Source organism: Hypanus sabinus, chromosome 5 (assembly GCF_030144855.1).
Source record: "Hypanus sabinus isolate sHypSab1 chromosome 5, sHypSab1.hap1, whole genome shotgun sequence".
NCBI classification, from domain to species: domain Eukaryota; kingdom Metazoa; phylum Chordata; class Chondrichthyes; order Myliobatiformes; family Dasyatidae; genus Hypanus; species Hypanus sabinus.
Window position 1 is genome coordinate 155,336,098 of NC_082710.1, and position 68,483 is coordinate 155,404,580.

Sequence of the window (68,483 nt, forward strand, 5' to 3'; positions counted from 1 at the left end):
TATTAATCGTAAGACTCTTGGCAGTATGGAGGATCAGAGGGATCCTGAGGTCTGAGTCCATAGGACGCTCAAAGCTGCTGCACAGGTTGACTCTGTGGTTAAGAAAGCATACGGTGCATTGAACTTCATCAACTGTGGGATTGAGTTCAAGAGCCAAGAGGTAATGTTACAGCTATATAGGACCCTGGTCAGACCCCACTTGGAGTATTGTGCTCAATTCTTGTCACCTCACTACAGGAAGTATGTGGAAACTATAGAGAGGGTGCAGAGGAGATTTAGAAGGATCTTGCCTGGATTGGGAAGCATGCCTTATGAGAATAAGTTGAGTGAGCTCAGCCTTTTCTAGACAGATGATGAGAGGTGTCCTGATAGAGGTGTAGAAGATGACGAGAGGCATTGATTATGTGGATAATCAGAGCTTTTTCCCAGGGCTGAAGTGGTTAAAATCAGAGGGCACAGTTTTAAGGTCCTTGGAAGTCGGTACAAAGGGGATGTCAGGGGTAAGTTTTTTATGCAGAAAGTGGCGAGTGTGTGGAATGAGCTGCTGGCAATGGTGGTGGGGGTGGATAGGATAGGGTCTTGAGATTCCTGAATAGGTACATGAGGCTTAGAAAAATAGAGGGCTATAGGTAACCCTAGGTAATTTCTGAAGTAAGTGCATGTTCGGCACAGCTTTGTGGGCCAAAGGGTCTGTATTGTGCTGTAGGTTTTCTATGTTTCAATGTTTCTATATAGTTGAGATGCACTCAACATTGACTTGGAGTTTATAGATAAGCAGGGAGTGTTGTGTATTTGATATTTCAATAATATTTGAGTAATCTTGTATTTAGATTGATTAAACATTCTTGTACATTTAAAGAATTTCTTACGACTATATGTAAAAAATTGTGAATTCCATAAGCTATAACACAGCACGTAGTACGCACGCACTTAATTTAAAATAAACTCGAACTAGATCTGAAATAACTCTATCAAAGTTAACAGTTCTGAATGTACTGGTCACCAATGTGAAATTTTAATGTTTTCATTATTCTTCCTGTCAAAATCGTGCCAAAAGGGGTCACGTGGGTTATATTAACTTTCTGCAGCCATGTGCTACAAACAGAGCTAGAAGTAACGACACGCAGTCTGTAAGTTGCATTCGAGACTAGTTTTTTCAAACTTTGCGATGCTGGCTTTCATGCAGTACCATTCCCACCCTCTCTGGGTGGAAATGACGTCAGAGGTGCAGTACAAAATTCTCTCCCCACGTGTAGGCTATATGTGAGTGGTTCGCCTGTGTAGAAAGTGGGTCGCCACATAAACTCCCCCGCCAGAACTGGTGATACACCCCCCAATGTCCGCAGTCTGGATCCGTCTTGGGTGGTCTGCCTCTGCACCGCGGGGCCGGAACCTCGACCAGCTGCGCCAAGTCAACATGGGCCGGTTTGAGTCGGTCCACTGTGAAAACCTACTCTTTCCTCCAATGTCCAGAACGTACGTGGACCCATTGTTCTCGATCACCTTGAATGGCCCCTTGTATGGCCGCTGTAGTGGTGCCCGGTGTGCGCCCCTTCGTACAAATACAAACTTACAGTTCTGCAGGTCTTTGGGTACGCAGGTCGGGCTCTGTCCGTGCTGTGAAGTGGGTACGGGGGCCAGGTTACCGAGCCTTTCACGTGGTCTGTCCAGGACTACTGCGGGTTCTTCTTCTTGCCCCCTTGGGGCTGGTATGAACTCTCCTGGGATGACCAGGGGTGCGCCATACACCAACTCGGCCGACGAGGTGTGCAGATCCTCTTTGGGCACTGTGCCGATTCCAAGCAGGACCCAGGGAAGCTCGTCCACCCAGTTAGGCCCTCTCAGGTGGGCCACGAGAGCCGACTTCAAGTGATGGTGGAAGCGTTCCACTAATCCGTTCCACTGTGGGTGGTAGGCAGTTGTGTGGTGTAGCTGTATTCCCAACAGGCTGGAGCTGAACTGGGCGCCTCTGTTGGAGGTAATGTGGGCTGGTACCCCAAAGCGTGCTACCCAGGTTGCAATCAGCTCTTGGGCGCAGGAATCGGCGGTGGTGTCAGTGAGCAGGGCCGCCTTTGGCCATCTCGTGAACCGGTCTACCATAGTTAGGAGGTACCAAACTCCTCACGACACTGGCAGGGGGCCCCACAATATCCACATGAATGTGGTCGAACCTCTGGCGGCTGGGTTCAAACTGCTGCGGCAGGGCTTTGGTGTGCCGCTGCACCTTGGTTGTTTGGCACCGCGTGCACGTTCTGGCCCATTCACTGACCTGTTTGCAAACTCCGTGCCACAGGAACTTGCTGGAGACCAGTCAGATGGTTGGCCTGAAAGATGGGTGTGCCAAGCTGTGCATGGAGTAGAAAACTCGCTGCCGCCAGGCTGCTGGGATGATGGTGCAAGGTTGGCCGGTAGCCACATCACACAGGAGGGTCTTCTTGCCAGGGCCTATGAGGAAGTCTTGCAGCTGCAAACCCGAGACTGCGGTCCTTTAGCTGGGCATCCTGTCGTCTGCCTGCTGCGCCTCCGCCACTGCTGCATAGTCCACTCCCAGGGACAGGACCTGGACAGCTGGTCTGGGGAGTGCGTCCGCCACGATGTTGTCTTTTTTCGAGACATGCTGGATGTCTGTTGTGTACTCGGAGATGTAGGGCAGATGTCACTGCAAGCGGGCCGACCAGGGATCGGACACCTTCATGAACGCGAAGGTCAATGGTGTGTGGTTCATGAATACAGTGAACGGCCTGCCTTCCAAGAAGTACCTGAAATGCTGGATTGCCAGATATAGTCCTAACAGCTTCAGGTCGAAGGCACTGTACTTGAGTTTGGGTGGTCGTAGGTGCTTGCTGAAGAATGCAAGGGGTTGCCAGCACCCCTCGATGAGTTGCTCCAGCACCCCACTGACTGCTGTGTTGGATGCGTCCACTGTGAGGTTGGAACATCCGTTCTGGGGTGCACCAGCAACGCAGCGTCTGCCAAGTCTTCCTTGGCATTAACAAGCAGCCGCGGACTCTTCATCCCAAGTAACGTCCTTGCCTTTACCCGACATCAGGGTGTACAAAGGGTACATGATACGGGCTGCTGAGGGGAGGAAGCGGTGGTAGAAGTTCACCATACCAACAAACTCCTGCAGGCCTTTGACTGTGTTGGGCCAGGCGAAGTGGCTGATCGCGTCTACCTTGGTGGGCAGAGGTGTTGCCCCGTCTTTGGCAATACTGTGGCCCAGGAAGTCGATGGTGTCGAGTCCGAACTGGCATTAGGCCGGGTTGATCATGAGGCCAAAATCACTGAGGCGGGAGTAGAGCTGGCGGAGGTGGGACAGATGCTCCTGACGACTGCTGCTGGCTATAAGGATGTCATCCAAATAGATGAACGCAAAGTCCAGGTCACGTCCCACCACGTCCATTAGCCTCTGGAATGTCTGTGCGGCATTCTTCAGGCCGAATGGCATCTGGAGGAATTCGAGCAGGCCGAACGGGATGATGAGTGCTGTTTGGGGATGTCTTCAGGGTGTACCGGGATTTGATTGTATTCCCAGAAGAGGTCTACTTTGGAAAAGATGCTTGCCCCATGCAGGTTTGCTGCAAAGTCCTGTATGTGCGGCACGGGGTAGCGATCTGGAGTTGTAGCCTCGTTCAGTCTGCGATAGTCGCCGCATGGTCTCCAGCCCCCAGCTGCTTTGGGCACCATGTGCAGGGGGGGAGGCCCATGGGCTGTCAGACCACTGTACGATCCCCAATTCCTCCATCGTCTCGAACTCCTCCTTTGCCAGTCGGAGCTTGTCCATAGGACCATTCATGCGTGGGCATGGAGGAGAGGTCCTTGGGTCGGGATGTGGTACCATACTCCATGTCTGGGCATGGCTGCCCTGAACTGCGGTGCCAGAACCGATGGAAAGTCCGCCAGGATTCTGGTGAATTCATTGTCAGATAGCGCGATTGAGTCCATGTATGGGGCCGGCAACCTGGCTTCACCCAGGGAGAACGTCTGGAAAGTCTTGCCATGGACCAGTCTTTTCCCTTGCAAGTTAGCCAGCAGGCTGTGAGCTAGCAAGAAGTCTGCCCCGAGGAATAGTTAGGCCACAGCAGTCAGTGTGAAGTCCCACGTGAACCGGCTGGCGCTGAACTGCAGCTGCACTGTGCTAGGTCCATATCGTGCTGCCGTTTGCGGCCTTCAGGGTGGGTCCTGGCTTCTTGTTGCGGGTGTCGTACCCCTTCGGGGGTAAGATGCTGATTTCCGCTCCAGTGTCGACCAAGAAGCGGCGTCCCGACTGTTTGTTGCAGATGTATAAGAGGCTGTCCTGGCGGCCAGCCGCCATAGCCATTAGAGGTGGCTGGCCCTGGCCCTTGCAGGGCGGGTGACAACGGCGGGCTTTTGTGCCCCACCGCTGGTGGTAAAAACACCACTGTTCATTGGCCTCCTCACTCCTGTCTGTGGGTTGTGTGCGCTCCGTTGCTGGGCCTGGTCTGGACTGCTGTTGGGAGCGTGTTTTGGTAGTCTGTCTGACGCTCTCCCTCTTGGCTTTTCATGGCACATCTGTCCAGGCTGCCACCTTCCGTGGTAAACTGAAATCTGCGTCGGCCAGCAGCAGATGTATGTCCTCGGGCAGTTGCTCTAGGAACGCCTGCTCAAACATGAGGCAGGGTCTGTGTCCTTCAGCCAGGGCCAGCATCTTGTTCATTAATACTGACAGCGGCCTGTCTCCCAAACCATCCAGGTGCAGCAAGCGGACACCTCGCTGACGCCGTGAGAGGCCAAAGGTCCTTATGAACAGCGCTTTGAATGCTACATATTTGCCTTCTTCCGGGGGTAACTGTATGAAATCCTCAACCCAGGTGGCTGTCTCCCGGTCAAGGGAGCTCACCACGTAATAGTAACGCATGGAATCAGAAGATATCTGCCGAATCTGGAACTGGGCTTCTGCTTGGCTAAATCACACGCCTGGTCGCAGCGTCCAGAAAATCGGCAGTTATAGCGAAACTGCGTGAACAGATGAAGAGTCGATCATCTTTGGTCCAAATCCCGCTTTGACTGTCGGGGTCACCAATGTTGCGATGTACTTACACACAGAGCTGGAAATAATGACACGCAATCTGTGGGTTGCACTCGAGACTAGTTTTCTCAAATCTGGGTGCGCTAGCTTTTACGCCATTTCCTTTCTCTCTGACTTTGGGGGTATTTACCCGCGCGCGGGTATAAGTCTCTTCCCGCGCCCGGGCAATTTGTGAGCCGAAACTACTGCGCAGAAAAGTGTGTCGCCACATTTCCGTGTTTAGCGACCTCCTTGTTAGGATTTCGCAACACTGGGCATGTTTCTCACTGTTCTTCTGTTACTTATACAATCGTTCGGAGTCACAGGTAAGAACGCGGCTCTCTTGTAAATCGCACTGCGGGCTCCGATCTCACCCCGACAGCTGCACCATGTATTAGCTTTACAGTGGCGGGGGGAAGTGAGACAAAGGAAAGCTGGAATATTGTTCGATTCAAGCACAACTCAGGAGTCTAAAAGATTTGCGTTCAGAGACAAGACCATGCGTTAAGTGTAAGATTGTACAAAAATTATTTCGACTTAAACTGAGGAGACTCTGTATGTTTAGGTGAATTCCAGCTCATGCTGTCATCGGAGAGAATGAGTAAACGGATAAATTAGCAAAGGAGGCAATTAGTCAAGCAGAAGTGGATATTAGAATACATTACATTAAAATAGAAATGAGGGCCATTATTAAAAGTGAAATAAAAAATGTGGAGGAAACAATGGGATGAAGAAAGAACAGGAAGACGTTTTTATAATACAGTATGCAGAAAGAATTGTGATGGTTGAGGATTGCAGGAAAGAGCAGGAGGGAGGTGGTGATTTTAGCGAGACTGAAGTTTGGGCTCACTGGGTTAAATATTACATTGGTTTTAAAGAAGAAACACAATAATGGGAAGTGCAAGTGTTGCAATCGGCTCGGAACGGTTCGGCACGTACTGGTGAGGTGTTCAAGATATAATCAAGAGTCAGGATGATTAATTTTAAGTTATCACGAAAAACACAATTTAACAACATTTTGCAGACAGGACCACAGGATTATCGCTTTAAGTGTATAGTGCAGTTCCATAAGTATACAGGTGTTTTATCGTATTTGATAGTACACGTGTAGAACTGAATGTAGAACACGTGTAGAACTGAATGTGCAAATTGTCTTTATGAACAAAATATTTGTGTTGAACGGAGCCAGGGATTGTGACACAGGGAAAGAAACTGCAATATTGTTAAAGTTGGATAGGATAGTCCGGCACACTCGTGGCTTTGTTGGTGATGGCCCTTGGCATATGATTTCTCAGCCATCTTTAAAATTTGTTTCAGATGTCGCACAACGGTATTGTGACATTCAGGGTTGTGAAGTCAGGATTGCTACCCGTGCCAAGTGCAAGTGAGGCTAGAAAAAGGAAGATCATACAGTTTAACACGTGTAAGGAGCTGGTGTAAGAGAGGGGACATAAAATATTTGAATCATTAGCTCTCTTCCAGGAATGGTAGGAATTGTACAGAAGAGACGTTTTTCACCTTAGCTGTGGGAGAGGGGGGTGTTGAAGGTTTGCTAGTGTTGCACAGGGTGAGGGTGGGGTTTAAACTAGAGTTACAGGGAGATGGAAAACAGAGCGCCAGGACAGATAGTGGAGTGGTGTGGAGAAAGATATCCTTAACCTACATACAAAAGTCAGGAATCCAAGTATTGATCATGGTAGGATTAATGCTCTGAGTTGTGTACATTTCAAGGCAAAGAGTATTGTAGGAAAGGCGGATGAGCTTAGAGCGTGGATCAGCGCGTGGAATTATGACATTGTAACCATTAGTGAGACTTGGTTCCAGAAGGGGCAGGTCTGGTAGCTCAATATTCTGGGGATCCGCTGTTCTAGACAGGACACAGCGGGAGGGATTAAATGGGAGAGAGGTGGTGCTATTAATTGGGGAAAGCATCATGACTGTGTTCCGTCAGGACACACTGGAGAACTCGACTATATTTGGCTTTATGGTTCATACTGAAAACAAGGAAGATATGACTACATTAATGGGGCTGTATTATTTCTCATCCAACAGTCTGTAGGATCTAGAGGACCAAGTCTGTAGAGAGACATCAGACTTGCAAGAATCATAATGTTGTTATAGTAGGTGATTTTTCCACATATTGACTGGGACTCCCATTCTGTAAAAGAACGAGATGCGATAACAGTTTGTCAAATGTGTTCAGGAAAGTTTCCTTCATCAGTACATGGAAGTCCCAATGAGAGAGTGTGCAATACTTGATCTGCTATTGGGGAATGAGACAGAGAGGTGACAGAAGTTTGTGTCGATGAACACTTTGCATCTAGTGGTCACAATGCCATTAGTTACAAAGAAAATATTGAAAAAGACAAGTCTGATCCTTGGGTTGAGATTCTAAACTGGAGAAAGTCCAATTTTGATGGTATCAGAAAGGATCTGGCAGATGCGGACTGGGACAAGCTGTTTTCTGGCAAAGGTGTACTTAGTAAGTGGGAGGCCTTCAAAAGTGAAATCATGACAGCACAAAGCTTTTATGCGCCTGTCAGAATAAAAGATAAATGTAAAAGGTGTATGGACCCTTAGTTTTCAAGAGATATTGAAGCCTTGGTTAAGAAAATGAAGAAGGTGCATAGCCAGTATAGGCAGGGAAGAACAAATGAGGGACTTCTGGAGTATAAGAAATGCAAGAGAATATTTAAGAAATAAATCAGGAGGGCTAAAAGAGGGCATGAGTTTGCCCTTGCAAGACAATGGGTTCTTGCATCTGTATTTACTCGGGAGACGGACAGCAATTCTATAGAAGTGAGACAAAGCAGCCGCAAGGTCATGGACCCTGTACAGATTACAGAGGACAATGTGTTTGCTGTCTTGAGGGAAATTGGGGTGGATAAATCCCCAGGGCCTGACAAGGTGCTACTTTGGACCCTGTGGGAGGCAAGTGCAGAAATTGCTGTGTCCCTAGCAGAGAGATTCAAATCATCCTCAGTGACAGTTGAGGTACCAAAGGGTTGGATTATCATTAATGTCGTCCCACTGTTTAAGAAAGGCTCTAAAAATGAACCAGGGATTTATAGACATGTAAGCCTAACATCAGTAGTGGGAATGTTACTGGAAAATATTCTAAAGGACTGGATGTACGAGAATTTAGATAGACAGGGACTGATTAGGGACAGTCAGCATGGCTTTGTGCCTAATCAAACTTGTGGAGTTTTGCTACATGCTAAAGACCATGTAGAAAACATCTTGACTGTGGGGAAGTTTTAATGTCAACATTCTGAAAGTTTGATCTGATTCTCATGATAATTTTCATATTAATCATTCTTAACAGTTGTTGTGGGGGGAGAAACACTTTGTGCTTTTTGAGCCATCTGTAAATCTTGCTGACAGCTGCACCACAGAGGTCCTAAGGAGAAAACAGGTAGTAAATTTATTCAGTAACCATCACACATTGAAATTTCATCCAAAGACCCTTTCTTGCAGGTTCTGTCACTTGTCACTACCATTGATCACACCACATCCCTCACCCACACCTGATCTCATATCCCACACTCATATCCCCTCTTTCCTCCAAGCCCTCTTCTTCACACCACCCCTACCCACTGAAGTCTTCCATCCCACTGGACTCTCTGATTTTATGTCTGACACCAGGTCCAACCCCTGCTGTGTCTTTACCATCCTGATTACCCTTCTCTCTAATGCAGTTGTCTGTCCTCAGCTGAGACTTCACCTCACCAGGTCCAGGCAGGCCTGCCATAAGTCTGAACTGTCTTTCATCATCTCTGCCTCCATGATCAGTCCCCTTCACAACATCCAACCTGATAGTGTCTGACTCTGCACTGCAACTTTCTCCCTCCCACCCAAGTCTAGCCTAGTAGCCCTATTGTTTCTGCCTGCTCCTGACGCACTGAACGAATCTCCTCATCCCTAGAATCCATCTTGTTTTCCCCGTGTTCAGTCCCTTCCAGTTAACCTCTGGGATGTCTGGTACACACTCGCCATCATTTAAAAAACTTTTCAATTTCCTGACCACTACAGCCTCATCTTCACCATGGGAGGATGTATAATATATTCAGACATGAGTTCAGATTTATTATCCGTCTTGTAGGCTGAAGCAGGACAGTGTAAAAGATATAAAATTACTCTCAATTTCAAATATAAACAGTGCAAAAAGAACAAGGTAGTGTTCGTGGAGTGTTCAGAAGTCTCATAGAGGAGGAGTTGTTCCTGATTCATTGAGTGTGAGGCTTCAGGATCCTGTTCCTCTTGGTAGTAATGAGAAGAAGGCATGTTGGCTCCAGGGTAGATCTTTGGAGATGTTGTTGCCCAGGAACTTGATGCTGCTAAGCCTTTCCACCGCTGGCCCCACAATGAGGAATGGTGTGTGTTTTCCAGACTTCCCTTCCTGAAGTGTACAACCAATTCTTTAGTATATTCAGATTTACTGTAGAGAAAAAGCTGGTTATGAGGAGGGTTGAGAGTATTCTGAGCAAAATAGAATGGGACGAATTTTTCAAATGGAATTCAATGGGGGAGAAGTAGAAATGTCAAGTACACTCAGTGGTCACTTTGAGGTACACCTGCTCATTAATGCAAATATCTAATCAGCCAATCATGTGGCAGCAACTCAATGCATGAAAGCACGCAAACGTGATCAAGATGGTTAGTTGTTATTCAGACCAAACATCAGAATGAGGAAAGAAATTTGATTCAACTGACTTTGACCATGGACTGATTGTTGGTGCCAAACAGGGTGGCTTGAGTATCTTAGAAACTGATCTCTTGGGATTTTCCGTGCAGAGATTACAGAGAATGGTATGAAAAACAAAGAATACATCCAGTGAGTGGCAGTTCTGTGGGCAAAATTACCTTGTTAATGAGAGAGGTTAGAGGAGAATGGACAGACAGATTCAAGCTGACGGAGGCAACAGTAACTCAAATACCCACAACTGTAGTGTGTAGACCATTTCTGAATACACAATACATCAAAATTTGAGGTGGATGGGCTACTGCAGCAGGAGACCATGAACACACGTGCATTATTTAAATTGTGAGACTGAATGCTTCTGCTGTTCAACGGTGCCATGTGTTTTGTGTATAAAGCTTATTAACATGTGGTTAGAGCAAACATTAGGAAAATAAGAGGAATATTGGCCTGTGTTGCAAGAGGATTTGAATATAACTGCAGATGTTATACTAGAGCTGTTGGGAGTGGTTTAAGTTAATGTGACAGGGGGATGGGTACAAGCATGATAGAGCTGGGGATGAGCCAGCAAGTTTACCAGTAGATGATGGATGTAACATAAATGTAAGGAAGGACAAGCCAGTGACTGGGTACAAATGCAGACAGAGCAAAGAGTTAAATTGTACCACAGAGGCAAAATTCAAAAGCACAAAGAATGCCGGACTGAACTTGTTGCGCATTAAAGATTGACGTATGTCATTGTGGGCATCACTTAGTCGTGGCTGAATGAAGGCTTAGTTGGGAGCTTAACATCAAAGGATATACTTTGAAAGGATGCCTTATGAGAACAGGTTGAGTGAACTTGGAGTAACAGAGGATGAAATATGACCTGATAGAGAAGTATAAGAAAATGAGCTGTGTTGATTGTGGAGATAGGTAGAGGCTTCTTCCCCGGGCTGAAATGGCTAACACGATGGGGCATAGTTTTAAAGTGCTTGGAAGTAGGTACAATGGGGATGTCAGAGGTAAGTTTTTCTCACAGAGAGTGGTGGGTGTGTGGAATTCACTGCCAGCAAAGGTGATAGAGGTGGATACAACAGGGTCTTTTAAGAGACTCTTAGGTAGGTACATGGAGCTTAGAAAGATAGAGGGCTATGTGATAGGGAAATTTGAAGCAGTTTCCAGAGTAAGTTACATGGTTGGCACAAAATTGTGGGCTGAAGGGCCTGTAATGTGCTGTAGATTTCTTTGTTTCTATTAACCATGGGTAATACCAAGGAAAAGGCATATAAGCTAGCAAAAGTGAGTGGAAAGTTGAATGATTGGAAAGATTTTAAATCCAACAAAATAAAACTAAAAAATCTATACGAAGGGAAAAGTTGAGGTATGAGGGCAAACTATCCAGTAATATAAAGTAGGACACTGGAAGTTTTTTCAGTTATATAAAGAGTAAAAGGGAATTGAGAGTTAATATTGGATCACTGGAAAATGATGCTGGTGAGGTAGTAATAAAATCATAAGATATAGGAGCAGAGTAGGCCTTTCAGCCCATCGAATCTGCTCCGCCATTCAGTCACGGGCTGATCCAATTCTTCCGGTCATCCCCACTCCCCTGACTTCTCCCCATATCCTTTTATGCCCCGGCTAATAAAGAACCTATCTATCTCTGCCTTAAATGTACCCAATGACTTGGCCTCCACAGCTGCTCGTGGCAACAAATTCCACAGATTTACCACCCTCTGAATAAAGTGATTTCTCCGCATCTCAGTTCTAAAAGGATGACCTTCAATCCTGAAGTTGTACACTCTAATCTGTTCAGGTCTTTTAACATTCAGAATGTTTCTGTGAGATCCCCCCTCATTCTCCTGAACTCCAGGGAATACAGCCCAAAAGCTGCCAGATGTTCCTCATACTGTGACCCTTTTATTCCTGGAATCATTCTTGTCAATCTTCTCTCAAACCCTCTCCAATGTCAGTATACCCTTTCTAAAATAATGAGCCCAGATCTGCATACAATAATCCAAGTGTGGTTTCACGAGTGCCTTATAGAGCCTCAACATTACATCCCTGCTCTTATATTCTATACCTCTGGAAATGAATGCCAACATTGCATTCAACTTCTTCACCACTGACTCAACCAAGAGGATAATCTTTAGGGTATCCTGCACAAGGACTCTCAAGTCCATTTGCATCTCTGTATTTTGAATTCTCTTTCTATCTAAATAACAGATGCCTGTTTAATTCATCCACCAACATGCATGACCATACACTTTCCAACGTTGTATAACATTTGCCACTTCTTTGCCCATTCCCCTAAACTATCTAAGTCTATCTGTCGGCTCTCTGTTTCCTCTACACTAACTGCTCCTCCACCTAACTTTGTATCATCTGCAAATTTAGCCACAAATCCATTAATACTGTAGACCAACTCATTGACATACTTCATACAAAGCAGTGGTCCCAACAACAATCCCTGTGGAATTCCACTGGTAACCAGTAGCCAGGAACCCCTTTATTCCTGCTCTCTGTTTTCTGCCAATCAGTTGATGCTCCACCTGTGTTGGTAACTTCCCTGTAATTCCATGGGCTCTTTTCTTACTAAGCATCCTCATGTGCGGCACCTTGTCAAGGCCTTCTGAAAATCCAAGTACACCATAACTACTGCATCTCCTTTGTATATGCTACTTGTAATTTCCTCAAAAAACTGCAGTAGGTTAGTCAGGCAGGGTTATCCTTTCAGGAATCCGTGCTGTCTTTGGCCTATCTTGTCTTGTGCCTCCAGGTACTCCATAATCTCATCCCTAGCAATCGATTCCAACAATTTCCCAACCACTGATGTCAGGCTAACAGGTCTATAGTTTTCTTTCTGCTGCCTCCCATGTTTCATAAATAGCAGAGTAACATTTGCAATTTTCCAGTCATCCCATACAATGCCAGAATCTATTGATACTTGAAAGATCATTGTTAATGCCTCCGCAATCTCTCCAGCTACTTCCTTCAGGACCCGAGGGTGCATTCCATCAGGTCCCAGAGATTTATCCACCCTCAGACCATTAAGCTTCCTGATCACCTTCTCAGTTGTAATTTTCACTGCTTATACTTCACTTCCCTGACACTCTTCAATGTCTGGTATACTGCAGATGTCTTACACTGTGAAGACTGAGGGAAAATATGCATTCAGTTCCTCTACTATCTCTGTGTCTCTCATTGCAATATCTCCAGCATCATTTTCTATTGGTCCTATATCTACCCTGAACTCATTTACCCTTTATATATTTAAAAAAGTTTTTAGTATCTTCTTTGATATTAGTCGCAAGCTTCCTTTCATAATTCATCTCTTTCTTCCTAATGATCTTCTTAGTTTCCTTCTGCAAGTTTTTGAAAGCTTCCCAATCCTCTATCTTCCCACTAGCTTTGGCTTCTTTGTATGCCCTCTCTTTTGCCTTTACTTTGGCTCTGACTTCACTTGTCAGCCATGGTAGTGTCCTTCCATTTGAAAATTTCTTCATACCTGGAATATATCTGTCTTGCATTTCCCTCATTTTTCACAGAAACTCCAGCCATTACTGCTCTGGTGTCCTTCCTGCTGGTGTCTCTTTCCAGTCAACTTTGGCCAGTTCGCCTTTCATGCCATTGTAATTCTCTTTATTCCATTGAAATACCAACACATTGGAATTCAGTTTCTCCTCAGATTTCAAAGTCAACACGATCATATTGTGGTCACTGTTCCCTAAGGGTTCCTTAACTTTAAGCTCTCTTTCCACCTCCAGATCATTACACAACACCCAATCTAGCACAGACGATCCCCCTAGAGGGTTCAACAGCAAGCTGTTCTAAACAGCCATCCCTTAGACATTGTACAAATTCTCTCTCTTGAGGTCCAGTACTGGTCTGGTTTTCCCAATCCACTTTTGAGTTAAAATCCCGAAAGATCATCATGACATTGCCCTTCTGACACGCCTTTTCTATCTCCTGCTGTAATTTGTAATCCATATCCCAGAGGCTGTTTGGAGGCCTATATACAACTGCCATTAGGATCCTTTTACCCTTGACATTCTTAACTCAACCCATAGAGGCTCGTCGTCTCTTTCTATTCATTTAATATTACTTCTTATACAGGTAGTCCCTGACTTACGAATGTCCGACTTACGGACAACTCGTACTTATGAACCGAGGAAGGAGAACGCCATACGCCATTTTAAGTCATTGCCGTTGACACTGTGTTGAGTGTTTAACTTTGTATTTGGCTTGAATTTTTCTTTATTAAGATTCATCCTGACCCCCCCCCCCCCCCCACCGTTCCAGTCAGCTGTCAGCTAGTGGCGCAGTGAGATCAGTGCCGGGCTCGAGAACAGAGGTTCGATCCAGTGACAGACATCTCCTGTGCCGGGTTGATGTCGATCCAGTGACTCCTGTACCATCCGTGCCGGGTTGATGTCGAGCTCGCTTCTGGACCTCGTAAAAAAAATACTGCCACCTCCAGTTTAAATTTCCATGCTGACTATTGTGGAGGATCAAATACACAAACCCAGCACAGCCCCCACTTGTCCCATTTAGCCAGTCTCAGTGTGGTGGTCCTTAGGACCCAGCGGACTTCAGGAGCCGGCGGAGGTCGGGACCCACCGCCCGCAGTGTTTCTGCTTCATTGACGGGAAACGATCGTGATTGAAAATAAAGTGAAAATAAGAAAGCATTTGGAAAGAGGTGAAATACCATCAATCATTGGAAAAGAGTTAGGCTACAGTCAGTCAACAATCAGAACAATTTTAAAGGATAATGGATAAAGTGAGAATAATGGAACATGTGAAAGGCCCTGCCCCGATGAAAGCTACAATTATTACTAAGCAACACAGTGGTTTAATTATTGGATACATACGTTTCTTAAGTGATTTATATGCATAGAAAGGTAAAATATATACTAAGACAAACGTTTGGCAAACTGACGCTAACTAATACTGGATGTACTTGTTCCGACTTACGTACAAATCCGACAAAGACGGACTCAGGAATGGAACTTGTATGTAACCCGGGGACTGCCTGTACATAGGGCCACAGCATCCCCTCTGCCTGCTAACCTAGCTTTCCAATACACTGTATATCCTTGGACATTGAGCTCCCAATGGCAGCCATTCTGTAGCCAAGTTTCTAAACTGGCCACAACGTCATTCATACTTGCCAATCTGTAGCTGAATTTTAAGATCGTCCATTTTATTTCTTATGCTGCATGCATTTATAATAACACTTTCAGTCCAGTACTTGTTGCTTTCTGTTAACTGCACCATGCTTCTATTGCCCTGTAAATCATCCCACTGGCTGTGGTTATGCCTCATCTCCTCCCTGTCCTTTCTGTCATCTTTGTTGCATGCTATCTTTGATTTATTTCTGTTTTCCCCTTCCTCAGCCCTATCACTCCAGTTCCCATCCCCCTGCCAAATTAGTTTAAACCCTCCATAACAGCTTTATTAACCCTGCTTGCTAGGATATTGGACCCCTTAGGGTTCGGGTACAGGTCTTACCTCTCCCAGAAGTGGCCCCAATGATACAGGAACCCAAAGCCCTGCCCACTACACCAGTCTCTCAGCCATGCATTAATATTCCTGATCATACTATTCTTGCACTGGTTAGCACATGGCATAGGCAGCAGTCCTGAGATTACTACCCTGGAGGTCCTGCTTTTCAGCTTGCTACCCAACTCCTTGAATTCTCTCATCAGGACCTCCTCCCTTTTTCTACATGTAATTGGTACCAACGTGTTATCAAGACTTCTGGCTGTTCACCCTCTCCCTTCAGAATACTGTGCACCTGATCCAAGACATGCTGTACCCTGGCACCTGGGAGGTAACACACCATGCGGGTATCTCTATCAGGCTGACAGAAGGAACCTCCTATCTGTTCCCCTCACTATTAAATCCCCTATGACTATACTGCATTCCTCATCATCTTCTCTCCCTTCTGCACCATGGAACCAGGCTCAGCACCAGAGACCCGATCGCTGTGGTCATCCTCTGTCAGGTCATCCTCCTCAACAGCATCCAAAATGAGATAATGATTACTGATGGGGATGGCCACAGGGGTGCTCTCTACTATCTGAGCTCTTCCCATCCCTTCCCTTCCATTCCCTGACAGTCACCCACTTGTCTAACTCCTGCAGCCTCGGGGTGACTAACTCCCTGTAGCTCCTCTCTATCTCCTGTTAACTCTCCTGAATAAGCAGTAGGTCATTGAGCTGCAGCTCCAGATCCCTAACACAGTCTCTCAGGAGCTGCATCTCGAGCAGATGTGGCCATCTAGAGACTGGAAGATTCCCAGGACTTCCAGAGCAAAGTACTAACCCAAAAGACATGCTCTTTATTCCTCAAAAAATGCAAGGGAAATACGAAGTCCACTTTCCCACTTACCTCGCCGAAACCCGAATGAGCCAAAGCCCTACCACTCTGACTCAGACCACTCCGTTGATGACCACTCCACTAGACAGTGTCTTCCTTTTATGCTTGAACCTTCCCCATTGTCCAACACATGATTAGTGCTCTGGTTATAGCCGAGTTACCATGAAGCTTTCCCCTTTTAAACCTCGCTCCCGGACCTGTGCACCACCTCCTCTGTCGTAACTGTTCAACTCGTGATTGGTGTGCTGGTTATAATGGGTAACAGAGAAATGGAAGACTAACATATTGAGTACTTTGCATCAGTCTTTACTGTGGAAGACTCAGGTAGTGTGCCAGAGATCCTGAGTATTAGGGAGCAGGAGCAAGTGCCATTGCTATTACAATGGAAAAAGTGCTAGGCAAACTGAACGTTATTGAGGTGGATAAGTCACCTGGACTAGATGGATGACACTCCAGAGTCCTGATAGAGGTTGCTGAAGAGATATGGATGCATTGGTCATAATCTTTCAAAAATGACTTGATTCTGGCATGCTGTCAGAGGACTAGAAAATTGCAAGTCAAAATTGCAATGTCAGTCCACTCTTTAAGCAAAGAGGAAGGCAAAAGAAAGGAAATTTTAGGCCAGTTGCCTAAGCTCTGCAGTTGAGAAAGTACTGGAGTATATTACTAAAGGATGAGGTTTCAGGGTACTTGGAGACAAATGATAAAATAAGTCAAAGTCAGCATGGTTTCTGTAAAAAATCTTGTCTGACAAATCTGTTATAATTCTTCAAGAAAATAACAAATGGTGGACAAATGAGAGGCAGTGGATGTCATTTACTTGGACTGAGGCTGCTTAACAAGGTAAAATCTATGGCATTACAAATAAGATACTGGCATGGATAGAGGAATGGCTGACAGGCAGGAGGCAGTGAGTGGGAATGAAGGGGCTTTTTCGGGTTGGCGGCCAGTGACTAGTGGTGTTCCTCAGGGGTCAGTATTGGGACCACTACTTTTCACATTGTTGGTCAGTGATTTGTATAATGGAATTGATAGCTTTGTGGCAAAGATTGAGGCTGATACAAAGATAGGTAGAGGGGTAGGTAGAGCTGAGGAAGTGATGCGATTGCAGCATGATTTAAACAAATTAGAAGAATAGGCAAAGAAGTGGCAGGTGGAATACAGTGCTCCAGTAAGGGTAGCTTGTTTCGCAGCTGAGTCAGCTCTGTTGTTTCCATGGTCAATCTCAGTGGTACCTTAGTGTGTGCAGAGCATTTAATTGTGAAGGAACCCAGGAGCCCATTGTGAAGGAAGACAGATGGCGGACAAAATGTTGTCAATGTAAATTATATTAGTGATGGTCATACCAGAGGAGGTGACATAACCTCCAGCTATCCAAAGTTGTCTGAAGTCATGAGCGACTCTGAAGGCATATCTAGAGTCTGTAAGAATATTGGCCAATTTTCCAGTGACTGGATGCATGCTCTAGTGAATGCAAAGTGTTCATTTTGCTGCGCCAAGTGAGGAGAAAGAAAGGAAGTGGACTCCACGGTTTCTATGTTGGAAACAACAGCATAGCCTGCACGGCGCTGGCCTTGGTTGTCTACAAAGGAGCTTCCATCTACATAGAAGACTAAGTCCGGGTTAACAAGGGGGACATCAGTCATGTCAGGTCGGACTTTTGTCAGTTGGTGATTTATTGTTGCACAGTCATGGGGGATGAATCTAGACACTCAGGTGGGCATTCTGAAAAGGTGGCTGGTTTCACAGTAGAACAGGGGAAAATGGAGAAGGGGGTTCTCTGGGGGAAGAACCTCCTATCTAGTGTGGTGGAAATTGACAAGGCCCAGGAATTTGTGCATCTCAGTTGGCGTGGTGTATTAACAATGGGGGTTAATTAGCACAGGTCAAGAGCTGAATCTGGTACCTCCTGGTTTATTAAGATCTGTACTGCATTGGTGCCACACTTGATAACAAAACCTTTTAAAAACAAATAATTTTTTTCTGATAAACTAACACACACTAGATTCTTTTAAAAAAGTTTAATGTAGTGTCATTATATTTGCTCAGAATTGGACAAAAACAAAAATCAACTTTCCTCACAAGGAAAGGAAACAAAGATTAAAATGTGGAAGATTGATCAAGCCACCCAGCGAAATGTTATGTACTAAAATTCAAATGAACCTTTTTCCCTTCAGATGGCCTCTGTAGTTTGCTTTGAAAGACTGAACTATGTCACTTCTTTCTGGCAAGGCCACAGATTGTTAATACAACTACAATGATAAATAATGAACGTCTTTATCTGATTTACAGCTTTCTGAGAAATATTTTGTATTTGTGAACTACTAACTAATTTTAAATGGCTTTCTGAAGATTGAGTGGATTCTAGCCAGTTCATACTGTTGACTTTAACCCTGTCGACCACCTTTCTGGTGGGGAAGGGGCTTGGAGGAGGAGAACACAGTATTGTGGGGACTGGTTCCCTGCTGCGTTCTCCCAATCGTGCTGAATAAACGGCATTAAAGCATTCTAAGAAATCGTCAGGGCTCTCACCTTTCCTGGGTTTACACTGGACCTTAGTTACATCTATGGAGGGGGCCAGAAAATGGGACAAGGAGTCCAATATCTTCAATCATCTGCGGTTCGGTTTGCTCGGTCGCGATTAATTGGTCGTAGTTGCCTTGCCTGAGCCGAGCGGTGAATCGTGTCTGATCAATTGGTGTAAGGGCAGCTTTAGCCAGAGGGAACAAATCTCGGGAGTTAACGGAATAAGTAGTCAGGACAGTTTTTAAATAATGACAGAACCCTTCGGGGTTGACCTTTCTGTCAGGGGCAGCTTTCAGTGTACCACACAGTTTGGAAGGGGTCCAGGGCTTATGGATTTGCATCGTAGGTACTTGTCCTGCCACTCTGGCTTTGGGGTTAGGAATGGTCCTCATGGGCAATTGATGCTGAGACTGTATTGGTCCTGGTAAAACCAATGGCCCTTGTTCAGGGGTCCAGTCCAGTCCAAAAAGGCATTGGGCTTCCCAACCATTCTGGAGGAAGTACATCGGTTGGTGATGATGCAATAACTGTCGAGTTGGCGACTGAGTCAACAGGGCGAGAACCTGGGGTTCAATAGGGCGAGAATATGGGGGTGGGGAACCTAACCATGGTAAAACAGGCGCCGAGCAGCTGCGAAGAGTATGGCAGGATGATTAGGTCACCTTAGACATTCTCAATCATCATCAGTATCGTTTGGGGAATCAGTCGGTGTGCCCAGATAGAGGCGGGTTACCCCAGAATTATTTTTATTTTCTGTTCCCCTTTTCCCTTCATTCGTTTTTCCAAGGTCAGTGTGGTTTGTCTCTGGTACAATTTCTTCCCCCGTCTCCTTTGTCTGTTTCTGTCCCTCATCCCATTCTTCACAAATCACTCTCAACTCTTGCTACCTCCTAGGATTGCCTCTTCTATCATGTACGCTTATAACTCTTTGCTTAGTGTTATTGGTCCAACAATCTAACTTGTGTCTGTCTTCTTATATTTTTGCCTCGTCGCCATAGCCAATCAGGAAACCCTACTCTTTCCCTGCCTTCCCTTTATATATTTCCTGTTCCGCCTGCCGTATTAAATTGAAATCAAATGTACCTCTTGCAGGACAATTGTCTCTTCCCAAATGCTTAGACAATTGGAACAACGCTTGTCTAAGTGCACACCCATCGTATTTTGAGGACCTGAACCACCTGTCTTGACTTATTATTCAGGGGGACTTGAGCCGCCCATCCTTTTGATTCCCTTTGGGTCCCATAGTGGATTTTCCCTGCTAAAATGAGGGAACAAACAGAGTCGTCAGAGAGCAGAGAGGAACCAAGGTTAAAGCTCACCTTGTGGGCCCATTTGTCTCTGATTCACCCCAACGGTCTGTTCGTCCACTTATTCAGTTTTGGCGAGGGGTCTATCACATATTGGGACCTGCTCGCTGCTGTGCCAAGATGTCGATCTGCCTCTCTACCAGAGGCCTTTAGGTTCAGACCCAGGAATAATAGTCCAACACAGTTTACTTACAACTACATAACAGTTTATTAGCAAGTTATCACCTATGTATTTTGATAAGGTTAGACAGAGCAGCTTTCTCATGCAACCAAGAACTCTTTGTTCATAAATAATTCTCACAGCTGTACTTGTCAAGCTGCTAATAAGTCAGTTAGGTTTTAGCCCTTTTAATTCTTCAATTGTACCAAGTGCTCCTCTCTAGGCCACTCCGGTGTTCTACTTTCCCTTTCCTTCCTGGCCCTCTCCTGAATTCTGAAATATTTTCAGTCTTGGGATTTACTCTGTTTTTTTTTGCAATTTATAGCCCGTTTCCGCTTTGCGTGATTCAGCCTGCCATCAGTGTGGTTGGATTCATACCTGTGTGAAGGTAAATGCTTGCAACACTAGAATAGATTTTAAGCCTCATTTCTTTCAGCCATTGTTGTGCTTATTATGATATCGTATGAACGCAACTAGCTAATTTGGGTCCATACTTGTTCCTCTTGTGTTGAAATTAATAAATGAGAGCTCTCAGCAATCCTGCAGCCCTTCCAAAGGTTTCAGTCATACTCACATTTTTGTTCCTAAATCTTCAGCCTGAAAGAAGCCCAACAATTACTGACTGGCTGTTTTTACAGATTAGATTCATCTGATCATGTTTCCGTGCTTTCAGTCACTAATTCTATTCTCATTCTGTAAAAGGTGTTACTTTACCCAGCTAAACCCTCAGTGTGGGAAATCAGTTCTTTATCCTCTGGTTGCCAGGAGCAGCTGTAGCCTCAGTACAAAGTTGTAAGGTGTTTGTTTTAAAAGTCAGTTCAAGTTGATTTGTTTCATTCAACGTTAGCTGCCATTAGTTTGTGAGTTTAGTATTTTACTCTGCAAGTTCAGTACAGCCGACCTGCATTAAACAATAATACAGATTTGTGTGTCCACGTAAGTGGGAAAACTTTTAGGCAGGAATAGGATTTGGGGTGAGCTCCTAAATGGCTGATGATTCAAGACCATTTATTATCAAAGAATGTACAAATTATACAAGCTTGAGATTTGCTTGCTCGCAGGGAGCCACAAAGCAAGAAACCCAAAAGAACCCAATTTAAAAAATAAAAGACCAGCACTTGATGCACAAATGAAAGAGAAAAGAGGAAATATCATACAAACAACTGAAGCAAACAGCATTCCAAACCAAAAATGAGTCCTCAGATCTGAACCCATAGGCCCAAAACCTCACTTATCAATTCATCATATCAGCACAATATAGTCAGCGTATTAGTGACTGACCAATAATAGGAACATTTGATACTGCTTGAAAATGAATTTATTCAAAGCGAAGTCAATTATGAATTGAGGGGAAGTAAGGAGAGCAATTGAGTTTTAGGCTATGTCCACACTACGCTGGATAAATCCGTAGCCGAAGCTTTTTCTCCTCGTTTTTACCCTCTGTCCACACTAAAACGGCGTTTTCGTCCCCTGAAATTGAAGCTTTTCAGAAACACTTTCCAGGGTGGGTACATTTGAAAATGCTGCTCTGGCAGATCAGTGTGAATGGGGTAACCGGAGACTTCTGAAAATGCTGTCAGACGGCAGCACACTATTTCATTGTTTTCTTGAATGCAACCTAACAATTTCAAAACAGACGGCAATGAGACTGAAGCCAGAAGAGTTAGAAATGTACTCACCAAATACTTTGACCCATAACTTACTGAATAAATAAGTATACTGTACTCACTTTGCCCTGGTTTCTGACCTTGCTCATATGAAGGTGGTTTACCTATTTATGCAAGTAGTTCTCTGACAATAGATGTGTAACAGCCTAATGTAACATTGTATGGAAATACAAGAAAATACTGATGCAGACATGTTTTACTCATTTAACAAGGTGCTTTATTAAGGGAACAGAGTTAGTCAGTTTTTCAATGTTCGTCGTCAGCCAGGTCACACTGTCTGTGAACTCCCTGTCGGTTGCCTCCATACACTTCAGTATTTGTTTTTTGTTACTTTTGAATCTTCCTGTGCGAGAGCCAACAGCTGCCCATCGTTTAAGTTTTTCTAGTCTGTAGCTGAACAAACATGCACCGTCTTTCACGGCGAGGTTCAACACCAAACATGTCGCTTGTTTTTGGTTGATGTGTCCTGCGCATGCGCAGTAGGAGGAGATTCGACGAAATCTCCGTTTCAATGTGCATAGAGATATTTTTTAAAACGCATAGTGTGGACACCTATCATTTTTACTTGAAACCGGCGTTTTCAAAATTATCCGGTCTAGTGTGGATATAGCCTTACTCGAATGATTTAAATCCTCGTTGAAAGATTGAGCCGAAGTGTGAATGATGAGGTAGCCCTCCAGTATGCTTCACTGCTGTATGAACCTCAATCAAGTCCAAACTCGCCTTTTCTCATGGAAGCGAGGCAACAGATGAAGTACAGAACAGTCATACAAGGTGAAATGTGTGAAACTTCTCCCAAGATGCCGGGGAAGGCCCAGTGACCTGTACTGAATCTGAAAACACGTCAGCAATAAGTCTTCAGCAGTGAATCTGATGAGAAAAACGTTAGATCTCAGTGGCTGTGAAAGCAGATGACAGCTGCAGCAAGTCAGATCATCCGCTTCCTGTACAATGGTGACCCGAGCTGCACAGAATACTCCAGCTCAGGTCTGATCGATGTTTTATAAAGTTGTGCATAACCCCTCTGTTCTTTTGTTGAAGACCTGAGTAGATTAGGCCAGTATCAAATATCCCGTAGTAAACACAAAGTACACTGCAGATGCTGTGGTCAAATCAACACGTACAAACAAGCTGGATGAACTCAGCAGGTCGGGTAGCATCCGTTAAAAGAAGTAGTCAAGGTTTCGGGCCAAGATCCTTCATCAGGACTAAAGAAGGAGGGGGCAGGGGCCCTATAAAGAAGGTGGGGGGAGGGTGGAATGTGCCAGGTGAAAAACCAATCAGAGGAAAGATCAAGCGGTGGGGGAGGGGAAGCAGGGAGGGGATAGGCAGGAGAGGTGAAGAAGGAATCTAAGGGGAAAGCACTATGGGTGGTAGAAGAAGGCAGAATCATGAGAGAGGTGATAGGCAGCTAGAAGAGGAGACAGAGTGAAAGTGGGATGGGGGAAGGGAGGGGGAGGGAAATACCGGAAGTTGGAGAATTCGATGTTCATAGCAAGGGGCTGGAGACTACCCAGGTGGCATATGAGGTGTTGCTCCTCCAACTTGAGTTTGGCCTCATCATGGCAGTAGAGGAGGCCATGTATGGACATATCCGAATGGGAATGTGAAGCAGAGTTGAAGTGAGTGGCAACCGGGAGATCCTGTCTGTTGTGGCGGACGGAGCGAAGGTGTTCGACGAAGCGGGCCCCCAATCTCTGTTAGGTCTGTCAGATGTAGAGGAGGCCACACCGATAGCACCGGATGCGATAGATGACCCCAACAGACTCACAAGTGAAGTGTTGCCTCACCTGGAAGGACTGTTTGGGGCCCTGAATGGTGGGAAGAGAGGAGGTGTAGGGACAGGTGTAGCACTTACACTTGCAGGGATAATCCCTGTCCCTATAACCCCTGCAAGCATAAGTGCTACACCTGTCCCTGCACCTCCTCTTTTTTGGCCGTTCGAGCCACATCGCCTGTCAATTTCCAAGTTTTTAATCCTAGCCTAATCATGGGCCAATTTACAATGACCAATTAACCTACCAACCAGAAATTTGGAGGAGCATGGAGGGCTATTGTCTGGCTGTCAGTTGACAGGACGAGGCAGGTTAATAGATTGGTGGAGACTAGATGGGCCGAAGGGCCTGTTTCTGTGCTGTAGTGTTCTGGAACTATCTGCTGCTCTGTCTTCAGTGATACACAGTTACTTCAAAAAAAAGCTGCTGTTCTCTCTTTACTTTGTGCTGTAAGATATCTGTATTTCAGCGCATCAGTATAATGATTTTCTGTTTTAATTCTAAACAGTGAGCAGTAAGGAAGTAATTGGGACCATTGGTTCGTCGGTTTTCCTGGATCCTGAACACCAAGGTGATCTCAGCGGGAGTGAAATTCTATGGATCTTCACCGGCAGCAACAAAAGCCCTGTTATTATTTTGGATTACGTTCCAGATGAACCTGTGGAGGAACCAAATGAACAATTCAGATCCCGTTTACAGTTTAACTCTTCTACTGGCTTTCTGCGGGTAGACAGGATAAAACCTGAGGATCAAGGTGTTTATAATTTTGAAGTAGATGAGAGAAGAACAACTACAATCGAATTGCTTCTCTTCTGTAAGTATTCACTTGATTGTGTATCTTGGAAGCACTGAAGCTGGTGAATAATTTGCTGCTTTGCCCAAGAACAGTTCACATAGGGGTTTGTGATTGTTGCCTTGATGCAAACAAAACTCATTTATTCACCCAGTGGAAAGAACCATTAGTAAATGAATGTAGCTCTTCGATCATAGGCTAGGACATCACAGATACCAGCCTTCGGCCCCTCATTTGCCCTACTGTGTGATGAACTGAACTAAGGCTATGGACCTACACTGACTGCTCTGGGCTCTGGGTTTGTGGATTCAATTTCGTTCTGAATGCTGATGATGGCTTTATAATTTGTATGATTTGTTTAGTTTTTCCTCTTTCTCTGCACATTGGGCATTGGTCTTTTTTTTTAAATTGGGTTCTTTCACGTTTCTTGTTTTATGGCTGCCTGTAAGCAGACGAATCTCAAGGTTGTATAATTTATGCATACTTTGATAATAATTGTACTTTGAAACTTTGGAGTCTGTTGCAAGCACATTATTGATTCTCATGCACCCAATACAACATAATGCCCACATTACTGAGAAAGTGATGTGCCGTTTTGGAAATATTTCTTTAAATTGTGATCCAGTTCCCCAATTCCACTCATTCAGGAACTCAACACCTGTCATCTAGTTAAAATAGCAGTAAATTTGTTGGGAGTAACCATTTTCAATTAGATCTGTGGATGAGCAATCATTCTTTCTAAATGCAAGATTCTTCTTATCTCAACCAATGAGTGCTAATTGGAAGTGAAGAGTGAAATATTATAAATTCATTAATAATTATTCCTCTAGATGAGCTGTCAAAAACTCTGATAAGGAGCTACAGTGCCCCTGGTTACACCATCCAACTCACCTGTGAGGTTGATGGAAATCCGCAGAAATATGAATGGCTGAGAAATGGAGAGAAAATCTCCCAGCATCACTTGCTAACTAATGGAAACAGAAGCCTTGTCATCTTGATGGACTCGACAGGTGAATGTGGAACGTATACCTGTGTTGCTACCAATCCTGTCGGCTCTACCCAGGCAAATTACACCATAAATCTCCCAGGTAAGCTTCATTTATGGATGTAGATGAGCCCTTGAGAGCAAACGTTATGATCTTTGTGAACTTTGCAATGCAGCTTGTTTATATCACACTGTATCAAGGACAGCACACAGCAGATTTAATGGAGTTGTTACTGTGATTAACAATGGGCTTTGACAGGGTGAGGAAGGGTAACTTCTGACTGGGAAACGGGATCGTTAATTAGTTGTCTCTCAGAAAGAGGAAGGATCAGGGGAAACTCTTTACTGGGGTTGGTGGAACCTGGGCTGTTCTGTGACATGGATTGAGTGAGGTAGTGGTCATTGATTTTACAACACTGCAGTTTCTGAATTCCAGTCGGTTTCTGATCCAAATGTTTTTCTTGCCGGTCCACAGCCACCAACCACTTAACTCATGGATTCACAGAGTATGGGGAAGGGCCTTTCCTACACACCAGGTTTGCAATGTGATTCAAGAGTCACTCTCAGCCACTTTCCATCAACTGACAATTTATTCTCAGTCATTGGGACCTGCTCCCAACGGGTGAAATGCCCACAGTTCTATTTTGTAATTCACTGAGAATCTGTAGCGTCTTCTCCTTGGTGTCAGATCTGCCTTAGTTGGTGGCATTCTCAGCTCTGAATTACAGGTTGGGGTTTCAGATTTCATTGTAATCTCTTCAGCACACAATCCCAGATAAAACCTGCAGGAGGGCTAACAAAGTGTTCTCTGAGAATGAATGCTTCATTTTGCTTGGGTGGAGAACCAGTCCACTCATTTCAGAAGAGAGGGGGAGGTGCTTAAGAATGCATATCACTCAACCAATAGTCACAAAGTGGATTCTCTGTTTTTTTCACATTGAACTTCACTGAGTTCTGATTGCAAGTCCCACATTGCAAGACTGACTGCATTTAAGGTATTCTGTCACCTGGGAACTTTTTGGAACATATTGGAATTTGAAAGATGCTGTTAAGTTTTTTTTTAATACCTATTGATTTATTGACTCAACCCACTACGAAACTAAGTGCATGGAATATTATTAATGCAGGTGTTACAGAATATCATGTGCAGCACCCATTCTTGCTTTGAATGGCAACTGTTTCTGACAGTAATTCACCTGGGCAAAAAAGAAAAAATCAATCCTTATGGGTTTGAAACCTTGAAAACCAGACCCAAGCAGGACTGGCATGTTCACTGCCTAAAGAACTTCAACACGACAGTTGGGTTGTGACTGCTGTAGGGGAACTTCTGGTCATTTTTGCCAGTACTGTGTAATTTATTATATAAATATTTTAATTGCAGGTATTTTCAGTGAAGACTCTATAATTATTATTGCATCGATCTCAGGGCTGGTATTTTCTTTGGTGTGTCCTGGTGGGTCATTGCTTCTGTGGCGTTTGGAGAAGAAATCAAAGCAAGGTATGTGTCAAATGTTGAAAACATTGGAAATTTCAGTATCTATTGCCAAAGTTACTTACTGCCTGTTATACTTCTGGCGTTTAAGACAGCAATGAATGTCCTCCGTGTCTGTCTGTCCTTGGCCGTCTTCTTCCAAAAACAATTTTGGTCTTGATATTGGTGGTGTTCAGGACTGGCTTGACTATGCCAGTAGCTTCCGCTCGGTTTTCGCTGCTGTCAGTCATGGAAATTTGGGTGGATATCAGGAATACTGTCGCACACAGATACAGATTTGCTTCATTGCTCTTTTTGTAATTTTTTTGACCATTCAGTGTTGGTGGCCTTGAGCTGAACCGCTGAACCTGGAGGACCAATGGACTACTCTTAGCCTGGCCTCTTTGACCAGTTTGGCATGGGTGACTCTACCAAGAGTCAACGCAAAAAGCCCAGACTCCAGGCAACATACCTCTCTGGGCCAATGAAGCACACAAGCCTCCAAATTTGACAAGTTTACAGTCCACCAAAGATGGCTGCCTATTACCACCATGGATGAACTGCCAAGACCTGAAACACATAGCTGTTAAAATGGTTCTGATACAAGTAATGAGTTTGTCCTTACTGGTCTTCCTGTGGAAGATGCATTCATCTATAATGCTGTCGGTAGAAGACACTGTCATACAGTTCCTATGAAAAATTCCTGCTTTAGCACAGATCAAACGTGTCATTGACAGTTGTAACACTGCACATTTCAGGAAATACAAGTTCATGTCTTATCATTAGCCTTGACCCAAACATGAACTAAAAATAAAATTCATGGACATCAAAGGTACATTATATCTATGAGTAGTTGTATATTGCATGAAAGAAGCTGCTTGTAATTCCACTTTAAGTATATGCACAGACTTGAACTGCGCCAGAGTCTGTGGTAGAGCATTTCACAGACTTGCTACTCTCTGGATAAAAAAATATCCTCCTTACTGCTGTTCTCAATTTTGAGGCAGTGTTTTCTAGTTCTGAGGAACACCCTCCATAGGAAACACCTTCTCCACATCCACCCTCTCTAGCCCTTTGAACGTTTGGTAGATTTCAATGAGATCTGACACATTCTTCCAAATTCCATTGAGTACAGTCCCAAAGCTTCCAAATGCTCCTCATATGCTAACACCTTCAATACTGGAATCATCCTCGTGAATCTCCTCTGGACTCTCCCCAGTGACAACACATCATTTCTGAGAAATGGCGCCTGAAAATGTTGACATTACTCCAAGTGCGGCCTGACCAATATCTTAAAGATCCTCAGCATCATCTCTTTGCTTTTATATTCTATTCCCCTTGAAATAAATGCCAACATTGCATTTGCTGCCTTTACCACAAACTCAACCTGTAAATTAATCTTCTAGGAGTCTTACATGAGGACCCCTAAGTCCCTCTGTATCTCTGATGTTTGAATCTTCTCCCCATTTAGATAATAGTCTAAACCGGGGGTCGGCAACCCGCGGCTCCGGAGACGCATGTGGCTCTTTTACGTCTGTGCTGCGGCTCCCTGTTGCTTTGGGAAATAATTGGTTGTAGCGACCCTTTTCCTGGCACATCCGAACCGGCTCACAATTAGATAGCCTACGGGGGTTTGCGAGCACAGAGCTTTGGAGCCTCTGCGCCATGGGGGGCAGGTTGAGGGAGGCTTAAAAGTGAGGCTGAAGATTTCGAATAAAGTTTTTTCCTTCGACTGCAGTTACCGACTCCGTGTCGTAATTTTAGCGCTGCGTGTAGCACACCGCTACATGGTCAGTATTTAATTAAAATGTATTTTATGTTAGTTTGTTAGTTTTTGAAATGTAAATCTAAATTTGAAGATTATGGTGATCTTGTACAATCTAAATAAGACTTTGTGGCGACCCATTTCCTGACACATCCGAACCGGCTCACAATTAGCCAGCGTTCAGGCTAAGGGAGATAGCCTACGGGGGTTTGTGAGTACGTGTCTTTTGCAGCATCCGCGCCCATGGGGGGCGGGTTGAGGGAGGCTTAAAAGCAAGGCTGTTTAGTTCGAATAAAGCTATCTTTGACTGCAGTTTACTGACTGCGTGTAGCACACCGCTACAACGTGTTTTTATCGCTGGCTGTCCAGAGGGGAGGTGCTGAAACGCTTTGTTGCGTGTCTGGAAGAAGTGAAAACTTTCCTGGGCAGCAAAGGGCTCACCTTTCCTGAGCTGGAACAGCCAGAGTGGCTGGAAAAGCTACACTTCATGGTAGACATGACAGCGCACCTGAACACGCTGAACACAGCTCTTCAACGGGGTAAGGACGTACAGCCCTGCACATGTTGGAGGATGTTTTGGCATTCGAGCGCAAGTTGACGTTGCTTGCCAGAGATTTACAGAAAGGCACATTGTCTCACTTCCCCAATTTGAGAGAGTTCAAACAAGGTCACGACATGATAAATTCAGAGTATTTACATTCTGCAATCATCGCAATGCAAACATCGTTTGGGAAACGCTTCTGTGAGTTCAGAGAGGAAAAAAACACATTATCCTTCCTGGTCACTCCCCTAAGCATCGATCCATCCCTACTGAATACGACTGCATTGTCAGGTGTGAGTCAACCTGAACAAGGATGATAAATATTTTAATTGCCTATTATTTTACGTATATTCATATGTTTTCATTGTTCAGTGAAATAGTCCTTTTATTTTTCAGGTTGACAGCTGGCTGACGTTATTTTTGGTTTGCTGCTGGCGGCAAATTTAAGTTTGGCGTTTTTCATAAATACAAGAAGGACTCAAATAGATGTTGAGTATTTTACTTAAAAGTAACCTTCAACCCAACGTCTTTTTTTCGGAGGTCAAAATGTTTTTGTTGCATGCAGAAATGTAATTTCGTTTTCTCTGCAGGAGTTCATCAATTTCATAAATGCAACACATTATAGTTTGTTTATACATATCATAAAGGCAAAACAAAACGTTGTATGCAATGTTATTTCATTTTAAATGTCAAACGGGTTTTGCGGCTCCCAGTGTTTTCTTTTCTGTGGGAAACGGGTCCAAGTGGCTCTTTCAGTGGTAAAGGTTGCTGACCCCTGGTCTAAACTATTGTTCCTTTTGCCATAATGCATTATCATACATTTCCCAATGCTATATTCCATCTGCCACTCAGTTACCTAGCTCCTGTAGTCTAGGAGTGACTACCTGCCTGTAGCTCCTGTCCATCATTTCCTCATTCTCCCTTGTGAGTCGAAGGTCATCGAGTTCCTCGAAATACATTTTCTGAGGAACTCCAGCTCAGTGCACCTGGTGCAGATGTGGTTATCTGGGAGACTTGAGTTCTCCAGACTTCCCACATTTCACACACCGCCCCTGGAGCCATTGTCACTACACTACTATGTCCTAATCGAAGAGGAATGAACAAATAAGAACAGGAGGAGGAACGCTTACTGGATACGTTCCCTCGCCCAAGCCCAAGGAGCCAAAGCCGCTCTGAAACGGGCACACTCAGAATGGCCGCTGAGCTTGCACTTGCGTTACTTTTATCACCCGGTCTAATGAATTCCTCTTTCTGATTGGTCACCGTCCAACTCAGAGAAACTGGTGTGAAGCTCTGCTTCAGAAACCTTGATCGCCTACCCTTCATCAGAACTGCAAAGAAAGGGGGAAGAAAGCAGAATAAGAAAGTGGGGGAGGGGAAGGAGTACAAACTGGCAGGTGGTGGGTGAAACCAGGTGAGAAAGAAGCTGGGTGTGTGTGTGGGGGGGAAGGGAAGAAGTAAAAAGCTGGGGGTGATGGCTGGAAGATGTAATGAGCATCCAAACAGGTGGCACAAACATCCATTTTCTAACTTTGGGTAATTTTCCCCCCTCTCCCTCTCCCTTTTATTTTCCCCATTCTGGTTCCTTTTTCACCCCTTCTCTCCTGACTATCACCAACATCGCATGCCCTATCTCATTCCCTCGTCCACTGTCCTCTCCTATCTGATTCCTCCTCTTTAGTCCTTTACTTCTTCCACCTGTCACATCTCAGCTTCTTACTTCATCAACTTCACCCACCTACTCACCTTTCCACTCACCGAGTTTCACCTATCACCTGCTAGTTTGTACTCCTTCCCCAGACCACCCACCTTATTCTGGGTTTTCCACCTTCCTCTCCAGTCCTACAGATGGGTCTCAGCCCGAAACATGCTTATTCCTCGGTCTGATCTGCTGAGTTCCTCCAGCTCTTTGAGTGTGTTACGAAAACAACGGAAGCTTGAAGTGGGGTGGTGGAAATAGTGAAAGAAAAAAAGGCATTCAGGAGTACCCTCTCAATGGTGTTTAAAGATGGATAATACTTTAAAGACCTGGTAAAGTGGTGGATTTCCTTGGACCTGCTGCTACTATGGTCTTTGGACTCAGTTCATTGAACTACCTGGCATCCTTGACCTTCATTGAAAATGTGTGTCTGTGTTTCTATTCTAAATATTCCATCAGTCCTACCTGCAGAGAACAGAACAGAGAAAATATCTCTGACCAGAACAATGTGCCATGCCTGTATGCATTCACACATGCTGTTCATATCCGAGGTAATGGAACTGGTTCCATTGTCGAATGGATGTTATTGGATGTTGCACCCGAGACTGATTACCATTCTCATTGTTCTTGGACTGGGAGAACTATATACATTTTAAACATCGTAGATTGATGTAGCAAAAATAACTTTATAGTAACCATCGAACACTTGTTCCTGGCAATAATTTCCTCATATTTGACTGAGATTGTATTGGTGTAAGGGACCTAGATGGGGTTGAATTTGTTAAATGTGTCCAGGAAGATATTTGAAGGTAGTCTGTAGAAATTCCTACCAGGGGCCGGGTTGTACTTGACCTTACTTTAGTGGAAGTTTCTGAAAACAAACTTTAGTGAATAGTGATCCCAAATGAATAAACTTTAGTCATGGAACTGGAGAAGGTTGAATTAGAGATAAATCAGTCGAGGGCTGATTTCAGTAGTATGAGACAGAACCTGGTAAAGATGGACTGGAAGCAGCTGCTGAAGGGGAAACAACATTCGACAGCAGCAAGCAGTCTTGGTGAGTGGAAGAAAGAGAGAGGAGCGACAGAAAGAGGAGGTATTTTATCAGGTTTTTATCAAATTGTTATTATGAGATTTGAGGTTTATAGAGGAACTACATTAAGAAAACCATTATGACTGCAAAAGGGGGCATTAAATGGCCTTTGAGCAACAGATCAAAGAAATTCCCAAATCCTTTTATATGTAGATGTTTTAAAAGCAAGAGAGTAGACAGGAAAAGAGTAGGTCCCCTTGAGTGACAGTGGATTTGAACTGTTTTCGTATTGTATCTCCACAGCGTCTTTGAGCTTGATGATTTTCAGAGTTCTGTCTCTTGCTGCTACCTTTGTTGCACTTGCCTCATGGATCGGGATTAAAGGTAAATCCACAAATTGTAAACCCTATCACTTCATTATCTCCAGGATGTTTAGAAATTATATCTGCCTGTACATTGTGAAAAGGGGTGCGTGTGTGCGTGTGCGCGTGTGCGTGTGTGTTTGTGTGTGCGCACGCCCCACAACCTATACCTATTTACACATAAAATTACTGTATTTTATGACACTATTGATCAGGAAGCGATCAATCCGGGTGCTCAAAATACTCTTTCTATTTTAAGTATGAGAACTTGGTAAGAGTGGCAATATAATAAAAAGGAGCCAGCACTACTCATATCAATAGTTGCATAGTTTCTGTTAATGAGGTTGTAATTCAAATTATGTCTATGTGTTTGATGCAAGTTAAGTTTAAAGATTGGAAATAATATATAAATGGGAACGATAAAGTTATGGACGAGCAGCCTGTGTGACCTAATAGAATTGTAGAAATCTGTCTTTGATCTCACTGGCTCATTAGTTATTCAAGTGGAGTCTTGTGTTGAAGGCATGAGGGAGGAGAATCTAGAGTGCCTGTTTCAGAGTTTGGTCACAGCTCAAAAGGAGCCACAAGGCACTGGCTGACATAAGTACTGCTGCCTGATAGTTCCAGAGACCCTGGTTCAGTCCTGACCTTTTGGTGTTTCCTGAGTTCTGATTGTACAATCTCCCTGGGACTGCATACGTTTCCCCTCAGGAACTCTGGTTTCCTCCCATAACCCCATGGTAGAAGGCCCAATGCGAAATCTAAACATGCTCATCAATGGATCTTGCTTCAACAGGGAATGAGTGAGGCCTATGTTGGTCAAGATCAACCATAGATGTTGCAGAGTAGCTGTCTAGATATGCAGGCCTAGGCAGTGTGATGTGGAGAGCAAACTGCTGCCAATGTACAACTCTCTCTCCATGCATCTGATGAACCCAAAGGAACGGCAGAGACCGATACAGTTTGATATCAACAGTATTGCAGGAGTTGCCAGTCAGCATTGGACTCAATGTGGGACCACCTTAAGGACTCCAGCTCCGGATTTTTCCCTCAGGGTATATACCCCATGAGTGGGTATAGCTGCAAGGCAGCAGAGGTTTGAGATCAGAATCTTCCTTCTAGATGAGCTGCCAACTATGGCTGACAAGACCCACCTGCCCAAATGCCTCAACAGTAATTGTAGCTATGTGGCTACAGATAAACAGCCTGAAAGTGTGATGAAAAGAAATCAACCTATTTCAAGCAAGGGAGATAAACGTCTGTTAGAAGGAAGGAAATGATTCAACTGCGGATTCAACAAGCTCCTATGGTTACAAGTAATAAATTATCTTCTTTGCAGGATCATAAATCATGAAGCAATGATAGAGCAGATGTGCCCTGTTTGATTATATACTGAATAGGCACCATATTGTGCAAGTGTTTAAGTAGCGAAAGTCATAAAAGTATTAATGTATAACATGTGAATGGTCCTTTGACAGATGCATTATTTGCCATTAGAGAGTCAGTAGAATGATTACATCTTTGAGTACACACAAAACACCCTGATTGCAGTCAAGTTCCAGTGATCCCTATCTAATTCAGAAATCCCAATGGTTTGGCAATTAGCTCACCAGGTGAAGGTCACTGATTTTCCTATCCACCCACTAGGGCTCGAGTGTCAGTGCTCCCTTTCCATTCAGAGGGGTTCCATTTCCTGTCCTGTCACCCATTCATGGACTCTGGTTCCCATGCTCCCCATCCATTGACCTGAGTCCATTTCGATGGTCCCTTTCGCACTCTACGGCTCCAGTTCCTGTATTCACTTTAAGATCACCTGCTTCTGTTTTTACAAGCATCCTTTAAACGGACCGAGTTTACTAGAAAAAGTATTATAATATCATGTGACTCATAACTACACTGTCAGATCCAGCTCAAAGCACCTCATCAAGGTTGTTGACAATACAGCGGTGGTTGTCCTCGTCAGCAACAGTGATGAATTTGCAGTTAGAGAGGGGTGTAGAAAGGCTTGTCAAATGGTGTAAGAACAACCACCTGAGTCTTAATATGGACAAGAGAAAGAGACGATTGTGTACTTCAGGAAGGTGCAGTTTGACCACTCTGCATTGCATATCAATGGCTCTGCTGTGGAGAGTGTGAAGAACACAGAGTTCCTTAGCATGCACATTGACTGATCCAACCTGGGCACAAAGCACTACCTCATTAAGTGGGAGTGTGAACAGTCTTGGTTCATATAGGTATCAATGACATGGGTAGGATGAGTGACAAGGTTTTGTACAGGGTATTCAAGCAATTAGGTGCTACGTTAAATAAATCCAGGGTTGTGATCTCAGGATTGTTACCCATGCTACGTGCTCGTGAGGCCAGATCGTAGAAGATTATACAGTTTAATATGTGGCTAAGGGTTAGTGTAGGAGGGAGGGTATAAAATTTTTGGATCATTGGGCTCTCTTCCAAGGTCAGTTTGCACCTGAACTGGAGGGGGAATATTACTCTAGCGGGAAGGTTTGCTGCATGGTGGAGTTTAAACTAGCATTACAGCAGGATGGAAACCAGAGTGTCAGAACAGTTAGTGGAGAGGTAGTGGAGGCAGATGTTGGTAAGACATCAAAGTTAGGAATCACATGGTTGAGCATGGTGCGACTAGTGCCCTGAGCTACATATATTTCAATGCAAGTAGTATTGCAGGAAAGGCAGATAATGGTGCTGAAGATGGTTTACAGATAAAGGCAATGTGTCATGAGGAGAGGATGCTGACCCGGCAAAATTGCAGTCAACCGGATGAGTTGCAATAAAGGTGGACAGAATCAGAAAGTTTGAGTACAGGACTGAAGGCGTTGTATTTGAATGCATGCAGTATACGGAATAAGGTAGATGAACTTGCAGCACAGTTACAGTTTGGCAGGTGTGATGTTGAAAGCATCATTGAATCATGGCTGCAAGGTTATAGCTGGGAGAAAGGACACACATTGTTTCAAAAGGACAGGCAGGAAGGCACAGGGGGTGGTGTTGCTCTATTGGTTAAAAAAATGAAATCAAATCATTAGAAAGAGGTGACAGAGGATCAGAAGGTGTTAAATCATTGTGGATAGAGCTAAGAAACTACAAGGGTAAAAAGACCCTGATGGGAGTTGTATACCTACCCCCAAACAGTAGCATGGATGAGATTTACAAATTACAATGCGAGATAGAAAATGCATACAAAAGATCAATGTTACAGTTGTCATGGGGGACTTCAATATGCAGGTAGATTGGGAAAATCAGGTTGGTGCTGGAATCCAAGAGGGTTAATTTCTAGAATGTTTTTTAGAGCAGCTCATGGCTGAGCCTTCTAGAGCATCAGCTATTCTGGATTGGGTGTTGTGCAATGAACTGGAATTGATTATAAAGCTTAAGTTCGAAGAGCTCTTAGGGGAAAGTGATCATAATATGATGGAATTCACTCTGAACTCTGAGAAAAAGCTGAAGTTAGATGTATCAGTTTTACAGTGCAGTAAAGGGAATTACAGATGCCTGTGAGAGGAGTTGGCCACAATTGATTGGTAAAGAACAATGGCAGAGCAGCAATGGCTGGAATTTTTTTGGACACAATTCAGAAGGCACAGGATATATGCATCACAAAGAAGAACTATTCTAAAGGAATGATGACATAACCACGGCTAACAAGAAAAATCAAAGCCAACAAAAAAGCCAAAGAGAGGGCATATAATAGAGGAAAATTTAGTGGGAAATTAGAGGATTGGGAAGCTTCTAAAAACCAACAGAAGGCAACAAAACATGTCATTAAGAAGGACTTTTAAGATGGAATATGAAAGTAAGCTGGCCCATAATATTAGAGAAGATACCTATAGTTTCTTCAGATACATGAAGTGTAAAAAAGAGGCAAGAGTGAATAACAGACCACTGGAAAATGATGCAGGTGAGGGAAAATGGGGGACAAGGAAATGGTGGATGAACTGGACATGTATTTTGCATCAGCCTTCATTGTGGAAGACACCATGAATATAGTGGAAGTTCCAGGTGCCAGGAGTTATGAAGTGTATGAAGTTACTATAAGTAGAGAGAAGGTTATTGGGAAACTGAAAGATCTAAGGGTAGATAAATCACCTGGGCCAGATGTGAACATCCCAGCGTTCTGAAAGATGTGGCTTAAGACATCATGATACATTAGCAATGATCGTTCAAGAATCACTAGATTCACAAATGGTTCTGAAAGACTGGAAAATTGCAAATGTCTCTCCACTGTTCAAGGAAAGAGAGAGGCAGAAGAAAGGAAATTATAGGCCAGTTAGTCTGACCTCAGTGGTTGGGAAAATGTTAGAGTTGATTATTGAGGATACTCAGGGTGCTTGGAGTCATATGAGAAAATAAGCTGAAGTTTCCTCAATGGAAAATCTTTCCTGACAAATCTGTTGGAATTCTTTGAAGAAGTGACAAGCAGGATAGACAAAGGAGAATTGGTTGATGTTGTGTTCTTGGATTTTCAGAAGGCCTCTGACAAGGCGCCACATATGAGGCTGCTTAACAAGCTACAAGCCCATGGTATTACTGGAAAGATGCTAGCATGGATGGAGTAGTGGGTGATTGGCAGGAGATGAAGAGTGGGAATAAACGGAGCCTTTTCTGGCTGTCTGTCTGTGACTAGTGGTGTTCCACAGGGATCTGTGTTGGGACAGTTTCTTCTTACATTATATTTCACTGATTTATATTTTGGAATTGATAACTTTGTTGCAAAGTTTGCTGATGATATGAAGATAGGTGGTGGAGCAGGTAATTCTGAGCAAGTAGTGAGGCTACAGAAGGACTTGGACAAACTAGGAAAATGGGCAAAGAAATGGCAGGTGGAATAGAGTAAGGAAGTGTGTGGTCATGTCCCTTGGTAGAATAAGTATTGACTGTTTACTAACATAGAACATAGAAATCTACAGCACATTACCAGCCCTTCAGCTTGCAAAGTTCTGCTGACAATGTAGCCTACTCCAGAAACTGCCTTGAATTTCCCTAGCACATAGCTCGCTAAGTTTTTTAAACTCCGTGGACCTATCTAAGAGTCTCTTAAAAGGCCCTATTGTATCTGTTTCTACCACCTCCAGATACAATAGTAGTGGATTCCAATGGCAGTGCATTCCACAGACCTAACACAACTCTGTGAAAAACTTACCCCTGACATCCCCTCGGTACCTATTTCCGGGCACCTTAAAACTATGCCCCCTCGTGTTGGCCATTTCAGCTCTGGGAAAATGTCTCAGGCTATCCACACAGCCACCTTATACACCTCTATCAGGTCACCTCTCATCCTCTGTTGCTCCAAGGAAAAAAGGCAAAGTTCTCTCAAACTATTTTCATAAGGGACACCCTCCAGTCCAGGCAAAATCCTTCTAAATCTCCTCTGCACTCTCTCCATATTACCCATATCCTTCCTGAAGTAAGGTGACCAGAACTGAATACAGTACTCCAAGTGGAGTCTGGCCAAGGTCTTATATAGCTGTAACATTACCTCACTGTTCTTGAACTCAATCCCATGGTTGATGAATGCCTTCTTAACAACACCGTCAACCTGTGCAGAAGATTTGAGTGTCCTATGGACATGGACCCCAAGATCTCTCAATGCTTCGCACTGCCCAGAGTCTTAGCATTAATATTATATTCTGTCTTCAAATTTGACCTACCAAAATGAACCACTTCATACTTACCTCTGTTGAAGTCCATCTGCCACTTCTCAGCCCAGTTTTATATCCTACTGATGTCCCACTGTAACCTCTGACAACCCTCCAGACTATCCACAACACCCTCAAATGGAGAGAAAATACAGAAAAAAACAGGTGTAAAGGGACTTGGGAATTCTGTACAGGAATCCCTAAAGGTTACTTTGCAGGGTGAGTCTGTGGTGAGGAAGGCAAATGTGATGTTTGTATTTATTTCAGGGACTAGAATATCAAATCATGGATGTAACGTTGAGACTTTATAAAGAACTGGTGAGGTCTCACTTGAAGTATTGTGAGCAGCGTTGGGCCCCTTATCTAAGAAAGTATGTGCTGAAACTGGGGAGTGTTCAAAGGAGATTCACAGAAAGGATTCCAGGAATGAATGTCTTGGCATATGAAGTGCTTTTGATGGTGCTGGGCTTATAATTGCGGGAATTCAGAAGAATGAGGGGTGACCTCATTGAAACCTATCAAATGGTGAAATGTCTTAACAGAGAGGATGTGGAGAGGATGTTTCCTATGGTGGGAGAGTGTAGGACCTGAGGACACAGCCTCTGAATAGAGGGGCATTCTTTTTAGAACTGAGAAGAGGAGGAATTACTTTAGGTGGAGATTGGAGAATCTTTGAAAGTCTTTGGCATATGCAGCTGTGGAGGCCAAGTCTATACGTAAATTTAAGGCAGAGCTTGCTTTCATTGTTCAGGACAAGGAGGAGTATGGGGAGAAGACAGGAGATTGGGGCTGAGTTGAACATTGGATCAGCCATGATGAGATGGCAGAGCAGACTCAAAGGGCCAAATGGCTTCATTCTGCTCCTATATCTTATGGTGCTGTGGTTCCATCTGCCAGCACCTGACCTGTCTCCCTCTCTCCTCACTACTATCCTTGGGAGTGAGGTGCCGGAGTCTTGATCCCCTGCACTCACCTCAGCGATGAACTGGCCAGTGGCCGTGGTCTCACTTTCAGGCCTGTGGTTTATTTGCCACATGTTATTTGTTTACTTTTTATATTGTTTACATAATTTGTTATTTTTTGCACATTGGATGTTTGATGGTCCCTCCTGTGGGTTTTTTCATGGATTCTATTAAGTTTTTGTTTTGTGGCAGGCTGCACGAAGATGAATCTCCAGGCTACATATGTTATACATAATTTGATAACAGATATACCTTGAAATTAAGGATTTTGAACAATACTGACTAGGTGTGGAATTCAAACATCTCTCTCCTGTATTGGTGCGAGTGAGCTCCTGAATCTTTTTCAACATTCTGACGTTCAGTCCATTTCTAGATTGTGTCATGTCTGTGATGCTGGTGTCATCTTCAGTGTGGCCATCACAGTATCAGTGGATGAGTATGTCATTCAGGATGATGAGTGATTTGCAGGGGATCTGGAAGTAGGAGTGTGTCAATATACTTGTGGTCCCTGGTGGTAGAGGTTGCAGATTGCTGGTGTAGTAAGAATGATGAGAGCTGAATGCAAATGATTCTGATAAAAACATAAACTGGGCCTTTGTGAGCAGGTTACATGAGTATAAATTGAAGGCACATGTTTCATTTTTGTAAAATTCATTCTACAGTTTGAGAGGGAGGAGATAAGGTCAGACCTTTCAGCATTGAATGAAATTACAGAGACATGAGAGAGACGAATTGGCTAAAGTTGCTCGGAAGGGCACACAAGCAGGTATGATGATAGAACAGCTGGAGTTTCTGGGAGCAGTTCGGAAGGTGCAGGATAGATATATCCAGAAGATGAAGAAGTATTCTAAAGGGAGGATGGGGCAACTGTGGCTGACAAGGGAAGTCAGACGTAGTATAAAAAGAAAAGAGGGCATATAATGTAGCAAAATTTAGATGGAAATTAGAAGATTGAGAAGCTTTTAAAAATCAACAGACGGCAGCTAAACAAAGCAATAAGGAGAGAAAAGATGGAAAAGGAAGGTAAGCTAGACACTAGTATAGAAGAAGATATTAATAGGGTCCTGCATAGATAAGAAAGTGTGTCTTTAAAAATTAGCTTTCAATCATCAAGCTGTTTCACTTTGAGATTAAATGGAGGCCCATTATTCTCCAGTTGTCACCAATATCCAGATTATTTTTTCCTCCAGTTTTTTTTCTTATATTTTATCTGGAGACATGTAAAATGACCAGCTTTAAAAATCTTGCTGTTGTTTCTATTTCAGATACACAAATGTTGAATTTTTTTTTGGTAAATCATAAGGCTTGTTGAGAAATTAATTTTCCACATCAGCAAAAAATATTTAGATAATGTTCTGTGAAAAATCAGTGTTTATATAAGGAGTGATTAATATCCAATTCCACATTCATAAGTTGAACATCACTTTGTGCAGCGGAGTACCAAACAAGCTTCTCAGAAATTATAAACTGTCACTGGAGACTCTCCTCTGCAACCCTTTCTAAATTCGTGGAGAAGGTTGAGGGAATGTGTGGGTATTTATTAATTCTTTTTTCAAATATATAAAAAGTAAAAGAGATGTGAGAGTAGATATCTGACCACTCAAAAATTATGCTGGAGACATTGTAATAGGAGACCAACTAAATAAGTAGTTTGTGCCAGAAATTCAGGAGTGTTAGGAGGCAGAAGTGAGTGTAGTTGCTATTACTGAGGAGGAAGTGCTTGGGAAGATAAACAGCCTGAAGGAAGGTGGGTCACCTGGACCAGATAGACTATGCCCCAGTGTTCTGAAAGAGGTAGCAGAAGCGATTGTGGAGGCAATTGTAATAATCTTTCAAGAATGGTTCCAGAGGACTGGAAAATTGCAAATGTTCTTTCACTCTAAGGAGGGAGGCAGAAAGAAGGAAATATAAGCCAGTTAGCCTGACTTCAGTTGTTGGGAAGATTTTGGCAGCCATTATTAAGGATGAAGATTTGGGGTACTTGGTGGCACATGATAAAATAGGCCAAAGACAGTATGGTTTCCTCAATTGGAGGTCTTGCCTCTCAAAATCCTGAGGCAACAACAAGCAGGGTAGACAAAGATGAGCTGGTGGATATTCAGAAGGCCTTTGACATGATCCTGCATATGCGGCTGCATAACATGATGTTTCAGAAAAGATACAAGCATGTATAGACTGGCAGGAGGCAAAGTGCGGGAAAAAAGAGGGCCTTTTCTGGTTGGCTGCTGGCATTTTGCAGGGTTTGCATTAGGACTGCTTTTCACATTATATGTCAAAGACTTGGATGACAGAATTGATGGTATTCTGGCTAGATTTGCAGACAATACAAAAATAGGTGGGGTGGGGGCAGGTATTAGTAAGGAAGCAGGGAGTCTGCAGGTGGACTTTAGCAGATTGTGTGAATGGGAAAGGAAGTGCAGATAGAATATAGTCTAGGGAAGTGTATTGTCATGCAATTTGGTAGAATGAATAAAGGCGTCGACTATTTTCTAAATGGGGAGAAAGTTCAAAATTCAGAGGTGCAAAGTGACTTGTGCCGGACTCCCTAATGGTCAACTTGCAGGTTGAGTCAGTGGTAAGGAAGGCAAATGTGATGTTAGCATTCATTTCGAATGCACTAGAATATAAAAGCAAGGAGGTAATGCTAAGGCTATCAGACCACACTCAGAGTATTGTGAGCAGTTTTGTTCCTCTTATCTAAGAAAAGATATTCTGGCATTGGAGAGGGTCCAGAGGAGGTTTGTGAGAAATATTCTGGGAATGAAAAGGTTAACTTGTGAGGAGAATTTGATGGCTCTGGGCCTGTACTCACTGGAGAGTAGAAGCATGAAGCGAGTCTCACTGAAACCAATCAAATATTGAGAGATCCATATTGAGTGGAAGTGGAGAGGATGTTTCCCATAATGGGTGAGTTCAGGACCGGGGGCAAATCTTCAGAATAGAGGAACATCCATTTAGAACAGAATGAGGAGGAATTTCTTCAGCCAGATGGTAGTGAATCTGTGGAATTCATTGCCACGGATGGCTGTGGATGCCAAGTCATTGAGTATATTTACAGTGGGTTTTGATAGGCTCTTGATTAGTCAGGGTGTCAAAGGTTATGGAAATAAGGCAGGAGAATGTGGTAGAGAGAATTCAGCCATGAAGGAATGGCGGAGCAGACTTAATTGGCCGAATAACCTAATTTTGTTTCTATGTCTTCTAGTCTTATTGAGAGTAGGTGGATAAGGTTTGTAGTGCTTAATGTGAAAAAGATTTACCTGCTGTGAAGTACAGAGCAAAAATTTCAAAGAGAACAAATGCAGTCAGCAATATCCCTGGAAGACGTGTACAAAATGTGTAATCGTGTGCTTGTGACACATCAGTTTAATTTCAAATCAGTTTAAATCAGTTTAATTTCCCAAAGGAATGACCAGCAAATATTGTTGAATCTTTGCTCTCCAGATGCTAACTTTATCCCCATCATTGCATTATGCATGGTGAGTGTTCGACTTCTGGCTATTGTTGCACCGGTTGTCATTCGGAAGTCCAGCTGCTTGTTTACTGAGGAATTCCAAGAAAAGAAAGGTATGGAGCAATTTGCCTATTTAATAAAATTTCCTGATTTTAAGATAAAACCATATATTCCAAACCAATTATCATTTGTATTTCATAGATTCCCATCCTTCCACTTACTTGAATGATATGACTGTGATCCTCATTTTGGTCAGTATTTTGATGGAGGCGATTCAGCAAAGCAGTAAGTTTACTACAGTGTTTGCTTACATGGTATAGTACATAAATTAGTTCCATATTTCTTTGCGATGCATAAGGCCATTCTCTCCATAATGTCAATTCCAGTTCACAGCAGTGTTCTATCTAGACTAATTCTTCTGCTGCAGTCACAGCGAGAGAGAGCATGGAACAAAACCTTCTGCCCATGGAACATGTTGATCATCAAGCACCACTGCTTTCCCCCATCAGTCTTTGTGTCCACCTGCTCAGCACCTCTCCCCAATGGCTGCCATTATCCCCTTTCTTGCTTATTTTCCAGCACTGGTTGCATTTGTGTCAATGCTTATTTCCCTCCTCTTTGTCTTCACATTTACCCTCCTGCCCCACCACCTGGCTACATCTGCCTCTTTGTTTTCTGTCTGGTTCCATCTATCAATCATCTGACTGCCAATGTCATCCCTCTTTCCCTCCCCCTGCTTTGTTCAATCTGCCTTTCATGCTTCACCCCTCCTTGACGCATGAATCACCAAATGGCCCTTGTCTCATTCTTCCTCCTCTCTCCTTTATACTCAGTACCTCTCCAGTCCTGATGCAGTTTCAAGCAGAAAAGTTGACAGTTCCTTTCCCCTACAGATGTTCATCAACCATTCAACAGATCGTTTGTTGCTCTGCAGACTTTTATGTTCTTTCAGATAATTCAGCATCAAGTTTTGTTTGATAATGCTCCTGAGGAATTCTCTGGAATGTTCTACACAGTAAAAAGCTACATTAATGCAAGTTTTTATATTTTCCGACATGAGCTGTCCATTGTGATCTCAGTGTATTCGATGTTATACATTCACAGACCAAAGCTGTCACACCAGCATTTATACATGGACCATACCTACTGCGCTGATAGTCAGCTGTGTTACAGTCATCTTGGTGTTCCTTGCAACGTATCGCTGTAAGTATCAAGTCTTATAATCATGTTGATTTTGTATGAGGAAGAGGAGGTCTCACCTCTGCTGGACTCCTTTAACAGAAAGCTGAGAAGCGGTTGTTCCACCAGAACTTGATGAATTTTGTTTAAATTATCTTTATTATAATTTTAATTCCATCCAGTGTGCGTCTGTTTGTGAGGATGGTTGTAAATTTAGACCCATCTCACTACCTCCTCTGTTTTGTCCATCTTGTCCATTTTGTGGTTTCTGTCTCTCTTTGCCATCTGTTTTCCTGCTGTTGCTATATGAGCATAATGTTTGATCGCAGCACATAACAAAAACTCTTCTCTTTGTTGTAGTGCGTCGATTTGAAGGATGCCATGACTTGCGTGAAGTTGATGCTACACTCGGATTTCCTCAGAGCCTTTAAAATGGCTGAGAAATATTGTCCATGAGAACATGCATTCTCATATGTGTTTACATAAGTTACATTGTTTACATAATTTCATAACTGACATGTGTTTTGTTCCTGTGGATGGGAATCTGCCATTGGAAACACCTCATTGTTACATTTCAGGACACAGTATTTCCAGCTAACGATGCGTTGACACAGGATCATCCCCTAAATGTGAATAAACAGAGAAACACACAAATCTACAGCACATTCCAGGCTCTTTGACCCACAATGTGGTGCCAAACATGTAAACTGCTCTAGAAACTGCCGCAAATTTCTCTAGTGCATAGCCCTCTATTTTTTTTACCGCCTTGTACCTATCTCAATAGCTCTTAAAATTTGCTATTGCATCTGCTTCCACCGCTGCCGCTAGCTGTGCATTCCGCGCTCCCACAGCTTTGTGAAAAAATTACCCCGACATCCCCTCGGTACCTGTTTCCAAGCACCTTAAAACTATGCTCCCTGGTGTTGCCCATTTCATCTAGGGAAAGAGCGTCTGGGTATCCACATGGTCAATGCTTCTCATCATCTTATACACCTCTATCAGGTCAGCTCTCATCCTTCGTCGCTCTAAGGAGACAAGGCCAAGTTCACTCAGCCTATTCTCATAAGGCATGCTCCATCCATTCCAGGCAACATCCTTGTAAATCTCCTCTGCACTCTCTCTACAGTATCCACGTCCTTCCTGTAGTGAGAGGCCAATAACAGTAAGGGCCACTGCACAATTTTGTGTGGTTGCTTTTTTTTCACACGTTTGTTTTTCAGGATGTGACGAGAGCAACAGTTACACTGGTCACAAAGATTTTGCTCCCTGAATACTTTTGGGTGTATTTAATTGATTTTGGGCTGCTGATCATGAAAATCACCTTGAAATTTCCCTCTCATGCACCATCTTTTTGGAATCACCTGTATTTGTTCTTTCAATTCAAAATTCAGATCAATAAAAATATCGTCCACAATACAAACTGGAAAGTTTGCTTTGGGTTGCCAGCCTGGCCCATAACAATGGTGTCTTTTTGTTGATTCTGCAGTGTTAATCTTGAATGCTGTGCAGTTACACTACAGCAATGTCCACCTTTCAATACCAATTGTCTATCAATACACATGAAGGAAAGCTGCTGAAATTTGGAAGTCTGCTGAAGCAATTGTAGTGTAATGTAATTGGTGGAAATGTGCAGGATTCACAACCACAAACATTGGGTTGGGATTTACTTTAAGACAGCTGACATGATGAGGTAATTATATAGAGGACCTTTAATGTGCTTGTATTCAGTTTTTTGATGTTGAATAAATGATTTGCCATGGATTTTTCTAAACATAAGGTTCCTCCACTGTTTTATTTCTGAAAACCTACACTGGTGATCCTGATGCTCGCGGATGATTCCAGAGTTATTGAACATGTCGGCCAATGCACTGCTGGAGTTTTGGGAGCCAAATACCATTGCTTGGTGTGCACAAGCCAAGGCCCAATTCACACTGTGAGAAATCTCCGGCGACAACACCAAATATTTCTATGTGGTAGCGTCACTCAGCAGTTCCACCGCTGTGAGAGTGGTGAGTCTACTAGAACACCCGCCTTAACATGATCACTGAAAACTCACCTTTTACAGATTTTTGGACGATCAGACTCTCAGCATCCCGAACAACTGCTCTCCTTGCCTAGCCTGAGCGATTTCAGAGCTTCTGCTGTCTCTTCTGGGAAATCACTATACTTGTTTTATTTTTAAAAAGCTCTTCATGCAGCAAATGCCTGGTCAAGATTGCATAGCCCTCCGTAATGTACCCACGATGGACTGTGGGGAAATTGCTAAAAAGGCTGATAGATGAAACTGAGACAGGCAACGGTACATCATTCTCTCGTGCTCAAATAAGCCCAGTCAGCAAAGCCCCCAATGTAAGTTCGCCTGCGGCTGTGAAAGAGATGGCAGCAGGCCTGTGTTTTTAACCATGCTCACTTTGGTACAAATGCTCGGCAGTGCTGACTGCATTGCAGCATCAACCGGGCATCAACATCAGCACGACAAGTAACCAAGAGGTTCAGGCTTACCAAACATCAGTCACAGGCCTGCAGTGGCTGACATTATGTTTGGGAAAGCTGGGGTTTCTCTCCTGTGTGATGTTTCAACCAATCACCCTTGCCCCATAGTGCTTGCAAACTGCAGGCTGACCATTTTTGACTCCATAAATGCCTTCTCGTATCTGGGCTGGAAGGCCTCGCAAAAGCTGTTTGCACTAAAGCTTGTGTGGCATAGCCTTAGAAAGGACGTACATGACTGGACTGAAGGCTGTGTGGAGTGGCAGTGGGCAAAAAGTAACCATCATGTCCAGGCGCCATTGGCATATTTTAAGGTTTGACCATGTCAACGTGGACCTTGTTGGCCCTCTTCCCTGCCCCCCCCCCCCCACCTTGGGATCACGCAGCTCTTTACCATGGCGAACCGGACCACCAGGTGGCTAGAGGTCGTCCCTCTAGCATTGATGATGGGTGCAGACGTGGTTCAGCACCCTATCTGATACTTGCTCTGACTGAGTTTCCCAATTCATATCAGATCGCCTGGGCTGCAATGGCCCAGAACCTCGGCATTAGGGTAGATCACATGATGGCGATTCAGCTGCAGTCCAATGGCCAATGCGTGTGTTTCACCACACCTTAAAATCTGTTCTGATGGCATGGCTGTCCTCCATGGGTCCCGCTGGGGCTCAGAAGAGATTCAAAAGAGGACCTTCAGTTGTCTACAGCTGAGTTGGTATATAGGTAGCCTCTCATCTGCGCCCCAGCCTTCGCAGTAACTTCAATTTCTTCACGCCTATTCCTACCTCCCAGTATAGTGTGCAGCACTCTGCGGTTCCTGTGGAACTACACCTCCTCCCTCACTGTCAGCCAGGGCCCTAACCAGTCCCTCTAGCTGAGGCGACACTTCACCCGTGAGTCTGCTGGGGTCATTTACTGTGTTTGGTGCTCCCAGTGTGGCCTCCTGTACACTGGTGAGACCCGACATAGATTGGGAGACTGCTTTACAAAGCACCTATGCTCCATCTGCCAGAACATGTGGGGTCTCCCGGTGGCCACCCGTTTTAATTCCACTTCCCATTCCCATATGTCTATCCATGGCCTCCTGCACTGTTGTGATGAGGCCAGACTTGGGTTGGAGTAACAACACCTTGTACTCCGTTTGGGGAACCTCCAACCTGATGGCAGAATCATTGATTTCTCAAACTTCCAGTAATGCCCCCCCAGTCCCCTTTTCTCTGTCATGTCATCTCACCAATCAACTTCCCAACTCTACTTTATCCTGCCCCCTCGAGGTTTTACCTATCACCTTGTGGTTCTTACTCCCCTCCTCCTCACCTTTTAAATCTACTCCTCAGCTTTTTTTCTCTCCAGTCCTGCTGAAGTGTTTTGGCCTGAAACATGACTGTAATTTTTTCCATAGGTGCTGCCTGGTCTGCCTAGTTCTTCTAGCATTTTGTGTGTGTGTGTGGCTACATTCCACCTCATTTGTTTTTGTCCATCATGATGCACACCAACATCCGCTTAGGCCCATTTCGTGCTTTGGAACAGGAAGAAAAGATATTTGTCATAGATGAGACAGGAGAGCCTGAATATATTTTGGTGGATCACCTTAAATCAGCCCACCAAGATCTGGAGGAATCAGCTACCATGTTCCTGCCATCACAACTTGATGATCATGTCAACACACATCTGGACGAGTCAGAGCTACCTGCTGTTCCTTCACCCATGGAACACAGGACCCGAGCTGGAACCCTTGTTCAAGCACCGAACAGGCTCACACTGGCAGTTTTATTTAATTCTGGGGGTGAGCATCTGACGGGTAAAGTAATTGGTGGAAATGTCTAGAATTTAGAATAGTTATCGTTGGGTTGGGGTTCACATTATTTGTGGAATTCTTTGCCACAGGCAGCTGTGGAGGCCAAATGTTTATGTACATTTTAGGCACAGTCTGATAGATTCTTAATTGCTCAGGGCATGAAAGGATACATTGAGAAAACAAGAGAATGGGCTATCAGTCATGATGAAATAGTGGACCAGACTCGACAGACCAAATGTCCTAATTCAGCTTCTCTACCTTATGGTCTGACATGAGGAGGCAATTACATAAAAGATTTCTACTGTTTTGTGTGTAGTTGTTTTGGTATTCAGTGAATCAGTTACTACAGTTTTTTCTCAACCTCACACTTGTGCTGTTTGTTTGTGAAAACCTGCAGAACCTCATCTGGAACCTGAACTGGAGCGGTACTAACATTCTTGCAGGAAAGCTTGCTAGTGCTGCTTGGGAGTGGGAGGGGGGTTTAAACTAAATTTGCAGGGGGCAGGGATCCAGAATGTGAGAGAGGATAACAAGATGAAGAATAAAGGACAGGTGGGGACTACACGGTTCCGGAATATTAAGTGTGTAGTAGAGAAAGGTGAGGCGGAACAAGTGATAAGGAGGACACATGTACAGAGGGATGTTCTGACGGAACATGGAGTTAAATGTGCAGAAAGAATAAGTAAATTTAGGAAGGACGTCAAAATTCAAGGGGCGTATAGCCCAATGGGAGTTTGGGGAGCTGGGTTAAGCACAATAGGCAGCGATTTAAACAGAGAGAGGAGAAATGGGCTAAAAATTCTATATCTGAATGCACGAAGTGTCAGAAATAAGGCGGATGAGCTTGAAGCTCAGGTGCGAATGGGTGACTATGATGTTGTTGGGATAACAGAGACATGGCTGCAGGGAGATCAGACCTGGGAAATGAAGGTACAAGGATATACATGCTATCGTAGGGACAGAAATGTAGGCAGAGTGGGTGGGGTGGCCCTGTTGGTGAGGAATGAGATTCAGTCCTTTGCAAGGGGGGACATAGGATCAGGAGAAGTAGAGTCTGTGTGGATAGAACTGAGGAACAGTAAGGGCAAAAAGACCCTAATGGGTGTTGTTTACAGGCCCCCAAACAATAGCATGAATATTGGGTGCAAGTTGAATAGGGAGTTAACATTGGCATGTGGCAAAGGTAATGTCGCAGTAGTTATGGGGGATTTCAAAATGCAGGTGAACTGGGAGTGTCAGGTTGGTGCTGCACCCCAGGATAGGCACTCTACAATCTCCCTATGGGATGCATTCTTGAAACAGCTTTTACGAGAGCCGACCAGGGACAAGAATATTCAGGATTTAGTGTTGTGAAAATGAGCAGGATTTGATAAGAGATCTTGAAGTAAAGGAGCCAGAAGGAGGTAGTGGCCATAATATGATAAGTTTTTATCTGCAATTTGAGAAGGATAAGGGCAGATTGGAGGTGTCAGTATTGCAGTTGAACAAAGGAGACTATGGAGCCATGAGGGAGGAGCTGGCCAAAGTTAACTGGACGGATATCATAGCAGAAAAGACAGTGGAACAGCAATGGCATGTACTCTTGGGAATATTGCACAAAGTGCAAAATCAGTTCATTGCCCAGAGAAGGAAGGAATCAAAGGGGGGAAAGGGGCCAGAGTGGTTGACAAAGGAAGTCAGAGATTGCATAGCATTAAAAAAAGAAGTATGACGGAGCTAAGGTGAGTGGGAAGACAGATGTTTGGGAAAATTTTAAGGAACAACAGAACTTAACTAAACAGGCAATACGGGGAGAAAAAATGAGGTACAAATGTAAGCTAGCCAGGAATATAAAGGAGGATAGCAAAAGCTTTTTTAGTTATGTGAAGAGAAAGAAGATAGTTAAGAACAATGCTGGGCCCTTGAAGAATGAATTGGGTGAAATTGTTATGGGGAACAGAGAAATGGCAGAAGAATTTAGTAAGTACTTTAGATCTGTCTTCACTAGGGAAGACACAAGCAATCTCCCAGATGTATGGATGGGCCAAGGACATAGGGTAACAAGGAAATGAAACAGATTGACATTAGGAAGGAAACGGTGATGAGTAGACTGATAGGACTGAACGCTAACAAATCCCCAGGTCCAGATGGTCTGCATCCAAGGGTACTAAAGGAGGTGGCCCTGGAAATTGCGGATGCATTGGTAATCATTTTCCAATGTTCCTTAGATTCAGGATCAGTTCCTGAGGATTAGAGAGTGGCTAATGTTATCCCACTTTTTAAGAAAGGAGGGAGGGAGAAAACAGAGAACTATCGTCCTGTCAGCCTAACATCAGTAGTGGGGAAGATGCTAGAGTCCATTATTAAAGATGAAATAGCGGCATATCTAGATAGCAGTGATAGGATTGGGCCGAGCCAGCATGGATTTACCAAGGGCAAATCATGCTTGACTAATCTATTGGAGTTTTTCGAGGATGTAACCAGGAAGTTAGACAAGGGAGATCCAGTGGATGTAGTGTACCTTGATTTTCAGAAGGCATTTGATAAGGTCCCACATAGGAGATTGGTGGGTAAAATCAAAGCTCATGGCATTGGGGGGAAGATATTGACATGGATAGAAAACTGGTTGGCAGATAGAAAGTAAAGGGTAGTGGTGAATTGGTGTTTCTCGAAATGGCAGGTGGTGACTAGTGGGGTGCCACAGGGCTTGGTATTGGGACCACAGCTGTTTACGATTTACATCAATGATTTAGATGAAGGCATTGAGAATAACATCAGCAAGTTTGCTGATGATACTGAGCTCGGTGGCAGTGTGACATGTGATGAGGATGTTAGGAGAATTCAGGGTGACTTGGATAGGCTGGGTGAGTGGGCAGATACTTGGCAGATGACGTTTAATGTGAATGTGAGTTGATCCACATTGGGAGTAAGAACAGGAAGGCAGATTATTATTTGAATGGTGTAGAGTTAGGTAAGGGAGAAATACAAAGAGATCTAGGAGTCCTTGTTCATCAGTCACTGAAAATGAATGAGCAAGTGCAGCAGGCAGTGAAGAAAGATCTGATTGCAACATATAAGATTATTAAGGGATTGGACAAGATAGAGGCAGGAAATATGTTCCAGATGCTGGGAGAGTCCAGTACCAGAGGGCATGGTTTGAGAAAAAGGGGTAGGTCATTTAGGACAGAGTTAAGGAAAAACTTCTTCTCCCAGAGAGTTGTGGGGGTCTGGAATGCACTGCCTCGGAAGGTAGTGGAGGCCAATTCTCTGGATGCTTTCAAGAAGGAGCTATATAGGTATCTTATGGATATGGGAATCAAGGGATATGAGGACAAGGCAGGAACCGGGTATTGATAGCAGATGATCAGCCATGATCTCCGAATGGCGGTGCAGGCTCGAAGGGCCGAATGATCTACTTCTGCCCCTATTGTCTAGTTGTGGTACTGAGGTTCTGCATTGGAGGATTGGATTATGAACTGAGAGCTTCTTCAACCTTACGGCTTTTATCTGCTGTGTTTTTGCCCTTTTTTTGTTAGCATGTTTTGTTAGTTTTTTGTTGTGCATGAGAGGGGGTGGGTTCGGCACTGATTATCTTGTTGATGTTCTTGTTTGTGTGGGCGCAGGGCAGCTTGATTTTCTTACGAACCACTTCCATGCTTTCCTTTTTCTCGTGGCTATCTGGAGAAGATGTATCTGAGTTGTGTACTGCATACATACTTTGGTTATAGATGGATCATTTGATCTGAAAGTAGTTGTGCTGCTACTAGGAATGAAGTTTGGATACACAAAGGACTGTTGTTTAATTTGTGAATGGGACAGCCATGCTAAAGAATCTCATTACATTAAGGAGGATTGTGATTCCATAAGCAGTTGGTTCTAGGGCAGAAAAGTGTGCCACATAAGCCACTTGTTGACCCAACAAATATATTTTTGCCTCCTCTTCTTATGAAACTGGGGCTTATGAAAAGTTTTGTGAATGCAATGAAGAAGGAATGTGAAAAATTTTGATATTTGAGACAAACGTTTCCCAAAATAATGGATGCCAAGATTAAATACGTTATTTTTGTTGGTTCACAAATAAAACAGGTAATCAATGACAGGTAATTCAAAGAACTTATGGGACTGGAGAAAATCTCACTGAAGGCATTCAAGGATCCAGATTTTGTTTTTCTTGGCAAATGCAAAAGACCAAACTATGTGCAGCTGGTTGGCAACTTGCTTCAAGCAAACAAAACCATGAAGTGCCACATTTCACTAAAGATTCATTTTCTGCATTCCCATTTAGACTTCTTCCCTGCAAATTCTGGCTCTGTCAGTGACAAGCACAGTGAAAGATTTCACCAGGATTTTGATATCATGGAGAAACATTATCAGAGTATCTGGAATTCATCAATGCTAGCTGGGCATTGTTGAGCATTTAAGAGGGAAGCATCAGTCACGGAGTACAAAAAATCATCAATAACACATTTTTAGTGTAGTTGAACTTTTGCATGGTGTGAGCACCATTACACAATTAAATGCATTATATTCAATAAAAGTTAATTTCTTGTTTCTTCAAATTCCTATGTGATACTGTTACGAAGGATGAACAACTCTGATGGGCAGAAGGGTGCAGAGTTGCCCATGCCCTGCCTTTTGGAGAATCGCAAACAGGTACCACTTCGATGCTGCTAACAAGAGAGTAAGAGGGACAAAAGAGAACAGGCAAGGACATCTGTTACTGATAACAGCCTGACAGAGAGTTATGTTTATCCACCATGTTATGACTCCCGAAAGGCTGTGGGGAGGGCTGTTTATGTGGTTCCATCCTGCTCATTAAAATTCCTCAATGGGCATCCAGACTGGGCTGGATTGATGAGTTAGGTCACTCAAACCTGATTGACACCGGAGACCCCGTGAGTGGGGATAAAAGTGAGGTCTGAGGTGACACCCCTCAGACGCACCAGGAGACACACTAGTGAGCATCAGAAACACACGAGAAATTGTGGGGCATCGGGGACCGAACGGATCAGTCAATTTTAACTCACAGTGTTTATAGCGAGGCTGGTGGGGGCTTGTGTGTGAGTCCACCCTTGTCTGGGTGATGAGTCCACCACTGAAGAATAGTCTAGCTAAAGGACAGAGGGGTCATACTTGAATGGCCACAACAACACATTGATGGATCAAGATTGCAAAGGAAGGTTTGCAAGGACAATAGCTGTCACTGTCTCTCTCTCTCCAACAATTACAACACATCGACCAACAACTACCTCAGCCTGCATGAACTGAACTTTATATACTCCCATGATAATTCGTTATCCCCTAGATAACAATAGAGATTGTTTATTATTGATTATTATTATACCCACACTTTTAGGTTTAGTATTGCTAATGTGTATTATCTATATATTTGCATTGATATTGATTTGTATATTTTTACTAATAAACACTGTTGAAAATAGTACCACCAGACTCCAACGGACACTTCTATCTTTGCTGGTAAGACGCCCGGTTACGGGGTATGTAACAAATTGGGGGCTCGTCCGGGATTTGATACCAATTTGGGGGGCCAGTGAATCGGGCGGTACGTCCAGACTTTGATCTGGTTGCATGGGTATCCAGACGGGAAACCAGAAAAAGATGGATTTAGACAAATTTTTAGCATGTCTGACTTTGAAGGCGCTAGAGGATGCCACAAAGATGGACTTGGTGAATATTGCGAAAGGTTTAAATATCACAGAGGTGAAGTCGTCAATGAAAAAGTGGGAGATACAGAGGGCCATAGCCCAGTATTATATGGACACAGATGTGTTTATGGCTGGGGTATTGGTTCTGTTCCCGGAAAAGAAACCAGTTGTTGTGATGGTTCAGTTAGAGTTGGAAGAGTCCAAGGGGCAGACCGAGAGGAGATGTTTAATGTTAGTAGGGAGTTTAAGTTAGTACCTCCATTCGAGGAGACAGATGTTGACAGTTTACTTCTTGCATTTTGAAAAGGTGGCAGTGAATCAGAAGTGGCCCAGAGATCAGTGTGTGCTGTAGTGTTCTCACTCGGGTGTAACGGAACGCCGAACTAAACACCGAGTTAAACCTTTGTCAATAATGACAGGATCACAGTAAGATTAACCGTTTACTGTTCACTCTTCCACATTGACGTATGGTGAAAACTGTTGATAAAACAATATAAGATTTGTACAGCATTTGTTTCCTTCTTGATATTACAATTACATCATAAATACTTGCAAAAGTAAAACTACAACAACTACATTACATTAAAGTGCAGCATACAGTCAGAATCTACCTACGCCATTGACTGCTTTAAATACACTTCAATGCAAACTTTCCGCAACTCTTTAACTAACGAAAACATAAACATTATCGACCCTCGTAACTTTTAACAGGATCGGTGTTAACATTTTAATTCAACATATCGATTATCTCATAACTCACAGCGTTGCCTTCACAATGTTCCTGGTGCGTAGAGAGAAAACTTTGCTGCTTGCTGCTTGTGCTCACACATGTCTCGACCCCCCACCTTCCCGTTTCTCCAAACCGGTATTTTCCCACAGGATGCAGCAAAACCAGATGTGACGTCATCGCATGCCACGATATCTCACAGACAACTTTAAACAATCCTAACTTTAACTAGAGTGCTAACAAATGAATTACTAAGCGAAAATATTATAAACTAAATAACTGCCATAAAGGCAACACAGGTGCCGTTGTTACAAAGTGCATTAAGAGGGAAGGCTCAAGAGGCATATGCAGCATTGTCCATGGACGTGTCTGCAGATTATGAGGAAATAAAAGAGACTATCCTTCGGGCCTACGAGTTGGTACCTGAGGCATATAGACAAAAGTTCAGAGATTTAAAGAAAGTGTGGAATCAGACGTATGCAGTGTTTGCCTATGAAAAGTGTGTGCTCTTGGATCATTGGTGTGCTGCAGAAAAGATGGAGGAGGATTTCCATCGTTTCAGAGAGTTAACTCTGATTGAGGAATTTAAAGGTCGTGTTTCGGATTATATCTGGATGTATCTGAACAAGAAGCCGAATAAGTCTATATCGGAATTTGCCAGGTTCGCAGGTGAATATGCGAAGTTTTCCTCAAATAAGAGTTACCAGAAAGGTAGTAGGGATGGTAAAGAAAGTCCACCGGCTAAGGTAGAGAATAAGCTGGGAGTTAGTGGTAAAAGTGAGGAGGAGGAAAAGCAGGCTGGCAGGAAAGTTCCTGCCTTGACCTGTTATAATTGTGGAAAGGTTGGTCATATTGCATCTAAGTGCTTTGCTCCGAAGAAGGAGACAGGAAAAGGGAAAGCCGCAGTCCCTACAGGGTGTATTGAGTTGATCAGCAAATCGATGACAAAGGCCAAGGTAGATAAAATATGAGAGGGGCGTGAGAAATTTATTTCAGAAGGGACGGTGTCTGTGAAAGAGAGAGAAACCCCAGTTCCTGTGAGGATCTGGAGAGATACTGGGGCTGATCAGTCATTGATCTTAAGTAAGGTGCTAGATTTTGGTCCTGAGAATGGAGAGGTAGTTTTGAGAGGCACAGGAAAAGGAACAGAAGCTGTACCTTTGCATGGGATCATTATAAATTGTGACCTGGTATCTGGACCAGTTGAAATAGGGGTGCGGTCAGAATTACCGAGAGACGGCGTGGACGTCCTTCTTGGTAATGATTTAGCAGGTGGTGAGGTGGGGTCAGCAGTGTAACTGACAAGCAAGCCTGTGAGTGCTGAGGACCCACCCCTGGATTCTAAGATCTATCCCGCATGCGCGATCACTCACAGCATGTCGAGAAAGGCGGCTGAGAAAGAGGACAGTTTAAATGAGTCCAGTGTTGATTTGGCTGAGACATTTTTACTGACCCTGTACCAAGAGGGGTTAGGGGATGGTAAAACGGAGAATAGGGAGGTGAAAGGGAGTAAAGGTGAGGAGTTAGACCCACCCTTAGCAAGAAGAGAATTTATAAAAGAGCAGGGACGTGACGAGGAACTGGTGGCATTGAGAGAGTCAGTTCTTTCTGAGACAGAGATTGAGAAAGAGCCAGAGGGTTACTACCTGAAGGAGGGTGTGTTGATGAGGAAGTGGAGGCCAACCATGGCGCCGGTCGATGAGGATTGGGTAGTGGTACATCAGGTGGTAGTTCTGAAGGTGTATCGGGATGAAATTTTGAACCTAGCTCATAAGGGACCTTTAGGTGGACATCTGGGAGCAAGGAAGACAGTGGATAGGATTAGGAAAGATTTCTATTGGCCAAACATGAGAAAAACTATTGCTGATTATTGTAAAAGGTGCCATACATGTCAGGTGGTGGGAAAGCCAAACCAGGTTATCCCTAAGGCACCTCTCAGACCAATACCCACTTTTGAGGAGCCTTTCTCCCGAATCATTGTGGATTTTATGGGCCCTTTACCTAAAACTGTGAGTGGGCGACAGTACATCATGACCATGATGTGTGCCGCTACACGATTTCCAGAGGCTGTGCCTCTGGGGAATATTAGGACCCCTGTGGTGGTGAAAGCCCTCATTAAATTCTTTACCACAGTGGGGCTACCTAAGGAAATACAGTCGGATCAGGGGAATACATTTACATCCAAAGCATTTCAACAAATGATGACCCAGATGGGAGTCAAACAAATTTTAGCTTCTGCATACCATCTGGAATCTCAAGGAGCATTGGAAAGATACCACGCTACACTAAAGACCATGATTAAAACTTACTGTCAGTAAAACTTTCGAGACTGGGATAATGCATTACCACTTCTGTTATTTGCAGTAAGGGATACAGTTCAGGAATATCTGGGGTTCAGTCCGTTTGAGCTCGTTTTTGGTCACAGTCCCAGAGGACCTTTAACCCTACTTAAAGAGAAGTGGTCTAGTCTGAATGTTCAAGTCAGTGTGATTGAGTATGTTTTAAAATTCCGGGAAAGACTCCATAAGGTATGCGCCTTGGCAAAGGAAAATCTTAAAGACTCCCAGACAAGAATGAAACAATGGTATGACAAACGAATGAGAGAGCAAGAATTTCATGTGGGCGATAAGGTTTTGGTCCTATTTCCTGTAGTTACCAACCCCCTACAGGCAAGGTTTCAAGGGCCATATAGAGTGATGAAGAAAATAGACTCACTGAATTATGTGATTGAAACACCTGATAGACGAAAGCCGAGCCAGTTGGTTCACGTGAACATGATAAAAGTTTATCATGAAATGACCCCCGCGGTGTTCGGTGCAGTCATGAAAACTGATGAGGCAGAAAGGAGGAACCAGAGTAGTTTGAAAAGATAAGTATAGTACCCACCAGATTAGAGCCTGAACAAAGAGAGCAGTTAACACAGCTCATTAAATGGCATACAGATTTATGTCCAGATGTTTCAAGGAGGTGTAAAGGAACAGAGCATGATGTGACTGTTACCTCAACCCAGCCTATTAAACAATCCCCTTATCAGATGAATTCAGAAAAGAGCAAGCTAGTAGAAAAAGAAATTGAGCATATGCTAGCTGCTGGTATAATCCGCAAATCCTCTTCTATGTGGGCCTCTCCCTGCGTACTCGTACCAAAACCAGACGGTACCGTAAGATTCTGTACTGATTACAGAAAGGTGAATGCTGTCACACAGACAGATGCTTACCCGGTCCCTAGGGTGGACGATTGCATTGATTAAATGGGGAAGGCGAGGTACATCACTAAGATTGACTTGTTAAAGGGGTACTGGTGCCTTCCTTTAATGGACAGGGCTCGAGAAATTTCAGCCTTTGTCACCCCATCCGGGTTTTACGAGTACAATGTTTTGCAGTTCGGAATGAAAAATGCACCAGCGTCATTCTAGAGGATGATTGACACAATGATAAAAGGGTTAACCAACACCAAGGCTTATATTGACGATGTGGTAGTTTGGAGTGACACCTGGGGGGAGCACATTGAGGCTGTAGAAAACCTGTTTAAAAGAATTTCTGCAGCCCAACTTACAGTGAACCTTGCAAAGAGTGAATTTGGTCATGCCACAATCACGTACTTGGGGTATGTGGTAGGACAGGGGTAGTTGGCTCCTGTGCAAGCAAAAGTGCAGGCTATTTCCAAGGTTCCTGTACCCACCAATAAAAGAGCACTGAGAAGATTTTTGGGCATGGTGGGATACTACCGAAAATTCTGTAAAAATTTTGCGGATATTGCCCTCCCACTTACAAAACTCCTATGAAAGGAGAAAAAATTTGAATGGAGCAATTCTTGTCAGGATGCTTTTGAAAAGTTAAAAACCATACTGTGCCATCACCTGTGTTAAAGGCACCTGACTTGTTAGAATCCTTCTCCCTGGCGACTGGTGCAAGTGATGAGGCTGCAGGGGCAGTCCTATTGCAGAAAGCAGGGAATGGAGTGGAACACCCGGTAGTGTATTTCTCTCGGAAGTACAATGTGCACCAGAGGAAATACTCTACCATGGAAAAGGAATTGTTGGCACTTGTTTTGGCAAAACAACATTTTGAAGTGTACATTTGTTCAGCACAAAGACCCTTAATTGTTTATACAGATCACAACCCGTTAGTAGTCCTGGCTAACATGAAAAATAAAAACAGGAGGTTGTTAAATTGGAGTCTGATGCTGCAGGAATTTGATATTAAGATACAACATATTAAAGGAAGTGACAATGTGATCGCTGACTGCTTATCTAGATGCTAAGTTGAATGTATATCTGTATTGCTCTGTAGTAAAAAAAAACCTTCTGAATTTTGTTAGATTCTGTAATTCTGGAAGACTCTGTATTAGTTAATTTTCCCCTTTGGTGAAAATTCCTATAAGGATGGGGGTGTTACGAAGGATGAACAACTCTGATGGGCAGAAGGGTGCAGAGTTGCCCATGCCCCGCCTTTTGGAGAATCGCAAACAGGTACCATTTCGATGCTGCTAACAAGAGAGTAAGAGAGACAAAAGAGAACAGGCAAGGACATCTGTTACTGATAACAGCCTGAGAGAGAGTTATGTTTATCCACCATGTTATGACTCCCGAAAGACTTATGGCTGTGGAGAGGGCTGTTTATGTGGTACCACCCTGCTCATTAAAATTCCTCAGTGGACAGCCAGAGTGGGCTGGTTTCATGGGTTAAGTTGTTCAAACCTGATTGACACTGGAGACACCGTGAGTGGGGATAAAAGTGAGGTCTGAGGTGACACTCCTCAGACGCACCAGGAGACACACTAGTGAGCATCAGAAACCCGCGGGAAAGTGTGGAGCATCGGGGACCGAACGGATCAGTCAATTTTAACTCTCAGTGTTTATAGCGAGGCTGGTGGGGGCTTGTGAGTGTGTCCACCCTTGCCTGGGTGACTAGTCCACCACGGAAGAACGGTCTAGCTAAAGGACAGAGGGGTCATACTTGAATGGCCACAACAACAGATTGATGGATCAAGATTGTAAAGGAAGGTTTGCAAGGGCAATAGCTGTCACTGTTTGATCGCCCTCTCACTCTCTCTCCCGCTTTCTCCAACGATCAACCAACAACTACATCAGCCTGCATGAACTGAACTTTATATACTCTCATGATAATTCCTTATCCCCTAGACAACAATAGAGATTGTTTATTATTGATTATTATTATACCCACACTTTTAGGTTTAGTATTGCTAACGTGTATTATCTGTATATTTGCATTGATATTGATTTGTATATTTTTACTAATAAGCACTGTTGAAAATAGTACCACCAGACTCCAATGTACACTTCAATCTTTGCTGGTAAGACACCCAGTTACGGGGTACGTAACAATACAAGGAGGCTGAAACTATATTTGTGTTCAGCTTCAAGCCATCTATCATAAGCAAAAAAAAAAAATTCTCAGGAAACACCACTTTTGAAAACATTTCCAGTCTAGTGTTAGTACCCTATGCTGATTGTGGTTTGTAAAGTATGTACATGAACAGCTCGCTGCAGTTCATCTGGTGACAGTGTTCTCAATGTGGCTCAAGGAAGAATTCCTGGATTTAGAGCAGATGACAAAATATATCCATATATATTCAGTGGCCTATTCATTAGGTTCAGGACTGGAACCCTGTGTGGCCTTTGGTTGCTGTAGCCCATTCACTTCAAAGTTCGACATGTGTGTTCAGAGATGTTCTTCCGCACACCATTGTTATAACGAGTGGTTATTTGCGTTACTGTCACCTTCCTGCCAGCTCGAACTAGCCTGGCCATTCCCCTTTGACCTCTCTCAACAAGGTTTTCACCCACAGAACTGCTTCTCAGTTGATGTTTATTGGTTTTCATACCATTCTTTGTAAACTCTAGAGACGATTGTGGATGAAAATCCAAGGAGATCAGTTTCTGAGATACTCAAACCACACAGTCTGCCACTAACAATCATTCCATGGCTAAAGATCACATTTCTTGCCCATTCTGGTGTTTGGTTTGTACAACAACTAAACCTCTTCACCATGACTGCAATGCTTTTATGCATTGGCTGATTAGATATTTGCACTGATAAGCACTGCTAATAAAGTGGCCATGTAGTGTATATGATCAATGGCTTGGAGATTTCTGTGTTTCTGTTGCTGTCAGCTCTCAGTGTTGGGACTGACATATTTGGGAGGCACTGTCAAGGTAGACTGGGGTGAGTCCATTTTATAACCATATAACAATTTCAGCACAGAAACAGGCCATCACAGCCCAGCTAGTCCATGCCTAATGCTTACTCTCACCGAGTCCCACTGACCTGAACTCAGGCCATAACCCTCCATTCCTTTCCTGTTCATATACCTATCCAATATTTTTTAAATGACAATATCGAACCTGCTTCTACCACTTTTACTGCAAGCTCGTTCCACACAGCTACCACTCTCTGAGTAAAGAAGATACCCCTCGTGTTACCCCTAAACTTTTGCCGTAACTCTCAACTCATGTCCTCTTGTTTGAATCTCCCCTACTCTCAATGGAAAAAGCCTATCCACGTCAACTCTATCTATCCCCCTCATAATTTTAAATCCCTCTATCAAGTCCCCCCTCAACCTTCTACCCTCCAACGAATAAAGACCTAACTTGTTCAACCTTTCTCTGTAACTTAGGTGCTAAAACCTAGGTAACATTCTAGTAAATCTCCTCTGCGCTCTCTCTATTTTGTTGACATCTTTTCTATAATTCAGTGACCAGAACTGTACACAATACTCCAAATTTGGCTTCACCAATGCCTTGTTCAATTTTAACATTACATCCCAACTCCTATACTCAATGCTCTGATTTATAAAGGCCAGCATACCAAAAGCTTTCTTCACCGCCCCATCCACATGAGATACCACCTTCAGGGAACTATGCACCATTATTCCTAGATCACTCTGTTCTACTGCATTCTTCAATGCCCTACCATTTACCATGTATGTCCTATTTGGATTATTCCTACCAAAATGTAGCTCCTCACACTTATCAGCATTAAACTCCATCTGCCATCTTTCAACCCTCTCTTCTACCTGGCCGAAATCTCTCTGCAAGCTTTGAAAACCTATTTCATTGTCCACAACACCACCTAGCTTAGTATCATCTGCATACTTGCTAATCCAATTTACCACCCCATCATCTAGATCATTAATGTATATGACAAACAACATTGGACCCAGCACAGATCCTTGAGGCACACCACTAGTCACCAGCCTCCAACCTGACAAACAGTTATCCACCACTACTCTCTGGCATCTCCCATCCAGCCACTGTTGAATCCATTTTACTACTTCAATATTAATACCAACGATTGAACCTTCTTAACTAATCTTCCATGTGGAACCTTGTCAAAGGTCTTACTGAAGTCCATATAGACAACATACACTGCTTTACGCTCATCAACTTTCCTAGTAACCTCTTCAGAAAATTCAATAAGATTTGTCAAACATGACCTTACACACAGAAGTCCATGTTGACTGTTCCTAATCAGACCTTGCCTATCCAGATAATTATAAATACCATCTCTAAGAATACTTTCCATTAATTTACCCACAACTGTCATCAAACTTACAGGACGATAATTGCTAGGTTTACTCTCAGAACCCATTTTAAACAATGGAACCACATGAGCAATATGCCAATCCTCCGGCACCATCCCCGTTTCTAATGACATTTGAAATATTTCTGTCAGAGCCCCTGCTATTTCTACTCTAACTTCCCTCAAGATCCTAGGGAATATCATGTCAGGACCTGGAGACTTATGCACTTTTATATTCTTTAAAAGCGTCAGTACTTCCTCTTCTTTAATCATCATAGTTTCCATAACTTCCCTACTTGTTTCCCTACCTTACACAATTCAATATCCTTCTCCTTAGTGAATACCAAAGAAAATAAATTGTTCAAAATATACCCCATCTCAACACATAGCTGTCCACTCTGATTCACTAAGGGACGAATTTTATCCCTCACTATCCATTTGCTATTAATATAACTGTAGAAACCCTTTGGATTTATTTTCACCTTACTTGCCAAAGCAACCTGATATCTTCTTTTAGCTTTTCTAATTTCTTTCTTAAGATTCATCTTACATTCTTTATAATCCTCGAGCACCTCATTTACTCCATGCTGCCTATATTTATTACAAATATCTCTCTTTTTCTAAACCAAATTTCTAATATCCCTGGAAAACCATGACTCTCTCAAACTTTCAACCTTTCCTTTCAACCTAACAGGAACATAAAGATTCTGTACTCTCAAAATTTCACCTTTAAATGACCTCCATATCTCTATTACATCCTTCCCATCAAACAAATTATCCCAATCAACTCCTTCTAATTCCTTTCACATCTCTTCAAAGTTAGCCTTTCTCCAATCAAAAATCTCAACCCTGGGTCCATACCTATCCTTCTCCATAATTATACTGAAACTAATGGTATTGTGATCACTGGACCCGAAGTGCTCCCCAACACATACCTCCGTCACCTGACCTATCTCATTCCCTAACAGGAGATCCAACACTGCCCCTTCTCTAGCTGGTACCTCTACGTATTGCTGCAAAAAACTATCCTGCACACATTTTACAAACTCCAAACCATTCAGCCCTTTTACAGAATGGGCTTTATAGATAGTACACAGCTAGTGGTGAAAGGTATCAATAATTAAAGTGGTGGTAAAGTGGTTTTATGGGTGTTACCAAACCTCCTGAGTGCTGTTGCAGTGCTAATCAATTGAACAGCTCGAGGTTATTCCATGTCACTGCTGATGTCAGCCTTCTGATGAAGAAAACCTTTGGAATATGAATTGAGGTATTTATGCACTGATATCCAGCTTCTGACCTGCTCTTGTTGAATCACTTATAACAAAAGTTAACATTCTTCTCACTAAGTTGAGCAGGAAAATCCTGATAATTCAGCATTTGGCTGTTGTTTTAGTGTTTTCAGAATCCACTTGTTACCCCAGCCTATGTCTGAAGCTCCCATTCACTAGCTTGTTCTCTAGTTCCTGTGCTCCCTATACCAAAATAAAGCTCTGGCTGCCACAGGACTTCTAAAATACTGGAGCCCTGATTCCTGTTCCACTTATTGGACCCCTGGTTTCCCTGCTGCATCTAACATTATCAGGGCCATAGACTCCATACTGAAATACGACTCACTGGAACCCCCAGTTCCTACACTCCAACTACAGTCTCCAGAGCTCCAGTGCAATCTTACTGGAAAAAATAAATATCAAGCTGTGTAACATTAAACAAGAAGTTGCTTTTTTGGAAGTCCAGAAAATCTGCAAATTGACCATCAAAGACCTGAGTGTGCTGGACTAGCAGAGTTCAATTGCAGATGGCTGGCTCCTTTGGGATTGTAATCAATGGGTGATTCCACAGGATGTTGGGAGTAGGGGTTTTGGTAATGTCATCCCATTGAATGTCAAGAGTAGTTTGCTGCAGTCTCTGACTGGAGATGATACTTGCCTGGCACTTTTCTGAAGTACTTATCACCCATTCCTGAATGGTGCCGAGGTCTTGCGGCATGCTGTCATTTCCTGAGCAATATTGAATGGAATGAAACATTCATTAATATTGCAACTGCTGACATTTTGAAGGAATGCAGCTGAAGATGGTTGAGCCTAGGAACTCCTGCAGTGACTTCCAGGGTAGGGACAATTGAGCTCCACCAAACACAATATGCAGCTTTCTCTGGCAACAGTTGGAACATTTTCCCCTTATCACCACACTTATTTGAAGTGTTGACTTGAGGTCAAGTGCAGACACACTTGCTTCACCTTTAGATTTTAGCTTCTGGATTCATGTTTGGACAAAAACTGCAGTAAGTGTTGGATCCAGTTCGCCTGGGAGAAATTCAGCCTGAGTCCATTCAAATTGAAACATTTGTGTTAAAATAACTTGTTTCAATCTGAATGCATTACTACTGTTCATAGATTCAGGCAGTATGCAAACTTGTTCTTTCACCCAGATACTCCATGGTAGCCAACATACACAGCCAAACCTGTCCCATTTGCTCTAGTTTGGCCTAAGGCATTATAAACCTTTCCTGTCCACTTATCCAAACAACTGTCTTTTAAAAGTTGTTATTGTACTGCATCAGCCTCAACCACTTCCTCTGACAATTCAATTTACATATGTTCCACCCTCTATTTAAAAATAGTACAGTTGCCTCTCAAGTTCCAAGTACATTTTTCCCCTCTCAACTTCAAACTAAGCCCACATGTTTGGGGGTTCCCAATCATAGAAGAAATATATTCAGCCTATCAATGTCCACCATTATCTCTGTAAGATCGCCTCTCATTCTCTTATGAAGGAAAATAATTAAAGCCTGTCCAGCCACTTTCCTATAACTCAGTCCCTTGAGTCCTGGCAGCATCACTGGAAATATTTTTGGCAATCCTATTGATTTAATAATAGTATTATATAGCAGGATGACCCAAAGCTGAACACCATATTCTGACTGTAGCCTCATCTGCCTCTTGTGCAGCTGCATCATAACTGGCAAGCTTCACTGTTAATGCCCTGACTCATGAAGTCTGCTGTGCCAAAATCCTTCTTCACCACTCTACCTTGATTCTACCCGTATGGAACCATGAACCTGAACTTCACAGTTCCTCTGTTCAACAAAACTCCCTTCACTGTGAGAATTCTATCTTGAATTGACTATCCAAAATGTAATACCTGCCAATTATCTGAATTAAGCTCCATTTCCCATTCATCAGCCATTTACTCAGCTGATGAAGATCTAATTTTGGATATCCAAATTTCTCCAGCCCACAGAGAGTCACCGATGTACACCGGCACCATCAGGACAGAGAAGCCAGAAATCCATGAGCTGGGTATCAGAGGATCAGATTTGGAAAGGGTCAGTAGCTTTAAATTCCTTGGTGTCAGTATCTCAAAGGGCCTGTCCTGGACCCATCACAAGTAACCCCCCCCCCCCCCCCCCCACAACCACTGAACACATCTACATGAAACGTTGCCATGGGAAAGCAGCATCCATCATCAGAAAAATCCTTACCATCCAGGTCATGTTCTTTTCTTACTGCCACAATTGGGTAGAAGATACAGGTGTCCCAGACTCACACCATCATGTTCAAGAACTGTTACTATCCCTCAACCAACAAGGTCTTGAACAAATGGGGATAGCTCCACTCATTCAAGGATTCTGTTACATTGTAATGTCATGCTCAATATTTATTGCTATTTATTTTATTGCTATCTGCATTTGTACAGTTTGTTTACAGTGAACAGTTCCTGATGTTTACAGTTTCTGTACTATAGATTTGCTAAGTATGCCCACAGGAAAAGAATCTTAGGGTTTTGTGTGGTGACATGTACCAACTCTGCTTATAAATTTTACTTTGAATTTTGACATCCTTCACTGTTGCCGTTCCAGCTGTTGTTGATATCATCTATCATTATTAGACTCTTTATCTAATCAGGCAAGTCCTGTCGTGTGTTTCCTGTAGATTGTCACATGGCATACCTGCTGTCAGTCCCAATAATGAAAGTCAAAGTTCAAAGCACCAAATCCATATCTGAAGATTTAAGTTTATAGTTGTGTTTACACAGTTCGGATGTATTTCAACAACCTTTTTCATTATTTGCTTAGGTAAATGGTACTGGCTCACAACTGTCAATCTTGTCTTTGTTTACACAACTGCATACCGTATTTTTAGTTGTTAGTTGTGAAAAGCACTGACAGTTTTTAGAACAGAAGAGCCAGGAACAGGCAATTCAACCTTTTGGGACTGTGATATTCATTGAGATAACGATTTACTCTCCCTCAGTTCCATTTTCCAGAACTGGTCCCTTATCCCTACATATCCTCACTATCCAGAAATCTATTTATCTCTATTTTGATTGAACTCAATGACAAGATCTCCACACCCTTCCAGGTGAGATGAATCTAAAGATTTACTAGCTGTTACAGAAAGAAATTCCAAGGAACATGCACAAAAATGCTGGAACAACGCAGCAGGACAGAGATCATCTATGGAAAAGAGAAACATTTCAGGCCAAGATTCTTCATCGGGGCTGGAGAAAAGGATAAGAAATCAGATTACAAAAGTAGGGGGAGGGGAGGAAGATGTACAAGGGGTAGGTGATAGATGAAAGAGGGGTAGGGATTAAGTTAAGAGCTAGGAAGTTGATTGGCAAATGAGATAAAAGGCTAGACAAGGGGGAATCTGATAGGAGAAGACAAAAGGCCATTGAAGGAAGGGAAGGGGAATGGAGCATCAGCGGGAGGTGTTGGGCAGGTAAGGAGATAAGGTGAGAGAGGGAAATGGGAATGGGGAATGGTGAAGGGGAGGGGGAACAATTAACAGAATTTTGAGAAATTGATGTTCATGTCATCAAGTTGGAGGCTACCCAGATAGAAAATGAGGTGTTTCTCCTCCAACCTGAGTGTGGCCTCATGGTGGGAGTAGAGGAAGCCATGGTCTGACATGTCAGAATGCAAATGGGAAGTAGAATTAAAATGGGCGACCTCTGGTTGATCTGGCTGTTTCTGACTGACAGAGTATAGGTGAATCCGTCTCCCAGTCTATGTCGTGTCTCACCGATTTACAAGAGGTTAATCGCCTGGAACACTGGATAGAGTAGATGAATACAACAGACTCACAAGTGAAATATTTGCTCACTTGGAAGGACTGTTTAGATCCTGAATGGTGATGAGGGAGAAGGTGTGGTACTTGTTCTGCTTGCAAGGATAATTGCAGCAGAGAGATCAGATGGGAAGGATGAATGGACTAAGGAGTTGCACAGAGCCTCCTTCCTGCAGAAAGTGGTATTTCTAATCTATCTACGCCTTTTATAGTTTTATATGCTTTAACAGTGTGCCCCTCTGGTATTCTTAATACAATCCATCCTCTCCTTATGGCAAATATTCTCCAGTGCATTCAACATCCTGGTAAAACTCTCCTGCACCCTTTCCATATACTTCCTATTATGAGCAGACAATGTTCAAAATGTGACTTAACCAAAGTTTTATACAGTTCCATCATGGCTTTCTCATTCTGCCCTGACTGAGGAAAGTATGCATACCGATTCCTTTTGTTTTACTGCTTTATCTACTTGTGTTGCCACTTTCAGGGAGCTGTGGACTTACACAATATTCTTCTGCATGTCAGTCCTCCTAAGAGTCAGACGTACCGTTTTGCATACACTTGTATCTTTGGCCTCTCCAGATAAAGAAAAGGGATGCTTCTGAGAGAATGCTGTTCTTAGACTACAGTTCAGCATTCAATACCATAATTCCTTCGAGGCTCAACAAGAAGCTCAAAGACCTCGTCCTTCACCAATGTCTGTTTCACCACCCACGGCTCCAAGCTGCTTAATCAATTTACTGATCATACCACAGCGATTGGCCTAATCTCTGTAGGCAGCTTCATTATTATTTGAGACCTCATCACCCTAACACAGTGGTGTCAAGATAACAACCTCACCCTTAATGTCGCAGAAACAAAGGAGCTGTTTTGTGGACTACAGGAAGACTGGAAACAGGCTAACCTCTATTGACATCAATGGATCTGGGGTTGAGAGAGTGAACAGCTTTATGTTACTTGGCATCCACATCACTGAGGATCTCACATGGTCTGTACATACTGGCTATGTGGCAAAAAAGGCACAACAGCATCTCTTTCACCTCAGATGGTTGAAGAAGTTTAGTATATGCCCCAAAATCCTAAGACACCCTATAGGGGCACAATTGAGGGCATCCTGACTGGCTGCATCACTGCCTGGTACAGGAACTGTACTCTCTTTTTATTAATTTTAAACAGACATGAGAAACATAGATACAGAGAGTTTGAGAATGCATAATTAATAGGTTAAAGTATAAATACAAATAGATAATCCATATATAATAACCTCCCAAACTCATAGTAATTACGAAAAAAGGAGTAAGTAAGAAAAAAAAACCTCCAAAAAAAACACCTAACCAACATGGGCCATTGCATTATGTCAAGTATACACAGTAGCGTCAATAACTCCGTACCTCCATCCAAATAATTAAGGATAATAAAAGTAAAGTTTAGGAAAAGTCAGTTTAGCTCATATGAAAATATTGAATAAATGGCCTCCAAGTTTCTTCAAATTTAATTGAAGGGTCAAAAACAAAACTTCTAATTTTTTCTAAACTCAAACAAGAAATAGTTTGATAAAACCACTGAAATATGGTTGGAGGATTAATTTATTTCTAATTCAATAGGATAGATTTTCTAGCCATTAGCATAACAAATGCAATCATCCACCAAACTGAGGGGGATAAACAACTATTATCCACCATTGGTAAACCAAAAATTGCAGTGGTAGGATACGGTTGCAGGGAACTGTACTCTCAATCACAGGATTCTGCAGAGAGTGGTGCTGACAGCCCAGCATCTGTAGA

At 43.4% G+C, this 68,483-nt stretch overlaps 1 protein-coding gene across 1 annotated transcript; it reads left to right on the plus strand.

Moving 5' to 3' along the window:
- Window positions 1-5,341: 5,341 nt before the first annotated feature.
- On the plus strand, window positions 5,342-45,164 carry LOC132393797 (uncharacterized). The gene is made up of 10 exons (XM_059969192.1): window positions 5,342-5,355; window positions 20,412-20,474; window positions 24,037-24,342; window positions 25,152-25,409; window positions 26,688-26,804; window positions 32,119-32,199; window positions 42,238-42,360; window positions 42,449-42,532; window positions 43,352-43,450; window positions 43,787-45,164. Exons 4-10 carry the CDS (start codon window positions 25,319-25,321, stop codon window positions 43,855-43,857), a joined length of 666 nt encoding a protein of 221 aa, XP_059825175.1. The 5' UTR covers window positions 5,342-5,355; window positions 20,412-20,474; window positions 24,037-24,342; window positions 25,152-25,318; the 3' UTR covers window positions 43,858-45,164.
- Window positions 45,165-68,483: the final 23,319 nt, after the last annotated feature.

Coding starts and splice junctions, on each gene's coding strand:
- LOC132393797 (XM_059969192.1), top strand. CDS start 25,319: ATGGACTCGACAGGTGAATGTGGAACGTATACCTGTGTTGCTACCAAT. Junction 25,410..26,687: donor TTACACCATAAATCTCCCAG/GTAAGCTTCATT, acceptor TTTTAATTGCAG/GTATTTTCAGTGAAGACTCT. Junction 42,533..43,351: donor GGAGGCGATTCAGCAAAGCA/GTAAGTTTACTA, acceptor ATACATTCACAG/ACCAAAGCTGTCACACCAGC.